The following is a 65,395-nucleotide window of genomic DNA, read 5'->3' as shown; positions in this document are numbered from 1 at the left end:
AACCACAACTGGAACTGCGCAGCGAAAGCCAGCGTGGTTTGAATAAGGAATCCCCGAAGGTTTCCCGGTCCAGAACATTCCCAAGCCAGTGCAAAAGGCAGAGGGATCCATGAGAGGGAAGCTGTTTCCTGTTTAGAGCCGGGCTGGGATCCCTGCAGAGCAGGGCTGGAAGGGGCTCCAGCAGTTTTTATCCTTTCCCAGGACAACAGCCGAGATCCTCAGCAGGTGGAGCCCAGTTGGAACCATGGAATCACGGAATCATCCAGGCTGGAAAAGCCCTGGGAGATCATCAAGGCCAACCATTGACCCAGCACTGCCAAGGCCACCTTTAACCCTTTCCCCAAGCGCCAAATTCACGCTTTCCTTTGAACCCTTCCAGGGATGGCGACTCCAAAGCCTTTCCCTGAAGGAATTTTCCTAATGCCCAATCTATTTTCCTAATATCCAACGCAGGGAAATCCTCCTTGGTTCCAGCCATTCCTACCTGTCCCCCTGGCCAATGCTTTTCCCACTTCTGCCCATCAGCCAGGACGAACCTTTCCTCAAACCTCACGTCCTGGGTGCCTGTGCCTGGAGCGAAATGGAGGAATTGTGCTGGATCCCCAGGAAAAAGGCGACGGGGCTGCACGAAGGGAAGCAGAGAGCTCAGCACAGGCCAGCTCAGAGACCCTGCAATGGTCAAACTCAGCCCAGCACCCAGGGGAACACCTCTGAAAAACAGCTCTCTTGGCTTGGATACCCTCAGAACTAGCTTTCGGATTATATTACCCATGGGGAAAAAAAAATAAAAATAATAAAATCCTCCTCCATCTGTACAAAACGTTTTTCTCCCGTGAGCGGAGCCACCGGAGCGAGGTGAAAGTTTCTCGACGTCCCTGAGGTGCTCAGCACCTCAGCCAGGGCGTCCCCGTGGTGATCCCAGGAGCTTTGGAGCTTCCAGCAGGGATGGAAGCTGGCGCCTGTCACCCTGCAGCTCTCACAAGCGGCGTCATTTTATTTCCTTTAGCAAGAGAGTGGCCAAAGCCACCCCCACCCCGCAGCAGCTCACAAACACCAATTTAATTAATTTTTTTTTTTTTTTTTAAATTCGAAATATAAGTCAGAGCTCATATCTGGCACGAAACGCTCCGAAGAGAATGTGCAGATCCCAGCCCTGAGCAACGGAATAGGAGTTAATTTCCTCTTAGTCTCCACACACATGTTCACATGTACAGAAAATGTAAATATACTGATGCAGTCACTCATATTCTCATACACAGAGAGCACGAGCGCTTCCACAAACCTGCTCAGGCTCCTTAGATGCCCAAAAGCCACCAGGACAGCAGGGAAAAAAAAAAATCTAACTTCAGCAATTTTTAGAGCTTTGAGAAGCTCCAAAGGGAAGCCCCTGGTGTTTGCCAGCCCCTCCGGAGAGAAGGGGCGAGGACGTCAATCCTCATCCTAATTAGTGCTGGGAAAAAAAAAAATGTCCTGAGTGCATTTGTGGTGGGGAGCAGCAGCTCACAAGTTACGGGCTGTAAATCTGTCAGCACCGCCCGACGTATCTGGGACGCTCGCTTTTCCTGAGCCGTGCTCAGCAGAGGTTTTTGTCGAGGCCAGGCTCGGTTAATCCAGACACAGGGGGTTTCACGGGCTGCAGCCAGCGCTGGCAGCAGATTTCAGCTTCCTAAAGGGCCGTAGGAAAGGAGAAAATCGTCGCAGGGCGTAAAGGAGAGGGGATTTCACTCTGTAGGGGCTGCAGCAGGGTGCTGAGCCCTTTTCCTTGCCCTCCTCGGGGATGGGGGGATGCTGGAGCCAGGCCCTGGGAACACCTCGGGACACGCTGGTGGCAGTGGCACCCTGCCCTCCCCAGGGCTGCTCCGCACCAGAGCACCCTCTGCCCCTCCGCTCATTAAGCACGTGACGTTTCTGGCTGAAAAAAAAAAAAAAATAAATATGCATTTAAAATAATAATTCAGAGCTTGTTCCTAACCCTGGGTGGCTTCACTTTCTGCTTTTGCCATTCTCCTCCTAATGACTCCCAGAGCTGGGATGGCAGCAGCAGGATTGATATCCAGCCCGGTTCCTGCAGGGATATTGGGCTGATTTTTTTATTGGAGCCAGGAGGAAAGGTTTCTGTTTTTCCAAGAATAGGGAAAGCGTGTTCAGGCTGATAAATATCTGTCAGCAAAAGCCATTAGCTGATGGAGCGAACTAGAAGGGGAAAATAAAAGACAACAAAGCCCTGCCACTCCCAGCGGAACAGCTCAGCCGCCTTTTCCTCTGTGCAGGATTTTTAATGGATTTCTTGGAGTGTTTGCTGCACGTGGCCCGTTAAATTATGGACCATCAGAACTTCACTTGAATGAATCTCATCGTTAGGAATCCCAGTTAAGGAGCTTCCCAGCAGCAGCTTCTCCTTTTTGTTCTTCCTGGCACCGGGATTGGGATCGGCAGCACGAGGAGCTGCCAGCATCCTGTCCGACACAGGCAGTGGGGCAGCGCAGGGAGATCTGGGCCAAACATCCCAGGAAACCCAGAAATCCTCAATTCCAGCAGTAAGGGACTCACTTGGTGCCTCAGCTTCCTCCTGTGTAAGATACAAACCTGTGGATATCGCTTCGCCGGACTCCAGGACGGTATGGATGAAATGTGGGCGAGAGACCTCTGAAGTTGGGGTTTAGATCCTGTCCGGCACAGGCAGTGGGGCAGCGCAGGGAGATCTGGGCCAAACATCCCAGAAAACCCTGAAATCCTCACTTCCAGCAGTAAGGGACTCACTTTGTGCCTCAGCTTCCTCCTGTGTAAGATACAAACCCGTGACAGCTCTGTCCCAAGCACCACCTGAGTGATGGAAGCTCTCTTCAGCAGCTCCCGTGGATTTTAGGGCCAATCCCAAAATCCCCGCTCCGAGGCGATCACAAACCTCTTGGAGGGGGGGGGGTCAGAGAAAAACCTTCAGATCGTCACCCCAAAAACGCCGAGAGCTTAGGAAACGACCCAGTGGGAAAGGCTCTTTGTTATTTCCTCTTTAAGCCGGGTGGTTTTCCAGGCAGAGCAGCAGCTTACGGCACACCAGGGACAGCCGGTGGTTTATCACCCCAAAATAATTGGGGTCAGCAGCGCTGCCACGGGAAACGCCGGCTCCGCCGCCTCCCCTCCCTGCACGGTGAAAAACGTGATTTATTGCAGCAGCCGAGGTTTCTATCTAATCCTTTCTGTAATCCCCTCACCTCAGGAAACTTCGGGATACGGCGGCTGGGGAGCTGAACCTCGGGAATCGCTCGAGAGCGACAGGATCCAGCAGGATGGATCCTCCAGGGATGCGGATGGAGCTCCTGCAGGGTCACACCTGGACCTGGACCCTCCAGAGGCACCGGGAGGAAGGAGGAGGATGGATGCAAAGCTTGGCTCGGCACCTCCCGCTTCCCTCCCTCCTTCCCGGCGCAGCCCCGGCCGTGCCACGTTCCCTGAGAAAAGCCAGGATGTCATAAAACCGAGAACTAATTGCCCCCAGATGGCTCATTAAGGCCACAGGAAAATTCTTCCAGGGTCAGGAAAGCGCTTGTGGAAAGCACCAGGAGGTCGCTGCTGCCAAGCCTGCCCCGGGGCCACAGCTTGGTGACACCTGAGCACGGAACGGATCCATGAATTCCAGGTGAGGGCTCACCGGCGGGAGCCTGGAAGCAGGAGCAGCTCCCCAGAGAGCACAGCAGCAGCTCCCTTTGCTTCCTAGCAGGAACGGATTTATTTTCACAGAAAATCCCAGACCTCGCTGGTAGCTTGGGACATTCCTGCCGACTTTTGCACCGCCGGAAGCAGGGCAGGTATTCCAGAGCTCCAAAAAAAAACCCCCGGCGTCTTTCCCAACGGCTTCAAATCCCCGCTAATCCCGCTGTCACCGAACCCAGGCCTCTCAATATCCCCCAGCCCGTGACACTGGGCACGTTTCACTCCTCTCCTCAAATATTCCTGCTGAAGCAGAGTCTGCCGTAACCCCACGGTGACCGATATCCCGATATCCCGATATCCCGAGGGACAACGGCCCCGGGTCCTGCCCGGCCGCAGGAAAGCTCGGAGCTGCTCCTGGAGGCTGCTCCATCTGCAGCTCGTCCTTGTGCCAGAACGGCAGCGGGGAGATAAGGAGTCTCGAAGGTCTCACGGAAAACTCTGACAAGCGAGCTATTTTCAGCTTGCTCGCTGCTCCTCAGGATGAGCCGGACTGTGGGAATTCCAGGCCCAGGGAATTTTCAAAATCTCGTGTATGCAGGCTTAAATATATTAAAAAAAAAAAAAAAGAAGAAAAAAAGAACAGAGGGTTCAACCTGAGACCTTGGGAAAAGCTTCCAAGTTTAGAGACCGCCATAAGTAAAAATGTGAGTTTGTAGTTCAGGCAGAGACAAATGAAGCTAAGTCGTGGAAAGATTTAAAGTTTGAGGTACAGAAGTATTTATGGAGGCAATAAGAAGTTTTAAGGTGTGGCACTCTTAAGTTTGTGCGTCATGAGACAGCTGGTCAGGAGACTCCTCACGGCGGCAGAGACGTAAAAGACAAATTAATTAGGGATTGGTGTGAAAGTAAAAGACAAATTAATTAGGGATTGGTGTGAAAGTAAAAACATTCTTCGTGTTGGTAGTTCGCTGATTAATTAACCTTTAAGAGACCTCCCAACCTGTGATCTGGGCACCGCTGATCGCAGACTTTGGGCGGAGGGTGAAGACGTTCTCACCCTCCGGTGAGACTGCAGCAATAAATGAAGTTCGAAAACGTCTCGAAGTGATCCCATCTCTCTTAAACCGGATTTGGTGTCTCTGGAGGACAGGAGAAGGGACAGAGCTGTCCCCTTGGAGGGGAGGGCAGTGGGGGCAGCAGCGGTGGGCTCTGACGTTCCTGGGAACGTTTCCAGCATGGAGAAGCTGAGCTGGTGAGCACCAAGGCTGTGTGGAGCTCCAGGTTCCCACTGGAATGAGCAGCGGGGAAGATTTGGAATGGTGCAGAGCCCTGGGCTCCCTCTGCAGAATTATTTCAGTGCGGATTGCTCTGCCCGGGGAAGGGGAGGAGGAGGACGGAGGCACGGGCAGGAAAAGCGCAGCGGTGAGAAAATTTCGGCTGAGGAAAATGAAACTCTGGGTGTTCCTCTCCGGAGGGCCTGAGCTCACCCTGCTCTCATCCAGAGCCCTGGCTCTGTCCCCACAACACCAAGGGGACACGATTCGCTCAGCCCAAAGCTTCCCACGTCCTCATCCCTTCTTTTCTGCTCCCTGCTTCTGTCCACTCGCCCTCCAACTTTTTCAGTCCCCGCTGGCTCACGAAACATCGGCATCGCTTCTCTTGTTGGGGCTTAAAAATGTGGCTTGAAAATTCAGCTCAGTAAAAAAAAAAAAAGTGAAAAACAACCAAAAGAAAATGATATCAAAAGCCCCACCCTGGTCCAGGAGCTGCTGGAGGGGAACAGAGCTGGGACGCAGCCAGCACTTGCTCCTCACCACACCCCTGGCGAGATGGGAATCGGGGCGTTTGTGCTTTAGACCTATTTTGGGAAGAGCCGAGGGGAAACCATGAGCGAGGCTGATATGGAGAAGTGGACCCGAAGCGAGCCGGTGGCATTTACTTGGTGCCAGGCAGATAAACGCAGGAGGTGCCAGGCAGCACCTCCACAGCTCCCAGAGCAGGTGGGAACGCTCTGAGCACCGGGAATTCGCCCACGGCAGGAATACCCTGGGAATTGTGCAGGTGACAGGGACATTCCTCAGGGCTGCTTGGGAGGCTCCTGAGAGAGGCTGAGCGCAGGGGAAGGGATTTTGGAGGGATGAGAAAGAGAAGGGTTTGTGACTGAGGCACTGCAGCGTCTGGGAACGGGATTCCTGGGATATGGGAACTATGCAGGCAGCCAGCTGGGGACAGGGACTGTGATCCATCCTGGATACTCTGGAAGCAGGGAAAGGGCACAGGGAGCCAAGGCGGCTAAGCAGGGATAGAAGAAGGAGAATAAGCAATGGGCCCAAGGCTTTATGAGCTATAAACACTGCGATGGAGGAGCTTTCTAGTCAAAATAAGCAAAGGCAAATTAAAGGAGGGAATTAGGGGAAGGGAAAGACACAAGTGAGGAGAGGGAGAGAATGAGCAGAGATCTGTGCCCAGTGCCAGGTGAAGAGAAAGTTCTTCCCGGGTTTTTACTGGGAAGGGGAAGGCTGAGAAAGGGTGTGGAGAAATGAGTGAAGGGTGGCAGAGGGGGTGTCAGAAAAGAGGGGTCCCCAGGAGAGTCCTGGGCGCTCTTCAGAGCTTCCAGGCAGAAGGGAAGAGCTGGATTAAAGGAAAACCAGGACCAAGGAGCCAACTTGAGAAGCTGCATCTTCACTCCTGGCCGGAGAGCAGCCGTGCCACGTGAAATTACTCAGCGTGCACACGCAGCAGAGCCCTCAGCACGCTGATCCCAGCAGGCTGGGAGGCTGGAAATCCCCTTCCCACGGCTGGCAGCCTCAGGAATTGAGGCAGAGCCAGGGCAGGGAGCAGCCCTGCAAGGGAAGGATGAACCCGCTTTTGTGTCAGTGCCTGTGCCATGCCCGGGCTGCCGCAAGAAAATTCCCAAAACCACACCAAGCGTCAGGGGATGGTTCTGTGCCTGCTCCCACAAGACCTGCTCTCCACTCCCTCGGGAACCTCGGCACTACACGGCTCGGAGAAGGTTCCAGACTTCGAATCCTGATTCCCGACCGAACACCAGCAGCCCATTCCCCCCCTTCCCGCAGCCCCATCCTGAGCCCTCAGACAGCCGCCAACGCGCCCCAGCTCCCCTCAGGGACAGCACCCAGCGGCTCCTTTGGGTGCAGGAATCTTCGGGAAGCCTGGGAAAGTTTCATCCAGCCGAGATATCCATCGGCAAAGAGCTGGGTCAGGACGAGCGTCGGATGCGCAGGGAGCCGAGCGCCAGGCGCCTCCAGGTGCGCTCCACTTCAGCCCAACAGGTTCCAGGACACATTCCTGTGTCCCTGAGCTCCCGTTCCCGGGCAGCCTCCTTCCCCCCAGGCCAGGATCCATCCAATCACTCATCCCTGCAAGCTCCCATGATGGATCTGTATCGATCCACCCCAGCTCCTGGGGTTTCCAGCTCCCTTTATCGGGTCTGCACTTCCCTTAATCCCATCTCAGCCCTCCCCAAAGGAATGAGATAAGAGGCAGGCTGGAAAGGCCGATAAAATGGAACTGAACAAATCCATTAATGCTGTTTCTGTGCCAGGAATTACAAATCCCAGCCCTCGGTAATTAGGTCTCTGCCAGCCAGAGTCCCAGCACGGCAAAGCTGAGGAGGGAAGTCAGGCTCACTAAAATGTATCCTGAGAAATAAAAAGCAATACCTGGAGTGCCAGGACACTTTGGATCATTCGCCAGGAGTGGCACTGAGGGGCTGTTTGGGGACAAAGCGGTCAAATGAATTGCAAGCACAGCCCAAGGCAGTGTGGCCGGTGGCTATCCCTGCCCTGGGCAGTGGGAGCCATTCCCTGTGTCCTGTCCCTCCAGCCCTTGTCCCCAGCCCCTCTGCAGCTCTCCTGGAGCCCCTTTGTGCCCTGGAAGGGCTCGGAGCTCTCCCTGGATCCTGCTCCTCTCCAGGGGAGCACCCCCAGCTCTCCCAGCCTGGCTCCAGAGGGGCTCCAGCCCTGGAGCAGCTCCAGCCCCTCCTCTGGACCATCTCCAGCAGCTCCAGGTCCTCCTGCTGTTGGACCAGAGCTGGAGGCAGCTCTGCAGGTGGGGTCTCAGCTGAGTGGGCAGAATCCCCCCTTTTCCCCACTGTGGGATCAGCCCAGGTCACCACTGGCTTCCCCAGACCCCTCATGACCCAACCAAACCAACCCAGGAAAGCCCAAATCACAGGAGAAAGTCGAATCCAGGACATTTTGTGGAGGCACTAAATCAGGGAGGGAGGAACAACTGACCAGGATAACTGGGACGCGTTTTGGTGGTGACTTCCCTCGTACAAGTGGAGATTAATGGACATTTCAAAAGACAGTTGTTTTAGCTTAACCCCTCCCCTCCATGTTTTCCTTGGGATGGGACCTAAGGGATGCATCAACAACGTAAAAAAGTAACAAATACTAATAAAATAAATAAACCCAGACGCTCGTCACACCAACACCCTCCCTGGAACAGATTCAGATTCGATTTCAGTTGACATCTCCTAAAAAACAAAGCCTTTCTCAGGAAAAAACAAACCACGGCCACTTCAGAGAAAAACACGGGAAGAACTGGCCAGGATCTCCCAGGCAGAGGCAGGAAAACAGGAAAACACTGAGCAAATTATCAGTGAGTACCTGGTTTCCCTTAAACCCGGGGACTTTCTGCTTTTTGAGCAGATTTTTTTTTGGACTCCTGATGTTTGTCGGGATTTTCCAGCCCACCCTGGAGCCAGCCCCAGCCCTGGCAGGAGGCTGCTGGTCCTTCTCCCTCCTGGAAGTGATGACAAAGTGCTCGGTCTTCCTCGAGCTGCCCAAAGGCTCGTTAGGAAATGGCCCTAATTAAGTTTGATGGATGGGGACTGGGGATTATTCCTAATCTCCGTGCAGCAGCCAGAGCAGAAAGGATATTTCACACAAGGATTCTAACTGCAAGGGCTGCAACGGCACAGCACGTGCGTGGCCTGACTCCACAGACCCAGAACCTGCTCCCAAGGTTTCAAATCCCGAGGAAAAAGGCACGAAATGAGGAGAGCTGGATTTGGATCCCATGGGTAATCCCTCGCCGGAGTCAGCCTTGCTATAAGGTGGTTTAAAAATAATTGGGTTTATACGTAACAGGCCTCAATCACAAAATTGGGTTCAAAATGTAAAGTCCAGTGAATGTTAAGGATTTTTCCTCAAAAAAAAAAAAATTTTAAAAATTAAGTTTTGCTTTTCTGTATTTCCTTCCTTCCCTCTCTGATGTGGGAGGGAATATTCCTCACAGGAAGATATTGGAACATCCAAGCCCTTCCTTGAGCATTTTCATCTTTGCACAAAACAGTGGAAGAAATCAGCAGAGAAAACACAAAAACCAGGAAAAAAACCCTCCAGGTCTCTCCGTTCCCAGTCTGAGTTGAGGCTGAAATCAAACGATTTCTCCAAGTGCTCTGTACACGGATCTGCCTCGGTGACCTGGAGATCACCCAGCAGGAGAAATGCGGGCTTTTGATGTCAAAGTACAAGGGAAGAGCTGGGATCACTTACAGACAGGCTTGCTCAGACCCCAGGACAAAACATGCTCAAGCAACACCTGGGAAAGAAACGTTCCTGACCTGGGAAAGGGGGGGGAAAAACAAACCAGAATTGGGATGAGCCAGATGAGCTCCTCAAACCGGTTTTCTGCAATCACAATCACAAACAGTTGCATCAGCGCAAAGCGGAGAATAACAGGGGGCAGTGAGGGCAGCTCGTGGGGGAAACACAGACAGATCCAAGCAAAACGCCGCTTCCAAGCAGCCCGGAGAGGAGCGGGGGTGTGCGCGGCATTCCCTGCCCAGATTGCAGCCAGGACAATCCCTTCTGCTTCAGCTCTCCCGCACCGCCTCCTCCGGCAGCAAATCCCCGCGGGCTGAGCTCCTCCCTGCCCAGGTGAGCTCCCGGCGGCGGCACGGATCACACCTGCAAAAGCGGGACGGAGCCGCGGCACCCGGAGCCACCCCAGCGCCCGCCCTCCGCGGGCTCACACCCCCCTCTCGTGGCAGGCACCCGGCTCCCCTGACCCCGCAGGAAAAGCTTTTTCCAGAGCTGCATCCCGAGCTCCGGATTCCCGGAGCTCTCCCTTCCGGAGGTTCTGCTGATGAAGCACATGAATATTGATGATCTGCAGAGATGCAGCAGCGAAAGCAGCTGCGGGGAGAGGATCTCCGAGTTCAGCAAACGCTGCCTGGTGCAGAAACCTCTGGGGCAGGGAAAGGAGAGGGAACGGGGAGATTTCGTGGGGGAAAACAGGTCAAGCTGTTCAAGCAGGCTTAGGAGACCAGGATCCTACATTTAAGCAGGAAAAGGGGATCCCAGTCCTTAAATGAAAGCTTTGGGAAAGCTGTCACCTCTTTTTAGAGCTCAAAGATTCCGGGGAGCAGCAGTTTTACAGCCCTGCATGGATCCATCACGGAATATCCTGAGTGGGGAAGGATCCACGGGGATCCGAGCCCAGCTCCCGGCTCTGCACAGCGCCCAGCAATTCCCCCTGCGCCTGGGAGCGTCGTCCAAAGGCTCCTGGAGTTCTGTAGGGCTGTGTTGCCATCCCTGCGGATGAAAACGAGCGCAGACGGCTCTGGCTGCCCTTCCCTGACCCAGTTTAGGGTGTTTTTTGGGGACACGGGCTTGTTGGAGCAAGTCCAGAAGAGGATTAGAGGGATGGAGCACCTCTGCCACAAGGAAAGGCCGGGAGAGTTGGGATTGCTCAGCCTGGAGAAGCTCGGGGGTGACCTCATTGTGGCCTTGCAGCACCCCAAGGGAACAGCAAAAAAACCACGGAACTGGACATTGGACAAGGGCCTGGAGTGACAGGACAATTCGGGATATGGAATGTGTCCTCTTCTCTGCTGGGAGCAGGAAAAGCCCTGCGGGACGATGACCTACAGCTCCCACATCCTCACACACTGCTGATCACAGCTCCTTCCCAAAAACCCCCTCCGAGGGGAGACGAACCTGGGTCCTCAATCAAATCGGCACCCCCACGAATTTTGGAGGAATTCGGCGGGTTTGAGACATTTCCTGCCTGTCAAACGCTGCTGGAAGGAGCTGGGATTCAGCTGGGGGAGGGAGCTCGAGTACCCACACACAGAGATGTAATCTCGTGTCAGAGTTAAGCCAGCCTAAAGAGCGAGTGCATCAGACCCTGCCGAGAAGGGATCTGGGGACAGAAACCGCTGGGGAGAGACTTCTCCAGCTCCGGGAGGGGAGTGACAGGATCCTGGACACAGACTCGTGCCGGAGCCGCTCGCATCCAGCCAAAGCCTCTTTGCTTTCCCTGCACTTCCCACATCCCAGGCACAGCCAGGGTCTGCTTGGAAAAAGCAGTTCCTTCACCCTCCAGAGCTGCCAGAGCCGTGTGAGCGCAGCAGAGCCGGAGGGGACGGATCGTCCTGCATTTACACCCCAAAGATCCCACGGGATCTTTACCAGAGCGCCGATAAACCCGGGCTGGGTCGCTCCCTCCCCTTGCGCCGAGCGACATCTTCCCATCTCCACAGCAACAGGATTTTCCAGGGACAGCACCACCTGTTTCCCTGCCTCCCTTCCCGCTGATCCGCACGGAACCGTGCCCGCAGGACAGGGACAGCTGCCTTTTTGTCACGAGAGGGTTGAGATAGGTTTGAAGCGACAGATCCTGGCCGAGCTGGTGCTGCCGAATGCGGGTCACGGCACAACAGCACCCCTGAGGAGCAGCCTGGAGCGGCACAGCCAAGCGGGACACAAATTGAACCACCTGGATACGGATCCCTAAGGAAAAGGGGACACTCCCCAGCAGCAAGGTCACAGCCTCAGGAGCGCCTCTCGCTCGAGGCAGGGAAGGGCAAAGCCTCAAAGATGCATTTTTAAGGCAAGGGTGAATCTTCCAGAACAAAGACAGGACGGAAAACCGGCCCAGCCTCGTCCAGGGAAAAAAACTGGGGATGGTTCTCGTTTTGCAAAGCCTCCTCAGCCGCTGCAGCACCGGCTGCTCCAAGTTGAGGTGACATTGCATCGGTCCTCTCCACCCCTTAGTCAGGAGGAGGAAGAAAAAAATCCATCCACCCTTAGTCTGCAAAACTCCAGTGTTAGGGAGAGCTCTGGATAAAAATAGCACCAAGGTTTTATTTTATTTTATTTATGAGCTAAATTAAAACGTTGGGAGGTTTATTCCCTGCGATTCTGCTCGGGTGAGACCTCACCTGCAGAGCTGCGCCAGCACAGGGAGGACGTGGGGAGAGTGGAGAGGAAGGAGGCACCGGGATGATCTGAGGGATGGAGCAGCTCTGCTGGGAGGAAAGGCTGGGAAAATTTGGATTGTCCAGCCCGGAAAAGCTCCAGGGTCACCTAACTGTGACTCTCCAGTGCCTGAAGGAGCCACGAGAAACGTGGAGAGAGAGTTTGGACAAGGGCTGGAGGGGCAGGACACAGGGAATGGCTCCCACTGCAGAGGGGAGGGCTGGATGGGGTCCTGGGAAGGAATTCCTCCCTGTGAGGGTGGGAGAGGCTGGGATGGGATTCCCAGAGCAGCTGTGGCTGCCCCTGGATCCCTGGAAGTGTCCAAAGCCAAGGCTGGAGCCACCTGGGGTGGTGGGAGGTGTCCCTGCCCGTGGCACCAAAAGAGTGGCACCGAGGCTCCATCCACCTGAGCGACACCCCGGAAAACACCTGGAATGAGCAGGAGCGCAGGGCAGGGATCAAACTTACTCACCAACAACAGGAAAAGAGGCCCAAAATAGCAGCTTTGGAAGGCTCCAAAGCTACTTGAGAAGCCAGGCCAGATTTGACAAATAGCTCCAGCCAAAATGGAGAAAATAATTAGAAAAACATTGAAATGTGTCATTTTTAGCTGTTGTTCTTTTTTTTTTTTTTTTTTTTTTTTTTTAACTGAAACGTTTTACTTCGGAAATGATGAAACATTTTAGTCCCAGCAGGATCTTGGAGCCTTTGTCCCAGCGAGACAGAAATGTTTATTCGGTTTGTCACCGACTGCCTGACTCAAATGTCAGGAGGAAACTTCAGTGTTGCTTTCTCGCGTAAAAATAAAAATTAAAAACGCACACAAGATTTTATCTGGTGGCACACCAGGGCATTAGGAGAGGCCAGATAAAGGGTTGAAGGCAAGCACCTTTCCTGTCCAGATCCTCAACTCCCCTAATTCCCAGCAGGCTGAGCCACGAGGGATTAGGCAATCTGCACGGAGAGGGGACGGGGTGACCTCAGGTGACAGCAGAGGCCAGAAGAGAAGGTTCCTTTTGGGAGCCTCCCATGGAACCGCCCCAAACCAGCCCTGGGAACAGCAGGGTTGAGGGTGATGAAGGCTGAGAGGAACAAAAGCTGGTGAGAGACGTCCCCCAGAGCCACCAGAAGGGAGAATTGGGACCTTCCCCTCGCTCCCATGCCCAGGGCACTGGGAAAAGCCACATCCTGCCTCTTCCATCAGCGCTGCAGCCTCTGCCAAGGAATCCAGGACTGGGGCCTTGGGTTTCCTCTAATTTTAGGGTCTGATGAAAAGGCTTGGGGTCTCCTCCAAGCTTTCCCAGCGAAGGGCTGAGTGCCCCAGCCAAGAGCCCCGGGGATCCCACAGCGCTCCCAGCACTCCCACGTGAGCCCAGATGTCCCGTGCCTTTCCCTGCCCACACACCACGGCCACGCCGCCAATCCAAGGCCTCGCCGCCGCGGATAACGATCCCGGCTCCGGTGATCCGATATCCACAGCAGGCCCCGAGCTCCAGCCTGCTGAGAGCTCATCCCAGATCCACGGGCCTTGCCCAGATAATGACCTTTAGCTCCTCCAAACGCTAAGTCAGCTCTTAAACCAGCCAGGAGGGACCTGCAGCAGGAGGAGCTTTCCAAAGTGCGTGACACGAAGCTTTGGAGGCGCGCGCCCCAACTCCAAACTGTCCCAGCACAGGTTTTCTTGGAGCAGGCAGAGCTTGGTGTGAGGCACAGAGACCCCGGCGTGTCCAGATGGAGGGGATGGAGCCGGTGATTACAGCAGGGAGGGAATTGGGAGCCGGGACGTGAAACCGGAGAGGGGAAACGTTTAAAGCTTTCATCTTGGAAACGGCTTCCTGATAGGAGATTTATGAGCAACGGGAATAGTCTCCTTTGCAGAAGGCTGGAAGCTGAGCTGCTGGAACGAGACCGGATAAAAAGGGAGACAAGGCATGAGGAATGGATTTGGTTTGAGCAGAAGACAGGACCCGGAGGTCCCCTCCCGGCTCCAGCCACCTTCCCACACACCCAAGCCCACAGCTGGGACATTCTCCCCCCTGGCACCAGCAGAGGTTGTCACAGCCTCCAGCACAGCGCCAGACGAGCGTGACCAGCCCCAGCCTCTCTCCCCGCGGCAGCTGCTCCTGGGGCTGCTACAGAGCCTCATTTTTTGGCTAATTCCTGGCGTGGTAGCCAGACCCCGGGGCTCGACACATCCGACTTTTGTGTGGGAGCCTGTGGAAGGGGCAGGTTCATTAATACGTGTTTAACTTGGACCTTGAAGGAGCTGAACTTTTCCTGACTTAGCTCTCCCTGTATCTGTATCCCACTTTCCTGTAATCAACCTTTCCCTTTTTCCTGCCTTGGCCTTTCCCAGTGAGTTCGTGGGTATTGGTTTTCTCTGGAGCTGCTGGAGGATGTGGGAGTGACAGCTCTGGCCTTCCAAGATCTGTATTCACCCTACTTTTATCCAGCTCCTCGTTCCCCTGGCTCCTCTTCCAACCTCTGCACGACCTGAAGGGGCGAAAAGATGAAGGAGACAAGAGCCAGCACCTCTCCAAACCCATCAGAGTCATGGAGTGGTTTGGGTTGGAGGAGCTCACCCATTCCCACCCCTGAATGGCCAAGGACATCTTCCACTGGACGCTCCAAGCCCTGTCCATCCTGGGAAAGGCTTAGTTGGGAAGCTCATCCAAGGCTCAGCCTCGTAAAGCTGCCGAGCCAGAGCCCCGAGCAGGGATCAGATGCTGAATTCTGACCTCAGCCGGGTGCAGCCAGCCCAAAGCGCTCTGACTTCGGGCTTACTGCCCCACAAAAACAGCACTGAAATCACTTCATTAATCCCCAGAGCCTTGTTTCCTTCCTTTCTTCCTTCCTTCCCCCGGCCAAGCTTAAAATAGTATTTCGCATTCCTCATATTTCACTCCAGAACTAATTAACACCCAATCAGCCCAAAGCTCTTCCCACAGCAGCCTGGCCCTGACGGTGCAACCTGCCCACCCTTGGCAGCAGCAGGAGCACCCACCGGGCTCCCAGCTCCTCCCAAAAGCCGTTTCTGATGGAGCATCTGGAAAGAACCGAGCCAAAACGGGAAACCAGCAGAATTCAAGCCCCACGTGCGCTTTTGCCTCCACCCCACGTGCACGCACAACTCTGTAGTGCCCATAAACAATCTCAGGGCCGTGGTAAATCCCCCAACGCCACGAGCAGTCACTTTTCCAGAGGTTCCAGCAGCTCCTAAATTAGGACAAACCCCAGGAGTTAAGCTGTTTCCTCGCTGGTACCACCACAGAGCAGGGCTCACCCCGTGTCCAGCCCCATGACAGTTTTAACCCAGCTAAAAAAGCTCCTTGGATTCAGCACAGGGGCGTGGGACTGGAAAGATGGAGCCCAAGTCTCGCTTCACTTGGATTTCGCTGCCTTCTCAGCACCCCAGGCCAAGAGTGAGTCAAAAGGGGCTGTGGAGATGACGGAGCTGGAAAGGAAACGTCACCCAGGAGGGCTCCAAAGAAACGTCACCCACGAGACATCAGCCCCCTCACTACGGCATCTTCCCCGCTCACACACGTCAGGCTCGGAGGATCACGGAGGGGCTGTGGACCAGGAGAGGGTGTAAAGAGTGGCACGAACACAGGGAAGACGTGGCAGCTACAGGGGAGGGAGGAAAGGTCAAACACACCACGCCTGACGTGTTTGTGCAGTTTTCAGCCCAAACTTCCACCCACAGACCAAAGGCAAGGGCAGCTGCAGCACTGCAGGCAGCTCGTGAGCAAGAGCTGGTTCATCCCTTCAGTCCTTGCACTTACTGCTTAAAAATAACCCTAAAATTACAAAAAAAAAAAAAAAAAACCAAAAACCATACCAAGTACCCCACACCTCTGTAGAGCCCCATCCTCTCCCCTGAGAGCTGTGAGGAGGCAGGAGAGCCAGGCACCCCCAAAAACAGGGAACCGATGAAGGGAAGACAAAGTGGCACTTTGTGTGTCTGGCTGACACGGTTCAGTCGTTAAGTTGAACTCAGTGATTCTGCCCTGTCCTTCCAGCCATGCCCACCCTCAGGGGCCAGGCCTGGGGCAGCAGCTGCGACCCCCTCACACCCTGGCATCCCCCAAAGCCTTAAAGAGCGGCCACAAGGGACAACACCTCTCCCCGGCGCAAGGGCCGCACAACAGCTTTCTCTCCCTGCTTGGGCAAGCCTGACACCTATGAGGGGGCTGTGGGCAGCCCCCGAAGAGTCCCTGGAGAGCGTAAAACCCCCCACAACAAGCCAGACCGCACACTGCCGCGGCTCCCGCCGCTGTGAGGGGGCCGCGCCTCCGCCGGGGGCTTTTATAGCGCCCGCCGCGCGCGCGCCCGGTCACGTGCCTCCCCCTCCATCGCCCCGCCGCTGACGTCATCGCCGCGCGCGGCAGCATGGCGGCGGCGCCCGGCGTGGCGCCGGTTCGAGCCCGGTGAGTGCGGGGTCCCGAACCCTCCCGGGATGTGCCCGATCCCTCTGTGACCCACCCCCAAGAACGGGCTCGGTCCCTTCATAACCTTCTCTGGTATGTGCGCTGTCCCTTCATAAACGCCCCGGTACGTTAGCGACCCCTCCATGACTCCCCCCAGTCCCTGCCTCTGGTCCCTCGATAAACCTCCCGGTACATTCCCGATCTCTCCATATCCCCTTCCACTACATTCCCAACTCCTCCATAATCCCCCAGTACGTGCCTGGTCCCTCCATAACCCGCCCCCCCGGTGCATTCCCGACCTCTCCATACCCCCCCAGTGCCTGCCCAGCCCCTCCTGACCCCCCTTCTCCATGGACACCCCCTTCCCACGCAGGTTCCTCACCTCCAAGGAGCAGTTCCACGCCTACCTGCGGGCAGGGGGCGAGGAGGAGGAGGAGGAAAAGGAGGAGAAGGAGGAGAAGGAGGAAGAGGAGCAGGTCAGCAGCGCCCAGAGCGAACCCCCAGCCAAGAGGGTGAAGGCAGAGGAGCTCGGGCAGGATGGGGAAAGCCGAGGGAATGCTGGAGAGGAGGAGAAGGAGCGGCCGGAGAAGAAGAGAGCGCGGGGGCAGAACAAGAGCCGGCCGTGCATGAAACCCAGCTCGTATGAGCAGAGCAGGCTGTGCCCCTCGGTGACACAGGTGGGACACAGGGCCCCGCTCTGCCTGGGTCAGGTGGGGTTTTGGGAAGGAATTCGTCCCTGGGATTGAATTCCCAGAGCAGCTGCGGCTGCCCCTGGATCCCTGGCAGTGTCCAAGGCCAGGCTGGATGGGATTTGGAGCATCCTGGGCCAGTGGAAGGTGTCCCTGCCGGTGGGACTGGATGGGATTTATGGTCCTTTCCACCCCAAACCAGCCCAGAATTCCATAAAAACCCGCTGGGAGAGGGTGACGTGCAAGGAGCTGGGCATCACAAGCGTCACCTTCCCTGAAGTATCTCCACCCCTCCAGCGTGTCCAACCCTGGGACCATTCCCACCCTCACCTGGGTGACCTCAGGTGCTCGGAGCAGCTCCGGGCTGCGCTGCTCCATCCCCACCTTCCCCCTGCTCCGTGTTTTCCCCAGGGCTGTGCCGGGCAGTGCCACTTCGGGCCGCGCTGCCGCTTCCTCCATGACGTGTCCGAGTACCTGGCGGCCAAGCCGGCGGACCTGGGCCGGCGCTGCGTCCTCTTCGACACCTTCGGCCGCTGTCCCTACGGCGTCACGTGTCGCTTCGGCCGGGCGCACCTCGGCGACGGCCACCAGAACCTGGTCAACGCCGCCCTGGCCCGGCAGTGGGAAGGGAAGGTGCTGGTGAGGAACAGCCTCTCCAAGGAGCTCCAGCAGCGGCTGCGCAAGAGGAAGTTCTCCTTCCGGAAAGCCGAGGAGTTTCTCCGCGCGCTCCGCGGTGGGAAGGGAGGCAACGCTTCGGGGGGCTCCGCGGAGGTGTCCAACTGCACTGCACCCCACGAGGGCCTGGGAGACAGCCCTGTGCTGCAGGAGCAGGGAGAAGATCCCAAACCTGAGGTCCTGCAGAGCTCTCGAGGGGCTGAGGATGCTCCCAAACCTGAGGCCCAGCAGAATTCCCAAGGAGCTGAGGATGCTCCCAAACCTGAGGCCCTGCAGAGCTCCCAAGGAGCTGAGGATGCTCCCAAACCTGAGGCCCTGCAGAACTCCCAAGGAGCTGAGGATGCTCCCAAACCTGAGGCCCTGCAGAGCTCCCAAGGAGGTGAGGGTGCTCCCAAACCTGAGGCCCTGCAGAACTCCCAAGGAGCTGAGGATGCTCCCAAACCCGAGGCCCTGCAGAGCTCCCGAGGGGCTCCCTCCATCCCAACCCTGGGTCCGCTGACAGATGAAGACGTCACGAAGCTGCGGCCATGTGAGAAGAAGAAGGTGAGAGTCCCGTGTGTCCTGATCCCATCCTGGTGGAGATGGCGTGTGGAAAGATGGAAGAGAAACCCCTTGGAGAGCCTTCAGCTGGGGGAGGCAGGCAGAGCATTTCTTATATATGGGAGGAATTCTTCCCTGTGAGGGTGGGGAGGGGCTGGGATGGAATTCCCAGAGCAGCTGTGGCTGCCTCGTCCCTGGGAGTGTCCAAGGCCAGGCTGGACAGGGCTTGAAGCACCCTGGGATAGTGGAAGGTGTTGCTGCCCACGGATGATCCTTAAGGTCCTTTCCAAGCCCCACACCATTCTGTGATTCCATAAAAACCGTTGCAGCTCTGCTGAGCAGCTCCTCCATCCCTGTTTTCCAGCTGGAAATCCAAGGCAAGCTCTACCTGGCGCCACTGACCACGGTAGGTCGATGACTCCACCCTTGTGCCAAAATTCGCTGTGGCACAATTGGAGCGGAGCAGATCCGCCAACAGTCCCTGTCCCTGCTGTCCCTGGCAGTGTGGAAACCTCCCTTTCCGGCGGGTCTGCAAACGTTTCGGAGCAGATGTCACCTGTGGGGAGATGGCTGTGTGCACCAACCTGCTCCAGGGCCAGTCCTCCGAGTGGGCTCTGCTCAAACGCCACCACACCGAGGACATCTTCGGGGTGCAGGTGAGTGTTACCACCCCGTAACCCACCAGTAACTCACTTTCCCAGGGGAAAAGCTGCCTCTGGAATTCAGGGAAGCTGTTGTTCTTTGGCAGCTGGAGGGGGCCTTTCCAGACACCATGACCAAGTGTGCAGAGCTCCTGAACAGGACAATCGACGTGGATTTTGTTGACATCAACGTCGGGTGTCCCATTGACCTGGTCTACAAGAAGGTGAGAAGTTCTGTGGTTCATTTTCCTTCTCCCTCATCCCCTGCTGCCTGATTGCTCTTTCCAGTCTCCTGCAGAGCTCCCAGTTCATTTGTGGGCAGTAGATCTCAATGAGAAAAGGAATAAGCTGCTCAAGGAGCAGGAAATGGCCATCTCTGCCTGGCAGGATTTGGGAGGGAAAATCACTCTGGATTTTTTTTTTTTTTTTTTTTTTTTTTTTGGTTGAAGGATCCACTCTCCCCAAATTTAAAATGCTCTAGGCCTTACCTGAGCAGCTCCAAGGACTCTCCACCGTGTGAGGAAAGTCCTGAGTGTGCCATGTTGTGTCCCTCAGGGAGGAGGCTGTGCTCTGATGACTCGCTCCAACAAGTTCGAGCAGATCGTCCGCGGGATGAACTCGGTGAGTTCCGAGCACCTGGAGCCGAGCTGCTGGAGCCCAGTCCGGCCTGGCCTCACCTTCCCTCCTCTGCAGGTGCTGGACGTCCCGCTGACGGTGAAGATCCGGACTGGGGTGCAGGAGAAGGTTAACGTGGCTCACAAAATCATCCCCAGGATCCGGGAGTGGGGAGCGTCCATGGTGACGGTACGGGGACGGGTGTGTGGGGCTGGTGGCTGGGGGATTCTGCCTGGACATCAGATGAGGCTGACCTTCCCCTGCCTTTTGGTGCCCTCTGCTAATAAAAGAGGAAAATTCGGGTGTGGAGGGTGTTTTCCTGAGCCCTGGGTCCGTGATCGTGGAATCCCAGAATGGTTTGGGAAGGGACCTTAAAGCTGATCCCACCCCACCCCACTTTCCGCTGCTCCAGGGTGCTCCAGGCCCTGTCCAACCTGTCCTTGGATACTGCCAGGGATGAGGGAGCCACAGATTGTTCCTGCAGTGCTCTGGAGCAGAGGTTTCCCGTGGTGAGGAGCGGGGAATGTGGGATCAGCCCTGTGTGGGGATCGGTTCCGGCCCACGGTGCCTTCCCTGGGGAGAGCTGCTTCTCGCTCTGCCTCACAAAAAGCCCAGACATCACCCCAAAAGCCTCCAGCCCTTTCAGCTCTGCTCAGCCCTTCCTCAGCCCGCTGTCAGCACCCAGAGGCAGATCCAGAGCTAAATCCCAAGGGATCCGTTACCCAGCTCTGCTCACCCCGCTCTGTCAGCACCCGTTGATCCCGATCCCGAGGCTCCCTACCCCATCCCGGGGGTGTCAGTGCCCCCTGTCCCTCCCTGCCCGTGCAGCGAGGCGTTCCTGGCTCTCTCCACAGCTGCACGGGCGATCCCGGGAGCAGAGGTACACCCGGAGCGCAGACTGGGAATACATCGCCGAGTGCGCCCGCGTCGCCAGCCCCATGCCCCTCTTCGGTACGTGGGGCTTCCTTTCAATTCAAATCCCTTCAAAAATGGGAAAGAAAAGGTGTTCCCAAGGATGCTTAGGGTGGGGAAAAGGTGGGAGCATCCTTGGTGCTGCTGACGTGGTGCCAAAGGGAGGGGACACGAATCACGTGGGTTTTAAAGGTGTTTTCCTGCCCCTGTGGCACAAAATCCCTAAACCTTCAGGGAAATGAGCTGAGAGGGAAGCAGGAGAGAGGAGAAGGCTCTTTTTTTCCTTGTAAGGGAACATCCATCAGAAACATCCCTGGGAATCCAAACCAGGAGCCTCTTTGGACCATCTGGCTCTTGGACGTTGTGTCCATTTTGAGTTTTATCCCATGCCTGGATTAGCTCACTTTGACTTGTCCTCACGGATCACTTTGACCTCTGGCTTCTCCCTCCTTTCCGGGCAGGAAACGGGGATATTTTGTCCTACGAAGATGCAAATCGAGCCATGCAGATGGGAGTTTCTGGAATCATGATTGCAAGGCAAGTGCGTGTGTTTCCCTTCACTCCTGAGCTCTGGTGGTTCGAGAGGAACAAAACAAACAAACAAACAAACAAAAAGGATTTAAAAAAAAATCCCTAAACAAACCCAAATCATGGAATTTCCTCTCAGTGAAACCACTCTGAAAATTGGTAAAATTAATTTGTATCAGTTGGAACTTCTTGTTGGAATGGAAAAGGAGATTTAAAGCAGAATTGGCTGGGAAATCATTGCTGGAAAGTGTCTCAAATCTTCAGGACCGTCAGTGATGGGAATAACAACCCCCCTGTTTCTTTGGCTGCAGAGGGGCACTCATCAAACCCTGGCTTTTCACGGAAATCAAGGAGCAGAGACACTGGGATATCTCCTCCAGTGAGAGATTTGACATCCTCAAGGACTTCACCAACTACGGCCTCGAGCACTGGGGGTCAGACACGCAGGGAGTGGAGAAAACCAGGAAATTCCTGCTGGAATGGCTCTCCTTCCTGTGCAGGTAATGCTGCCCAGCCAGGAGGATCATTAAGCAGTAATTAACGAATCCCTAGCGCTCACTGCTGTTGCATTTTGTTTTATTCCAGGTACATTCCAGTTGGATTATTGGAACATCTACCTCAGAGAATCAACGAGCGGCCCCCCTATTACCTGGGGAGGGATTACCTGGAGACCCTCATGGCCAGCCAAAACGTGGATGATTGGATCAAAATAAGGTAATGAAGCATCAAAATTGGTTTAAATTGCTAAAAAGGGATATGGCAGTCCCCCCGGGGACTGAACACTGACCCCTTCTTGGGTTTGGTTTTGTTCTTTCTTCCCTGGAAATGGCCAAGGCCAGGCTGGACGGAGCTTGGAGCAACCTGGGGTAGCGGGAGGTGTCCCTGCCCGTGGCAGGGGGTGGCACTGGGTGAGTTTTTAAGATCTCTGGATTAATTCTACAATTGATTCTTCCTCCCAGCGAGCTGCTCCTGGGCCCCGTCCCACCCAGCTTCACCTTCCTGCCGAAACACAAGGCCAATTCCTACAGATAGAGCTGGCCAGGCCGTGTCCCGCGGCGTCAGGAGGCGTTTGGATGGGCTGTGAGGAGGAGCGGGGCTCCTCGGCTGCGCTGGCAGCTGGAATAAAGCTGACGTTTTTAGAGGCTGGTGAGGTTTTTTTTGCCTTCCTGCCCCGCATCGATCCTGGCAGACGAACACCCGTTAGTGAGGGGATCTTTGCCTCCGGTTCGCAGCCGGAGCTGTCCGAGCTGCCCCACATCGCTGAGAAAGAGGCCTCAGCTCCCACCTTGGGAGTGACAAAACTCCCAGGACGAGGAGCAGCAACGTCCCCCCAGCCCTTCCGCTGTCCCCCACAACCGAGGTGACACGGAGTTGATGTTCAAGCTCCAAAGAGAAGCTTCTCAAAGAGCTCTGAGCGCTCTGGGGACAGCTTGGAGGGTCTCAGCAGCGTCCCCACGCCTGAGGGACCCCAGTGGCGCCAGCAGAGTGGGGAGAGGGGTGGTCCCAGCACTGCTGCCATCCATCATGGCCACCTCCACAGGGATATCCCCAGGCAATGACAGCTCCTCAGCCACTCTGCTGCCGCAAAACCGAGGTGTAAGGGATGGGGCAGGGCTGGGGCACCGCGGGGATCCCGATCTCGCCCCATCACAAACTTCTGGCCGAGCTGCTGCCTCGGTAGGTGTCATGGCGGCCTCCTGTGCCTCGGTAGCACGCATGGCGGCCCCCTGCGCCTCAGTAGGTGTCATGGCGGCCCCCTGTGCCTCGGTAGGTGTCATGGCGGCCCCCTGTGCCTCGGTAGGTGTCATGGCGGAGGCAGGAAGCGGAAGTCGCTGCTGTCACGTGACACTCGCCCTGCTCCCCGCGCGGGTGGCGGTAACGCCCGGTAGTGGCGGGGGGTGGGGGGGGAACTGGGGTGAACCGGGAGGAACCGGAGGCACCGGGAGCCGGGCTGGTGTCCGGGAAGGGGAGCTGGGGACCCAGCGGGGTAAGTGGAGGAGTTCAGAGAGAACGGGGGTGAGCGGGGGGCACGCGGTGGGTCGGGATGGGAGCACTGGGGACACTGGGAGACACTGGGGATGGCACTGGGGATGGCACTGGGAGCACTGGGGAGGGCACTGGGGACATTGGGAGACACTGGGGATGGCACTGGGGACACTGGGAGCACTGGGGATGGCACTGGGAGCACTGGGGATGGCACTGGGAGCACTGGGGAGTGCACTGGGAGCACTGGGGATGGCACTGGGAGCACTGGGGATGGCACTGGGAGTACTGGGAGCACTGGGGATGGCACTGGGAGCACTGGGGCCATGGCGCAGGGCTCCAGGAGAGGCAGCGGGGCGCACAGCAGGAGCAGCTGGGAGGGCTGGCAGGGTGCTGCAGGGGATAACTGGGGGAACTGGAGAGAGAACTGAGGGGCGCAGGGGAACTGGGAGGGTGCCCAGGCCCTAACTGGGGGAGCTGGGCGGGGTGGCGGCCGTCAGTGCCCGCGGGTTCTGAGCCGGCCGTGCCCGCAGGATGCTCCTGCGCTCCTGGAAGTCGCTGTTCACGGGGCGGCTGCTGCTCCTGACCAACACCCTGAGCTGCGGGGGGCTCCTGGCAGCCGGGGACTGCCTGCAGCAGGAATGGCACCGCCGCAAGCACCCCGAGAGCCAGCTCCAGCTGGGACGCACCGGTCAGCACTGGGACGGGCTCTGCAACTCCCATTGGCACAGGGCACGGAGGGCTGGAGAGGGCTGGACACCTTCCACTGGCCCAGGATGCTCCAAATCCCATCCAGCCCGGCCTTGGACACTGCCAGGGATCCAGGGGCAGCCGCAGCTGCTCTGGGAATTCAATCCCGGGGAGGAATTCCTTCCCAAAACCCCACCTGACCCAGGCAGAGCGGGGCCCTGTGTCCCACCTGTGTCACCGAGGGGCACAGCCTGCTCTGCTCATACGAGCTGGGTTTCGTGCACGGCCGGCTCTTGTTCTGCCCCTGCTCTCCTTCTCCTCCTCTCCAGCATTCCCTCGGCTTTCCCCATCCTGCCCGAGCTCCTCTGCCTTCACCCTCTTGGCTGGGGGTTCGCTCTGGGCGCTGCTGACCTGCTCCTCTTCCTCCTTCTCCTCCTTCTCCTCCTTTTCCTCCTCCTCCTCCTCGCCCCCTGCCCGCAGGTAGGCGTGGAACTGCTCCTTGGAGGTGAGGAACCTGCGTGGGAAGGGGGTGTCCATGGAGAAGGGGGGTCAGGAGGGGCTGGGCAGGCACTGGGGGGGTGAATCCCTCCGTGCTGAGGCGGGCTGTTGTTTGCAGGGCGGATGTTTTTGGTGGGCTGCAGCCTGGGGCCGCTGATGCATTACTGGTACCTCTGGCTGGACTCTGCCTTCCCTGCCCGGGGCGTGCGGAGCCTCAGGACGGTCCTGAAGAAAGTTCTGATTGATCAGCTGGTGGCATCGCCCAGCGTGGGAGCCTGGTACTTCCTGGGTACGTGGGACCCTCAGGGATCGCTGATCCCAGCTCCTCTTCCTGCACAGGCACCCCAGAAATCCCACCCTGGGAATCGCTGGGAGTTCTGGCAGCTTTGGGGACGTGCCCATTCCCTGAGGGAAGAACTTTTCCCTGATCTCCATCCCAAATCCCTGAACCTTTCCCTGATCTCCACCCCAAAGCTTTCCCTGATCTCCATTCCATACCCCAGAACCTTTCCCTGATCTCCATCCCAGAACCTTTCCCTGATCTCCATCCCAGACCCCTGGCACAGCTCCAGACAGATCAGTTTCACTTTTCCTTCCCATTTCCCGGAACTCCCTCCCTCCGGGTGGTGCCGGCTCTGCCCTCCCCGCCCTCTCTGGGAGGGCTTTGGGGCATTTCCCGGCAATTCCCACCGCTCTTCCCGGCGTGGAACCCGCTCTCCCATCCCCGCCCACCCCGCCTGTCCCCGCAGCCATCGGCACCCTGGAGGACCAATCTCTCCAGGAGAGCTGGGACGAGCTGAAGGAGAAATTTTGGGAATTCTACAAGGTAAAGCCCCTCCGCAGGCTCTCCCCTCTCCCCGGCTGGGATCCCTCGGGATGCTCCCGCCTGCTCCCGGCTCCTTTTCCAGGCTGACTGGTGCGTGTGGCCGGCGGCGCAGATCCTCAACTTCCTCTTCGTGCCGCCCACCTACCGCGTGGTTTATGTCAACGTGGTGACCCTGGGCTGGGACACCTACCTGTCCTACCTCAAGCACCGGGTGAGCCGCGCCCCTCGGCCCCTTCCCGGCGCCGGGAACGCCGCTCCCATCCCGTTAATCCCGGGATTTTTTTTTTCCCCCCGCTCTCCCTCTTCTTGCAGCCCCGCGGCGCCGAGCGGGACGCGGCGCGGCAGAGCCAGCGCGGCGCCAGGGCGTAGAGAGAGGGGAACCGGGCTGCTCCAGAGGCTCCTGCCTTGCACCAAATGGATTTCTGGGCGTCGTGGATGGCCAGAGCCAGCCCCCCTACCCCCCTTAATCAGCCTGCTGATGATTAACTCACCTAATTACAGCCAGGGGTTGGGGTTGTAACAGTCCCTCGTCGCGGGATGATTTCTTCAGGGGTTTGCCGAGGAGGAGCTGCTGCGGCCCCCCCGGGAAGGTTCCTGGCTGGATTTGTTCCCTCTCCGGAGCAAACCAGCCCCTTGCTGCTCGTGCAGCACCTGCCAGCCGCCTGCATCCCCGCTGAGCAGACACTGGGAAGGAATTCTTCCCCGTCAGCGTGGGGATGGGATTCCCAGAGCAGCTGTGGCAGCCCCCGGATCCCCTGGACGTGTCCGAGGCCAGGCTGGAGCCACCTGGGATGGTGGAAGGTGCTGGATTTACGGTCACTCCAACCCAAACCCACTCAGTGTTTCGCTCCTGCTCTCCCTTCAGCTCCTTCCCCTCCTGCTTTTCCAGCTCAAGGATAAAATTCCCTCCACTCCCCCCTCGCTGCCTCAGCTCCGGTTTTTCCCCCCGGCTCCGGGCGGGGGCTGCAGCCACCTGGATGCTCTATAAATAGGGATGTGATTGCACCCGTCGGCTCTGCGGCGCTCGGGAGGCGGAGGGGGGCAGGGTTGGAGCCAAATTTTGGCGGATTTTGGGCCATCACATCCCTCTGCTCCCAGCCCCGGGCGAGCTGGACGCTGCCTGCGCGACCCAAGAGCTGAATTTTTTTTTTTTTTTTTCCCCCCCCCCAGTTGTCAATGAAAAGTGCCTGAATGGGATTTATTTTTATTTTTTTTTTTCCCACCGATTTTTTAAAGCTGTGCCTTCGTGCTCTGCCCTGGTCGCTGCTGTCACAGCCCTCAACTCCTCCCTCAGCAGCAGCAGGAGCCGTTTGGGGGAAATCATAATTAAAAAAAAAATCAGATTAATTTTGCTCCTCTCTGGCAACTCAGGGACCCCCGAGGAAACTTCTGATCAGCATCGGTTTATTTCTTCACAACATTTCTTTTAATACAGTGATTTTTAGGAAATTGTACTCTTTTTGACACTTTTGACATTTGTACAGTACAGTGTAACTCTTCCATAAGTAAACTTCACAAAAAAGAGGGGTGGGGGGGAAAAGGGGGAAGAGGGAAGGAGATGGAATCGTGGTAGGGGGGGGTGGAAAATAGAGGGAAATCCGTAAAATAAAGACACAGCGCTCCGGGAAAAAAATAAATAAAGGGCAGCTCTGTCATGGCTAGGGGAATATCCACTTATTCACAGTCTCCACAGAAGCACAGAACTACAGGAACACGAGATCCCAAATCCCTGGAGCAATGCAGCCGCGGTCCCAGCCCCGCTCGTCCCCGCCACGAGCCCGACCCGGGCTCCCCCAAACCCCAAATTTCGCTCCCCTTGGCTCGGCCTGGCTGATGGATGGAAATCCAATTTTCCTTTTTAAACCTTATTTAAATAATAAGAGTTTTGCTGTCGGTTGGTTGGTGGGTTTGTTGGGTTTTTTTGGGTTTTGGTGGTGTTTTTTTGGGGGGGTGGGTTTTGTTTTTTGTCGTTTGTTTTTTTTTAAAGTGATATTCACAAGCAAGGTTAACACACCGAGAGAAGGAAAAAAAAAAAAAAAAAAAAAAAAGAGAAAATAAATCAGAATATATATATATATATATATATAAATATAAATGCACCACCACGGCCACAGCACAGCAGGTTCACGCGCACAGCGTCACTTTTCCTACGCCTATTTACAAGGAGTTTCTGTATGTACAAGGAGGAAGACGGCGGGAGCATAAATTAGCATCTATTTATACAAATAAACAAGAGTCAGGAAATAATCCATCCAGCTGGAGGGGCGGGAAAAAGCCGGGCACGAAGAGCCCCCTCCACCAGGAGGGGTAAAAAAGGAGTGGGGGGCACACGGGGTGGGGTGGGGAGGAACTGGGGGGGGGTCCTGTCACAGCACCCACACGCTGGGAAAGGGGTCCCAGGGTAGGGGGATCCCCAGGACAGGGGGGGGTCCAGAGCAAGGGGGGGTCCCAGGGCTGGGGAATCCTCAGAGAAGGGGGTCCCAGAGCAGGGAAAAGGGATGGGGGGGTACCAGGACGGGAGGAGCAGGAAAAATGGGCAGGGGGTACAAGGACGGGAGGTACCAGAGCTGGAAAAGTGGGCAGAGGGTCTGGGGAGGGTCCCAGAGCAGGGAAAAGGGCAAAGGTACCAGGACGAGGGGTCCCAGGACAGGGAAAAAAGGGCAGGGGGTCTCAGGGGATTTCTCAGAGCAGGAAAAAGGGCAGAGGGTACAAGGACAGGAGGTACCAGAGCAGGAAAAAGGGTAGAGGGTCTGGGGAGAGTCCCAGAGCAGGAAAAAGGTCAGGGGGCACCAGGACAGGGGGTCCCAGGACAGGGGAGGGGTCTCCAGAGCAGGGGGTGCCAGGACAGGGCTGTGGGTGTAGGGGGGGGGGTCACCAGGGGAAATGGGGCTGGGGGTGATGGTTCCTCGACAGTGATTAAAAGCAGAACGGGGGAGGAGTTTTCTACCAGCCCAGGCTTAAAAATAAATTAAGGGGTGGAGGAGGTGGAGGGGGGGGGGCACAGCCTAACGAATTTGGGGAGGGGGGCTCTCCTAGAGGGGCCGCAGCCCTTTGGGAGGTATCAGCAGCAAAAACCCCCGCGGGACCCCGGGGCTGGGGGGGTTTGGGGTGCACTGACCGGTTTTTTTTTGGGGGTAGGGGGTGGATTTTGGGAGGGGTGGGGTGGGGCTGGCCCCTAGCAGGCACAGTCCTGGTGAGGGGGAGCCTGCTGGTCCGTGAGCTGGGGGCCCTGCTTGGCGCCGGTGACCGCGGGGTCGGCCGTGTCCAGAGACTCCGACATCTTCTCGCAGATGATGTCCACCAGCCGCTCGAAGGTCTGCTTCACGTTGATGTTGTCCTTGGCGCTGGCCTCGAAAAACTCAAAGCCTGAGGTGGGAGAGGGGGAACAGAGGGACAAGGGGACAGAGGGACAAGGGGACGGGCACAGGTGTCAAAGCTCCGGGCTCGCACAGCCGCTCCTCCCCTCGTTCTGCATTTAAAGGGTTTCCAACCTGCCCCCACCAGCCACAAAATCCCGGTTTTTTTCCCTCCCAAATCCTCCCCCTGGCGCCTCTCCCCGAGCTCAAGGAGCGTTAACGACCCCGTGGCTTTTCGCCGGGTGCCGACGTCGGAGCGGAGCGATTACACGGAGGGAATTAAGCCCTTAATTAAATTAATTGTGGGCTGGCAGCTGTGGCGGGGGGTCCCCCCTCCCAAACTCACCCAGGTGCTCGGCGAGCTGGCGGCCCTTCTCCGAGGAGACCACGCGCTCGTCCTCCATGTCACACTTGTTCCCCACCAGCAGGACCTGGGCGTTGTCCCAGGAGTAGGTCTTGATCTGGGTGGACCTTGGAGAAGGGGAGAAGAGGGATCAGAGGGGTGGGAAGAGGGCTGCTGGGGAATTTTGGGGCGCCCAGAGCCCCGTGCTGGGCGCTCACCAGTCCTGCACGGCGTTGAAGGACTCCTCGTTGGTGATGTCGTACATGAGGATGAAGCCCATGGCCCCGCGGTAGTAGGCGGTGGTGATGGTGCGGTACCGCTCCTGCCCGGCCGTGTCCTGGGCGGGGACAGGGGACAGCGGAATGTCACCCCCGGGGACGCAGTGACACCCCGGGGACACCAGGTCCATGGGGGCAGATCCAGCCCCGCTCTGGTATCGCCCTGGTGGGGGCAGCTCCACGCTGACCATCGCACAAGCGATCGTTTTCCCACACCAGGGATCACCCCAAGTGACCACTGACCATCACCCCAAGTGACCATCACCCCATAGTGACCATCACCCCACACTGACCATCACCCAACCAACCATAACCCCTCACTGACCATAACCCCACAGTGACCATCACCCCTCACTGACCATAACCCCTCACTGACCACCTCCCCTCACCATCCATCACCCCACACTGACCATCACCCCACACTGACCATCGCCCCACACTGACCATCGCCCCACACTGACCATCTCCCCTCACCATCCATCACCCCACAATGACCATCGCCCCACAGTGACCATCGCCCCTCACCATCCATCACCCCACACTGACCACTGCCCAACAATGACCATCACCCCACACTGACCATCTCCCCTCACCATCCATCACCCCACACTGACCATCGCCCCTCACCATCCATCACCCCACACCCACCACCCCAGCCCGGCGCAGGGCTCCGGGGGCACCCCGAGGGTCTCTCCCCTCACCCAGATCTGCAGCTTGATGCGTTTGTCGTTCCGGTAGATGGTCTTGACCTTGAAGTCGATGCCGACGGTGCTGACGAAGGCGGGCGTGAAGGAGTCGTCGGCGTACCGGAACAGGAAGGAGGTTTTCCCGACGCTGCTGTTGCCGATGATCAGGATCTTGAACATGTAATCGAAGTTCTGGTCCGAGGATTCCTTCTGCCCATAGCGGGAGTCGGTAGCGGACGCCATCTGCAAGGTGGGGCAGAGGCCGTGACGGGGCCGGCGGCGGCGCCAGGCCCCGGTTCGGAGCCGTTTCCCGGCACCACCGGCACGGGATCGGGAATATTCTGGTTCAGGACGGGCGATGGTGCGGCCATCGACGGGTCACTCAGCCCCCAAGGGCTGGGAGAGGCCATCTCCCGTCACCCCCAGAGCGGGGACCCTGGTAAATGTGGGGCACGTGGCCCCCGGGGTTTGCGGCGGCTCCGGAGATTTGCCGTGGCTCTCGGGGTTTGCCGTGGCTCTCGGGGTTTGCCGTGGCTGTCGGGAATTGCCACGGCTGCCGCGATGTGCCGTGGCGTTGTTGGGGGTGCGGCCGGGGCGCCGCAGCCTCTCCCGCATCTTCCCGGTGACAAAATGGCACCGGCGGCGGTGCCCCCGCACGCCGCGGCCAGCGCGGTGACACGGAGCCGTGGGGTGTCACACGGAGCCGTGGGGTGTCACACGGAGCCGTGGGGTGTCCCAAAGCACCCCGGGGTGTCACACAGCACCGTGGGGAGGGCGATGCCAGGCAGAGGGGCACAGAGGCGGGTGCTCACCCAGGCTGGAGCAGGGGGATGCGGGATGGAGCGCAGGGATGCGGGGCAGAGGGGATGCGGGGTGCTGCAGGGAGGGGGTGCTGGGCGCGGATGGGCGTTTCGGGGTGCTGGTGGAGGGGGGGGTTGATGTGGGGGCTCATGGAGGGGGTGCAGGGCGCTGCAGGGAGGGGGTGCTGGGCGCTGGTGTTTTTGGGGGGGTGCAGTGTTGGGAGGAAGGGGTTCTGGACGCTGATGGGGGGGTGATTGCTGGGTGGGGGGGTGCAGAGCGCTGCGAGGAGGGGGTCAGGGTGCTGATGGGGAGGGGGGCACCCTCTGCTCCTCCCCGCAGGACCGACCCCGCTGCACCCACTCGGTCCCCGCCGCACCGAGACCCCCCCCCCAGGCCCTGCGCAGCCCCCCCCGCGCCGCATCCATCATCATCATCATCCCCCCCCCCCCGCCTCCCGCCTCCTCCGCTGCAGCCGCCCCTCCCCTCCCGGTGCCGGGGGGGTCACGGAGGGGTCCCGGGGGGGTCCCGGAGGGGGTGTCACAATGGGGGGGTCCCGGGGGGGGGTCCCGGGGGTAGGGGGGGGGTCTCACCTCTGCCGCGCTCGCGCCGCCGCCTCCTCCCCGCAGCGACTGCAGCAGATGCGGAGCCCGGGTGACGTCGGCTGAGGGGCGGGGTTCGCTATGCTAATGAGATCTGACGTCACGGGCGCGCCCCTGAGGGCGGCGCTGATTGGCTCGGCGGCGTTCTCTGATGGACGGCGGGCGGACGCGGGGGGAGGCGATCCCCCCCTCCCCGCGCGGTGGTGGGCGCCGCCCCCTCCTCCGGCAGGGCGCAGTGGTGCGGTCCGGCCGCGCTGCGAGGGGCGCGGGATGAACCAGCCGTGCATCGGCGGGGGAGCAGGGCGAACCATTCCCGCTCAAAGGGGGAGGGCGAGGTTTGACAGCCTCCCTGTCGCGACATGGCGCGCTATCGCGACGCCTTCCCCTAGGCCTGCAGTCGTGATCAGCCTGATCCTTCCCCTGACGGGGCGGCTGGCGCTGAGGCGGGGCTGCTGCGCAGGTGGGCGGCCATGTCCTCCCTCGCCCCGAGGCTCCAGCGGGGATTAGGGCCGGCAGCATATGGCGGCCTCAGGGCAGCGGCACCGCCCTGCCCTGCCCGGGCCTGCCCTGCCCTGCCCGGGGCCCCGGGAGCCTCCCGAGCCCTGCCCTGCTCCGCCCGGGGGGGCTCCGTGGCCTCTGTCCCGGTGCAGCTCTTTGCTCCTGCCCGGGCTCATCCCACACCCACAGCCCCGGGAGCTGCGAGCCGGACACGGCGGGCAGTGGGTGGGCAGTGGGTGGGCAGTGGGGATACTGACCACAGCCCCCAGCACGGACAGCACGGACAGCACGGACAGTCCGGCAGGGGATGGATGGGCAGGAGGCAGGGATGGACACGGCCGTGGGGATGGACACGGCCGTGGGGATGGACACGGCCGTGGGGATGGACACGGGCTCAGGGCGAGATCCAGGCTCAGGGGCGCATCCAGAATTAGGGATGGACCCAGGCTCAGGGATGGACCCAGGCTCAGGGATGGATCCAGAATTAGGGATGGACCCAGGCTCAGGGATGGACCCAGAATTAGGGATGGACCCAGGCTCAGGGGTGCATCCAGAATTAGGGATGGACCCAGGCTCAGGGATGGATCCAGAATTCGGGAGGGATCCAGGCTCAGGGGCGCATCCAGAATTAGGGATGGATCCAGGCTCAGGGATGGATCCAGAATTCGGGCGGGATCCAGGCTCAGGGACGGAACCTGGCTGCTGTGGGCATTTTCCATCACCTTCCCCAGGCTTTTTCCCACCGCCCTCCTCACGCCGCAGCCCCTCGGCCAGAAACGGGAGCAAAAAGGGACTTTTTCCACCAGCTCCCGCCCCGCTCCGGATTCGGGGAGTTCGAGAGCACAGAGTCTCAGCCGCTCCCTGTCTGAGGGGACAAGGGGACACCCAGCACCCACCAGGGACGGCACGGAGCCACCGCCAGCCCACGCAGGATGCAGCCAAACCCCTGGAAAACGTCTGGGCTGGGAAAGAACCATCGACTCCCGAGGCCTCGCTGCTGCCAGGGCGGGCAAAGGGGGCGAGGGCCCCACGTGCCGGGGCAGTGCCACGGGTGGGGACGTGTTTGCGGAGATAAATCACCGTGGGCAGCAATGCGGAAGAGCCGGGGACGGGCTCCGCACCGCGCCAAGCCGGCGATTAAATATTTACCTTAGCAGGTCGTGTTTGCCAGTGATGGATCGGCGTTTCCAGGGAGGAGCTCGCTTTTGTTCCAGCACGGAGCCGGGCCCTGCCCGGTGCCCGGCGGGAGATGGGGCCGCCAACCACGCCGGTCCCCGGGGACATCGGCTGCGGCTCCCGTGACACAAAGAGGCGCTTACACGGCTCGTGTTTGGGGTGGAACAAACCGGGTTTAATCTCTGGAAGGTGGAGGAAGAATCCCAAAGGACCCTGCCCCAGGCAGAACACCGGAGATGCGGGGGGGACAGGGTGGGGGGGAGCGGTGGCAGCACCCGCCAGGGTCCGGAGTGTGAAATACAAATGGCATTTTTGAGTGATCGCAGAGCAGAAATGCGGCTTTCCTCCCCCCTGCCTCCCCCCAGAAAAACGCATCTTTCCGCCCCAAAAAACGTGCGTGAGCCTCGGAGGGGGCTCTTCGTAAAAAGTGAGCTACAAAAGGCTTTAAAAAGTGAACCTATCCCCAAATAAATAAACAAACCACCGAGCCGTGCCCGTGCCGTGCGCCGGTGCCTGGGAGTGCCTCGCGCTGGGGGTGCCACCAGCACCCTTCGCCCACCTGATCCCAGCGTGGGGCACCTGGAAAGGCGCTGGAACGCTCCCTCCTGCCACCCTGTGAGGCGTGATGTCCCCAGGGCTGGGCTGGGGCCGGAGCTCCGTGTCCCCACGCCCTGTCTGAAGGGGACAGGGACGTTTCCCAGCAGCCAGGAGCAGGGAGAAGGCCGGCAGCGTCCTTGTGCCTGTCAGGACCTGCCCAGCTCCCAGACACCGACACAACCTGGGTGCCTCCGAGTCCCGACAGTGCCAGCGCTCGCCGGTGCCAGCTCTCCGCTGTCCCCAGCACTGCTCAGGGCAGTGCCCAGTCCCTCGTCCCCCAGCAGCCAGGGGACCCACGAGGGGGTCTGTGCCGCTACGTGCCCAGGGACAGGAATGTGACGTTGCCCTCTGTGTCCAGGCACAGCCCCTGGCTGCCCTCAGGCCCTGGCACGGAGCGCCCGCTGCCACCGTCCTCCAGCGCCCGCCGGTTGTCCACGTCCCTGGGGCGGGGGACGGGCGAGTCGCGGTTCCCGGGGCCGGGGGACAGGCGCTTGGTGTCGGCACACTCCGAGTCATCCGTGCCCGGTGTCTTGGAGCCGCTGTTGTCCTCGTCCAAGGGGCTCTCGGCCCCCTCCAGCTCCGTGTCCGACTCACCCTCCTCCTCCTCCTCCTCCTCCTCCTCCTCCTCCAGCGTCAGCTCGAACTGGAACTTGTCGGCGGTGGCGGGGGACACGGCGGGCGCCTCGGGCGGAGGGGAGGGGCTGCGCGGGATCATGCTCTGGTACCATTCCCGGTTGTCCTCCAGCGTGTCCAGCAGCTCCTGGGCGTCGGGGTGCACGAGGTCGGCCCACGTCTCCCACAGCGGGTGGGCGATGAAGTCGATGAATCCCACCTGGGGGGGAGGCAGAGCTGAGCCCCCTGCCCGGCCCTGCGCCCCCCCACCCCGCCCTGTCCCCAGGCTGTCACCCCACCTGGGACTTCTCCACGGAGGCGGTGTGCTTGTCACACATGGGGCTGATCTCCATGCCCTTCTCCCGCTCCCGGTCTCCCTGGTGGAAGAACTCCACCATGATGCGGTCGGTCCACTGCCGGTACAGCTCCAGAGGCTTCGTGGGGTTGCTGAGGTCGGCGCAGTGCACCATGTTCTGCAGGACCTGCGGGCGTGGGCACCGTGTCCCCCAGGGCCACCCAGGCTGTGGCCTCCCAGTCGGGTTTGGGAGGGTGGTGGCACCGAATGGGACATCCCGACAGGCCAGCATGGGCACCTGCAGCGCTGGGAAGGGTTCCCCAGGTGCGTCCTCACCTGGATCCGGTCGGAGTAGTTGTCCAGCAGCAGCACCCCCAGGCTGGTCACCTTCTTGGTCTCCACCATGGTCTTCAGATCGGCCAGCAGGTTCATGTGCTTGGACATGTCCGTGGCCAACACCTGGGCAGGGAGAGGTGGGAACGGGTCTCAGCCCGATCCCCCAGCCCAGACCCCACCCTGGGGTGCTCCAGCCCCCCCCATACCATGTCGATGACCATTTTACGGAGCGTCTGCCTCTGCTTCCTGCTCAGGTTCTGGAAGATGTCGCAGTTCTCCTCCTGGAGGAGCTTGAAGCCCACGGCCAGGTGGTGATTCTCCAGCACCGAGGCGTCGTTGTACATCAGGGCCAGCTCCGAGTCTGTGAGGTGGCACTGGTCACCCCGGGGTGACTCCTGGGGTCCCCCAGCATCCCCCAGGTCCATCCCAGCGCCCCGGCTCACTGGTGTTGATGAGGAACTGGTTGGAGACCCCGGGGTGGTCGACGTCGTGGATGGCGCTGGCGAAGATGGCAGCCATGATCTCCAGGTCCGTGAAGACAGCCTAGGAACGGTGGGAAAAGCCACCGGGGACACGTTAGGGCCCCGCCAGGCACACCTGGGCGGCCTCAGGTGACCGGGAATCACCTCCAGCGCAGGCGTGGACAGGAGGACGTGCGTGGACTGCGCCACGTCGGCGGCGTGCAGGTTGTTGTGGTAAGCCACATCGGCGTGGTAGTGGTCCTCCAGCGTCAGCATGTAGGTGATGAAGGTGTTGACGGGGATGCGGAAGGTCTTCATCAGGTCACGCTCCTGCGGGGAGGCAGGAGGTGGCTCGTCCCCATGCGGCCACGGGGACGGGGACATCCCGGAGGGACGCTCACCTGGAAGATGCTGTACATGATGACGGTCAGCGGGCGGTTCCCCGAGTACTCGGCGACTTTGAACACGTCGAGCCCCCACTTGTTGGTGTCCTCCAGCTCCTGGGGACCAGAGGGACAGGGATCCGTGGGGGGGCCGGCGCTGGGGACCCCGCGGTCGGGGGTGGGGGGGTCACCCCTGCCAGCGCCCACCTTGGCCAGCAGCGCCTCGCGGTCCGTGCGCACCCCGAAGCGGGGGATGCCGGCAGCGGCCAGGCTGGAGCTGTGCTTGAGCTTCCTGACGCCGCTGATCTGGGACATGGGGCGCTTCCTCCGCTCCTTCTCCTTGTCCTTCGCCAGCGCCGAGGGGATCTCCACCTCGTGCTGCTTGTCTGGGGTGACACGGGGGAGGCCGTGAGCGGGGCAGGAGCGGGAATTTCGCTGCCAGCATCCCCCCCCCAGGTCACGCCGAGGACAGGCACAGGTCACACTGTGACAATTCGGGGGGCTGCAGCGCTTTGCCTCACTCCCATCCGCACATCTGCCAGGGGACACTCCTCCGGGCACACCAGGATGGCCCCAACAGCCCCAGTGCACCAGTATACACCAGTATGAGCCAGCGCTCCCAGCCAGGACAAATGCCGTGACGCCTCCAAGGCAGCAAATCCCACCGGGACACCTGGGAAACCCCCCCCCGGTCCCCCCATTCCATTCCTCCACACGAAGCGAGTGGGGCCCTGCGCTGGCCCCATCCCCGTGGGCACCCCAGCTCTCTGGGGACACCGAGGCCACCCTGCTGCCAGCGGGGAGGTGACCCTGGGGCGGGGGGGCTCCTCACCCAGGAAGGTGCTGGAGATGTACTCGGACACCTGGTTCCCAGAGCGGCTGGTCTCCGAGAGGTGCGTCAGCTCCCGGTTCAGCATCCGCTTGAACTGTGGGCGGTCGGCAGGGTCAGCGCTGTGGGGGGCTGGCAGGGCATCCCGGGGGGGGCTCTGGGGTCCCCGTGCCCACCTTGACAGGGTCCCCTTACCTTGTTGGAGGCCATCTCGCTGACCGAGTGCCTGGTCTGCAGCGTCTCCAGCTGGTCCAAGCACCAATCCAGCTCCTCCAGCGTCTCCCGCGAGAGCTTCTGGTGGGCATCTTCTGCTGGGGGCACCCGCCGGCTTGGCAAGGGACCCGCCAGCAGCGCTGCCACCGGGCACGGGCGGGCTGGGGCCGCGCCAGAGGCGGGGGCTCGCCGGCACGGGGGGTCACGGCACGCCCCGAGGGGCGCGGGGGGACGCGGGGGTCGCGCTCAGGCATCGCCGCGCTGTCCCCGCGGCGCGGCAGCCCCGGCACGCGGCGTGCCACGCTGTCCCCCGTGGGGTGACAGCCAGCCCCGGGGGCAGCCGCGCTCCCGCGGGGCCCCGCTCACCGCCGGGCTTTTATTAATGGAAGCTTTGACGTCAACGGGAGCTTTTCCACCGCCGAGAAGGGCGGCCAGGCGGGAGGAGCCGCCGAAAACCAGACATGGATCCCGAAGGGCAAAGCCGCAGCTCTGCCCTGGCTTGAGGGGGGGTGTCGCTGCGCCCCCGGGGCGCGCCCTGGGGACACAGGGGGGGCTCGGCCCAAAATCTCCCCAACCACCCGCTCCCCCCCGGCACTCACCGGAGAGGCTGGCCTTGCTCCCCGAGGGCAGGCTGCTGCTCGACCCTCGCCTGTGAAACGCAAGGCCATGAGTAGCGGGGACCCCCGCGGCGGTGCTGGCCCCCCGTGCCGCCGGTCGGGGTCGCCGCTCAGGTGACATCCTCGTCCCGCCACCCCCCGCCCGCTCACTTGATGCCGGCGCGGTCCTGGAGGTGGCTCAGGTTGCTGCGGACCGTGCGGAGGCTGGCCAGGACCTGAGGGGGCAGAGAGGGGTCTGGGGTCGTGCGGAGCCCCCCGGGACACCCAGCCCGGCGCTGGGCGCGGGCCGTGTCCCCTCCTGGGCGGGGCACAGCGGTGGCACCTACCTGGGCAAAGGGTGTGACGATCATGTCTTCTCCATGCCTGCGGGAGCACAGCGAGCGTGAGGGGAGGGCAGGGGAGGGCAGGGGGGTCCCAGGGGGTGCGGCCGGGGGGACACTCACAGGTCGCTGGCGATGGAGGAGTTGCGGGACATGGCTTTTGGGGACAGGTCGTAGTCGCTGTCGGAGCGGTAGAGGAAGGACTCGCGGCGCTGGCCGTGGGAGAAGGTGCCCTGCAGGACCAGCCCCGCGCCCGGGCTGGCCTGGGGGTCCAGCGCGCCCCGGCCGGGGGGGCCATTCTCCAGGTCAAAGCTGTGAGGGGAGAGGGGACAAGGCTGGCACGGGGACCTCAGCCCGGGGGATGCTGCCGGGTTTCGTTGGGTTCTCTGTGCCACCGTCTCTGCCCGGCACACTCCGGCTTGGTGGCCCTGTGGTGACACTGGTGCCCGGTCTGGCCCTGCTGGCTCCTCCAGCTGCTGCAGAGAACGGGCACAGCTCGGGGCACGGGGACCATCCCGGGGACGCTTGGGACAATGACGAGCAGAGCCAGGCTGTCCCGTGTCGCCCGGCTGGCACAGGAGCCACAGCTCTGAAGCTCCCAGCTCCAGAGAGCCCAGGAAGGGCTGGCTCCTGCCTGTCCCTGCCCGTACCTGTCACCAGGACCGCGGTCCCAAGTCCTCCAAAGCCTCCATCAGCCCCGTCTGGAGGTGCCGCGTCCCATGGAGGGGACAACATCCCAGCCACGGCACAGAGCCAGGGGACAGCGAAGGACAGAAACCGCCGCAGAAGCCAAGCCCCGGCCCCTGGGGACGCGCTGGCACCCCAGCCGGAGTCACCTGGGCAGCCGTGCGCACCCGGCGGGGGACAGGGGACAGGGATTGGTGACCCTGCCGTGTCCCCAGGCTGGCCGCGGCCGCCTCACCCACCCCGCTGCACCCGGGGTCATGGGAAAAGCTGCGCGCAGCAGGGACACGGCGAGGGCCGTCCAGCGCCTGTCCCCTCCCGCAGCCGCCACCGCCGCGGGGACGGGGACGGGGACGGGGACGGGAACGGGAACGGGGACGGGGACGGGGACGGGGACGGGGACGAGCCACCCCAGAGCGCCGGGAAAGCGCAGATGCCACTGGGGCCACGGCGTCCCCAGGCGGGAGCCCAGCACCTACCCGATGCAGGAGTGCCTCCGGGACGGGCAGCGGCTGCCCGGCAGCATCGTCCCGCTCCGGCGGCGCCGCTCGCTGTGGCGCGGCCGTCCCCTGGCAGTGGCGGTGCCAGCCGGCACCGCGTCATGCCATCCCGCAGCCCCTTGTTTTCCTGCCTCGGCTTCCCATCCCCGATGGTACCGGCCACACAAAGCCGCATTGTGCCTCCGACGGCCCCGCGGGGCGATGCCCGCGTCTGTTCCCGGCCCCGTGCCACCACCCCTGACCCCGCTGCCACCGCTGGGGACAGCCCCGGGGGGACGGCAGCCCCTGCCACGGGGTCGGCGCCCAATTAACCCCGCTCGTTTCAGCGTTAATGACCTCCGAGCGGTGTCCGTGGCGGCGGGGGGGGCCCGGGGCCGCTATAAATAGATGCTGTCTCCGCCGAGGAGGGATGTGCTGAGCCCCACGGCGCCCGCGCAGGTGGGGCCGGCGCCCCAAAACCGAGCCCACCGAGCCCCGAGGTGGGGAGGGGAGGGCAGGGAGGAGCAGCGGTGGGTGGGTTGGAGGGCAAAGCCCCTCTCCGTCCCCACCGGGCCACCCGGCCGCGGGTCCCTGCCCAGCCATCGCTGCCACCAGCGTGTCCGTGCTCAGCCCCGCTCCTCCGGCCGCTTTCCCTGCCCGGCTCAGCCCCGGAGCGTTTGGGGACAGCCGCTGTCCCCTCCTCGTCCCTGAGGACGTGCCACAACTCCGTGGGGAGGCGCTGCCCCCATCCCGGCAGCGCAGCCCGGTGCCACCCCCCTACGCGGGGACCCGCCAGCGTCCCCCCCTTACCAGAGGGGATGCGCCACGGTGAAGCGCCGCTGCAGGCGGATGCTCTGGTTCATCAGGAGCTTCCTGAAGAAGACGGGGGAACCGCCGGGGGACGTGGCCGGGGAAGCCCCCGGCGAGCAGTGCCCGGTGGGCAGCATGGCCCGGCTCAGGGACCCCCGGGCGGGCGGCGAGGCCGCGCTGCCCCCGGCGCGGAGCAGGAAGCGTGCGGCCGTCCCGGCCCCGGCAGCCCCGGGAAACTTTCCATCCCCCTCCCGCCCTGCGCCTGGGAAATTAAACAACTGTCTGGCTCCGGCAGCCGGCGCAGGGAGCGCGTCCCCCCCCGGTGCGCCTGGCGGCCCGGGCACGTGGCCCCTCGCTGGCCCGGTGCCACCGGCCACCCTGCTGTCCCCGAGGCGGCAGCTGCTCCGGGAAGGGCAGGGGTGCTCTGCCCGGACACGCGGAAAAACGCTCCACGGAGCGCCCAGACGTAGAGAGGGGACGTGCCACGGTGCCGCGGAGGGACAGAGCTGAGCACGGAGCATCCCGGACACGCGGTGTGGGTGTGACACGGTGACACCGAGGGACAGAGCTGAGCACAGAGCATCCCGGACACACGGTGTGGGTGTGACACGGTGACACCGAGGGACAGAGCTGAGCACAGAGCATCCCGGACACGCGGTGTGGGTGTGACACGGTGACACCGAGGGACACAGTTGAGTCTGGAGCCCCCCAGACACACGGTGTGGGTGTGCCATTGTGACACCGAGGGACAGAGCTGAGCCTGGAGCCCCCCAGACACACGGTGTGGGTGTGACACGGTGACACCGAGGGACAGAGCTGAGCACGGAGCATCCCGGACACGCGGTGTGGGTGTGACACGGTGACACCGAGGGACAGAGCTGAGCACGGAGCATCCCGGACACACGGTGTGGGTGTGACACGGTGACACCGAGGGACACAGTTGAGTCTGGAGCATCCCAGACACACGGTGTGGGTGTGCCATGGTGACACCGAGGGACCTGTGACAGCCAAAGCCACCCCACACCGTGCCCCAGCCCCTCCCTGGTGCTGTCCCCTCCTGGAGCCACTCCTGAGCAGAGCAGGGAGCAGCAGAGCAGGGTGACGTCCAGCTGGTGACAGTGACACTGCGAGGGACCCACTGGCCTGGCCGTGGGAGCTGGCACCTGCCCAGCCTGGGTGCAGCAGGACGTGGCTACCTGCTGTTCATGATGGCCACAAAAACATCCAGCAGCCGGCAGGGAGCCAGGAGAGACAGAACCAGGGCCCCCCTGGCACGGCAGCACCAGCGGAGACCCCAAAACCCACCGGATGGGGGTCCTGGAGGGGTCACCTTTGCTTTCAAAGCACGACCGTGGGGACATCAGGGCAGAGGGACATCAGGACAGAGGGACAGAGGGACAGAGGGACATCAGGGGACAGGGCAGAGCCCCCTGTGCTGGCCGGCAGCCAGCAGCCCTGGCCGCAGGACAGCCAGTCCCAGTCCCCAGGACAGCCAGTCCTTATCGGAGTGTCACTGTCCCCACGTGTCTGTGCAGGGGTGGAGGACAAGTGACACCAGAGCCACGTCCCTGGGCCGTGCCAGCTCCTCGCTGCCCCCACAAGCCGGGCTGGGAGAGGCGCGGGACAGGGGGAACGGCCCAAAAATAGCCCTGGAGCAGCAGAGCTGGGCCCGAGCCACTGCGGGAGGGACCGAGGTCACCCCGGGCAGGGCCAGGCCGGCCCAGTGGCGGCTCTGATGGGGACAAGGAGGGGCTGAGGACAGCGAATGGGGACAGGGATGGGTCGTGGGAAAAAGGGGGACAGGGGTGGCAGGGATGGGGGTGACAGGGACAGTGAGGTGGGGACAGTGGGGGACAGGAGCGTCGAGGGGGGTGACAGGGACAGGCGGCGATCAGAGCGGACATCCCGGGGCCGGAACAGCGGCGCCGGTGACAGAGGGGTTTGTCCCCAATCCACCGGGCGCTCTGCCCCGGTGCCGCTGTCCGGCCGCCGGTGCTGAACCGGGGAGCGTCCCCGCCAGCCGTGCCCTGCCCGGTAACCCCTTCCCGGTGCCACCGGGGCATCACCTCCCCGCTCCCCGTCCCGCCCTTACCGGGGCGGCTCGGACTCATCGCCGCTGCTCGGGCCGCTCTCCTCGATGGTGAACACCACCCGGGCAGCCTCGGGCTCGGGGGCTCGGGCCGCCTCCGCCAACCGGCAGCCGAGCGGCGGCAGCAACGGGGTCCCGGAGAAACGCCGGCGCACGGCGCCCACCGCCGCTCCCGGGCCCGGGCCGGACGGGGCGGCCTCGGCGGGATCGCGGCAGCGCTGCCGGGAAAGGGAGCAGCGGTGAGGGGAGCGGGGAGCGGCCCCGGGGGGGGTCTCTGCAGATGCCGCTCCGAGGGTCCCGCCCGGGCAGCGCCCCCCGCCCGCCCCCGCCGGTACCGAGCGCCGGTAGCGCGCTGGCGCCGCCTGCCGGACACGGTGCGGCGCTGCAGCCCGGGGTACCGGCGGTGTTACCGGGAGAGGGGCGCGCGGGGAAAGGCGCAGCCGGTGCACCGGGAGCGGCTCCGCCCGCAGCGCACGGAGACACCGCCACTCCCCCTCCGCGTCCGCCTCCTCCTCCTCTGCCGCCGCCACCGGAGAGGACCCCCCTGACTTCCCCCGGGACCCCGCCGGAAAAACCCCCGGAGCCGGCGCGCAATTACGCAGAGGTGAATAATAATTAACCGCCCATTAAGGGGATAATTAACTCCCGCTCAGCGCCCGCCAGCTCGGTTATTGCTGCCCGGGGGCCCGGCGCTGGGACGCTCACACCGGGGACACCCCTCGCCCCCCCCGGGACACCCCTCGCTCCCCCGGGAGCCCCCGGGAGCCCCCGGTGCCGGTCTCACCTCCGCGCCGAGGAAGGGCAGCGCTGTCCGGCTCCGTCTCATCGCCGTCCCTGCGGGGGGAGCTCCGGGAGCCGCGGCCGGGAGGGGCTCGCCGGCGGGGACCCCCCCCTCCCGCGGCTGGGGACACCCCGGGAACACCCCCGGGGACACCCCCGGGGCCGGGACACCCGGGCTCCTCCCCACCGTGATTTATGGTCACCGGGGCTCGGCCGGGTTTCCACTACCTCGGGTTTCGGGGTCCTCCCTCCCCACTCCCGGCGCTCCCGTGGGCTGGATGGGGACAGGGACGCGGATCTGAGGCCACGGGGAGCGGCCCCAAATCGCCAACCCACCGGTGCCACGATAATGACCCATCCCGGGCACCGGCCACCCACCGCCCCCGAGAACCGGGGCGCACCGGCAGAGCCCCCAGGACCCAACCCCCACGGGATTTGCCAGCACCGGGAGCGGCCTCATCCCAATCCCAGGAGCTGCCGATGCCCGGCACGGGGGGTCCCCGCTGCCCCCGGCCCCCCGGGCCCGCCCGCAGCCCTTTACCGGTGCCCGGTCCTCGCGGCGAGCGCGGCCCCGGCCGAGTGCAGCGGAGCAGAAGGAAGGCGACGTGCGTGCCTGGCCGCTCGCTCCCTCCCATCCCATCCCACCTCTCCGGGGGGGGCTGCGCGGCCCCCCCGGCCCGGGCAGCAGCGCAGCCCGCGCCCACCCCGCCGGCCCGGGAACAGCCCGCGGGAGCCCGGAACGCGCCGGGAACGCCCGGGCCGGGGGACCCCGAAAGCGGTTGGGGCCTCCCCCGGGAGCGGGGGTTTTCCCCGGGCGGGCTGCAGAGCACATGGCAGACGGGAAACCAGAGCCAGGGCAGCAGGTTCTTTATTCAGCAGCGTGGGGAGCCCGGGGGGCTGCAGCGGCGGCGGGAGGGGGGGGGTCAGCTGGGGCTGGGGGGGGTGACAGGGGACCCCTCGGTCACTTTGCTCTGAGGAAGAAGAGAAAGAGAGCGGGGTGAGCGCCCGCAGCCTGGCCCTGCTGAGTCCCCCAAACCTCCCCTCGTCACCCCCGGTCCCCCCCCGCTCCCCACGCACCATGGGCACCTCATCCAGGTGCTGGAAGCGGGGGGTCCCGCGCCGGGACAGCCGCACCAGCAGCACGGCCGCCCCCGCCACCAGCAGGCAGACGGCGAGGGAGACAACGACGACCACACCAGGGCTCGGCTCAGTGGGGTGCTGCTCTGTGGGGGTGAGACGGGCACCCCGTTATTTCCCCTGGTGCCGTTATCCCCCTGGCACCTTGTTATTCCCCCTGGCACCCCGTTATTTCCCCCTGGTGCCCCGTTATTCCCCCTGGCACCCTGTTATTTCCCCCTGGTGCCCCGTTATTTCCCCCTGGTGCCCCGTTATTCCCCCCTGGCACCCCGTTATTTCCCCCCACGGAGACCCGTGCCCAGCCTTCAAGCACCACGGAGAAAGAAGTGGCTCGAGACTGGCTCCAGTCACCCTGGCTGCCACCACCCCACCCACCACAGGCCTGGCACCCGGCTCCGGTGTCACCTCCGCCCGTGGGGGACCAGCCCAGAGCCCTCTGACCCCCCTGGGGGAGAAAAGGGGAGCCCTCAATAACCCCCCCCCAAGGAGAGGGGAGCAGCCAGGGGGGCTCTGGGCTCACCTTGGGACCTGCACCCCTGGGCCCTCCTGCGAGTGCAGCCCCAAGTGGGGGATCTAGGGGGGACCCATGCCCATGTCCAGGTGCCCCACCTGCCCCGTGCCCCCCCAGCCTGGCTCTCACCGGAGTTTCCAGCTGTGCTGCCAGTGCCTGCTGTCTTTCTGGGGCTGGAGGGAGCCGGGCTCACCGTGGGCGTGCGGGGACTGGGAGAAGCAGGCCCAGAGGGCCTGGGGGAGGATGGGGCTGGGGTCGCCGTTGGGTTGGATGGATGCTCTGTGGATCTGGGGACACTCGTGTGGGATGGAGGTGGTGCTGCGGTGGTGCTGGGTGAGGCTGTTGAAGATGGTGCTGTGGTGGTGTTGGATGGAGCTGATGGAGGTGGTGATGATGCCGAGGTACTGGATGGAGTTGTTGTGGTGGTATTGGATGAGGGTTCTGGAGGTGGTGTTGATGCCGAGGTACTGGATGGAGTTGGTGTTGTGGCGGGGCTGGACGGAACTGATGGAGGTGGTGTTGATGCCGAGGTACTGGATGGAGTTATTGTGGTGGGGCTGGATGGAGCTGATGGAGGTGGTGTTGATGCCGAGGTACTGGATGGAGTTATTGTGGTGGTATTGGATGAGGGTTCTGAAGATGTTGTTGATGCCGAGGTACTGGATGGAGTTATTGTGTTGGGGCTGGATGGAGCTGATGGAGGTGGTGTTGATGCCAAGGTACTGGATAGAGTTATTGTGTTGGGGCTGGACGGAGCTGGTAGATTTGGTGTTGATGCCGTGGAATGGGATGAAGTTGGTGTTGTGGTGGTGCTGGATGCAGAAGCTGAAGATGTTGATGCCGTGGTACTGGATGGAGTTGGTGTTGTGGGGCTGGATGAGGATTCTGAAGATGTTGTTGATGTCGTGGTACTGGATGAAGTTAGTGTTGTGATTTGGTTAGATAGAACTTCACGGACCATTTCAGAGCTGGACCCAATCACACTGGGAGTCCCCTGGCTGGCGGCTGTGGCTGGAGGGGATGGAGATGGTGACACAGCGCTCCCCGAGCTGTTCACAGACACTGTGGGGGCAGGATCACTGCCACGTCCTGGCCCCGGACCTTGGAGGAGACAGCTGGTCAGCAAGGACATGGCAGGGTCCTGGCAGGGCAGCAGCACCTGCCCCACCTCACAGGCATCATTTCCCAGGTGGTTTTTATCACACAGAAACCTGGCATTCGGCCAGATTCAAATCCCAGAAATCCAGAATCAGAAGAGCTTCCCGAGCTCTCACGGCATGGGCGCAGCGCCGCCGGGGACAAGCAGAGCAGCGTGGCAGCAGCGGGCAGTGCCACGGCACGGGGACACGTGCCACCCCAGCCCTTGTGGCACCCACCGGACACCCTCGGGGCCAGGCGTGCTGGGGACTCTCCCGCGGCCACGTGGGACGGAGCAGGTTTGCCGGGCAGCGCTGGCAGTGCCCCTTATCTGCTCAAATCCTGTTTGCACAAGAGGAGGAGCAAGTCCAGACTGGCCCCAGGGGGACACCGGACAGAAATGTCCCGTGGCAGAGCCGGCGCCCAGGGGCACGGCGTGGCCGGGGGTCCCCCCACTGCAGCCAGGCCCGCCGGGATGGGCTGTGCCCACCCAGCTGCCACCCTTTGCCAGGATGGCGTTGAACCCAGCTCCCAGCGTGCCAGGATGTGTGAGCCGAGGCCCCTCGGGGTGCGGGGAGCCCAGGCTGGGAACGGGGGACCCACAGAGATACCGGGGAGCCCTTTGCCCCAGGAGCGCCCAGGCGGTGCCAAGGCAGCCGTGCCAGGAACAGCCGGTTTGGCAGCACCAGCGCCGCATCGTTAGGGAGGGGCAGGGTGCTCCGGTCCGGCCTGGCGCTCCCGAGAAGCAGGTGAAGCCCCTCCCGGTGACCCCAGCCCCGGGAGGGACACGGGACCCCCGAAGTGCCCCACCGGGCCGCCAGCGCAGAGCGTGAAGCGACACGTGCTCACCTCCCCGAACTTCCCCGGAGCACACGGGCGCTCCTCCCGATACCCGGAACTGGGCGGGGGGGGAGAGGCCACAGACCCACCCGCCGGTGGCACCGGGAAGCGCACGGCCCCCCCCCCCCCCGCCCCGGTGCTGCAGATCCCCGGGACCCCCGCGGATCCCCCCCCGGTGCCCGGTACCTGCGGCAGCGAGCAGGGCAGCGGCGCAGCAGAGCAGGCGGAGCGCGGCCCGGGCCATCCCGCCCGGTGCCGGTGCCGGTGCCGCCGCCTTCATCCGCACCGGGGGCGCCCCCGCCCGCGGCGCCCCCTGTCGGTACCGGGCGGCACCGCAGCGCCGGGAGCCGGCGGGCACCGGGAAGACCCCCCCCAAAACTCCCAACAAAACTCCCCAAAAACTCACCCAAAACTCCCCAAAAACTCCCCCCACCCCGGACCTGTGAGACCTTCCTCCCGGTACCGGGAGCCAGCCCTGCCGGCAGCATCCCGCGATCTCCGGGGACACGTGGGGACGCCGGGAAGCGGGCACAAAGGGATCAGGGAATGTGGGGGGGACTCGGGGACAAAGGGATACGGGAAAGTGGAGACACCGGGATACAGGGAACACCGGACCGTGGGAATTTGGGAACAAAGGGAGCCGCGGCCATCAAGATGCAGGGACAATGAGATCTGGGGACTCGGGGACCTGGTGACACAAGGGACACTGAGGCCACGGGGCCGGGCAGGCGGCTGCCCCGGTCCATCTTCGTGCCGGTGCCGCACATCCGGGGCGCAGCACAACCGCGCCGGGACGGCGCCGCTTCCTCCGGCAAACCGCAGCCGGCTGGCACCGCGTCCCCGGGGAGCCACCCACGGCCCGGCGCCGAGCCTGGGGACCCCGGGGAGCCACCCGGGGAGCCCACGCTCTCCTACAGCCGGCTCCCCGGGAGCGGGGGCGATGATCCCGCTGCTGGAAGGGGCCGGAGCTGCCGCCAGCCGCGTCCCCAGATGCTCCAGGGACACGGGGAGGGTCCCGCGGGTGCTGCTCCCCGGGATGGGGGACACGAAGGAGGAGCCACAGCGCTGCCGGGAAAGCCCGAGGCTGTTGCCGATGTCTGGGAGGAGCAGGGCAGGCCCGGCCTCGCTGGGTGAGCGCTGGGGGCCAGGGCAGGGGGGTGTTTGTGAACCCCCCGACACGGAGAGAAGGTCTGGCGGGGCAGAGCCACAGGACCAGCAGTGGGGGACCCCTCGTCCCCCAGGGGAGCCCAAACACACCCAATGCTCACCCCAAGAGAGCCCAAATACCCCCCACAGCCCCCGCAACAGCCCAACCTTTCACTATCCCCACATCCCATCCCCACAAACACCCTCCACACCCTTTCCCAGCTACCCCAAACACCCCCCTCCCCAAAAATAACAACCCCGCGGACCCCCCCCTCGCCCTCCACCCTCTCTCCAGCGATGCCCAGAGCCTCTTTGCCAGCCTTGGAGGGGCCTCACTCCCCCGTTCCCCGCTCTCTATCCGCCCTCTAAAACTCCCTAAAACTCCCCAAAACCACCCCCGGCACCCCCCACCCCAAGATGGCACCCGGCCGCGCCACTTCCTGCCCGCGCCGCCCCTTCCCTTCCCTTCCCTCGGCGGCGCAGCAAAGAGCGAGAGGCCAAATCTCCGTGTGCCGGGGTTTTACTGGGACCTGACTGGAATGTGTGGGGCGCGGAGGGGCCCTGGGGAGCGGCCCGGGCCCCTCTCAGTCCGTGCGCGGCGGGGAAAAAAAAAAACCACCCCCCGCACCCCCGGCTTCTCCCTCCCCGCCGTCCGTGCGCGGGGAGCGGGGCGTGCTCGGTGCCCACGGTCCGGAGCCGGTGCTGGTTCCCCCCTCAGAGACCTCAGTCTGTGTCCGGGGAGATGGAGGGGGGAGCCGATCATCGCTCTTCTTCCTCCCCTCGGGACCCCTCAGTCGGCGCCCGGGGCGGGGTGGGCGCTTCCCCCGCTCCTCCCGGTCCGTGCCCGGGACCCCTCGGTCCGCGCCCGGGGCAGGGCGGGCGCTCCCCCGATTCCCCTCGGTCCGTTCCCGGGATGGGCGCTCCCCCGATTCCCCTCGGTCCGTTCCCGGGATGGGCGCTCCCCCGGTTCCCCTCGGTCCGTGGCCGGGACCCCTCGGGTCCGTTCCCGGGGCGGGGCGGGCGCTCCCCCGGTTCCCCTCGGTCCATGCCCGGGGCAGGGCGGGCGCTCCCCCCGCGCTTCCCTGGGTCCTTGCCCGGGCCCCCTCGGTCCGTGCCCGGGCTCGGGCCCCTCCGGGGTCAGTAGGCCGGCACCTGGTGTTGGTGCTGGGGCAGGAGCTGGCAGCCGCTGTTGACGTGGCTGAGCACCTTCTGCTTGAGCTGGGCGACCTGCTCGCGGAGCAGGCTGGCGGTGGAGGCGAGCTCCGTGTTCTGGCTCTTGAGGCTCTTCACCTTCTCCTCCAGCCGGGAGATCCGCTCCAGCTTCCTCTTGCGGCACTTGGAGGCGGCGATGCGGTTCCTCAGCCGCTTCCGTTCCGCCTTGATGCGCTCCTGCGTGTCCATGTCGATGGGGGACAGCGGCGGGCTCTCGCCGAAGCTCGGCACCTCCGGCACGATCTGCGGCTCGTCCTTTAGCGGCGGCGGGGGCGGCGGCGGCGGCAGCCGCGGCGGCGGCGCCGCGAACGGGCCGGGGTCGGCGGCGTAGCTGACGGCCGGGTAGGTGCTGAGGTTGGCGTAGACCGGCGGCTCCGGGGCCATCCCGGCGGCGGGCAGCTCGCCCGCGCCGCCGCTTCCTCCCCCGCCGCCGCCGCCCGCGCCGCCGCCGCTCCCCGCCGCGCCGCCGCCCAGCTGGTTCTGCTTGTGCAAGTCCTCCAGCGCCTTGACGAAACCCTCGGCGAACTCCTGCTCCTCGGAGGCGGCCGCTTTCGGGTAGAGGAACTGGCCGCTGGTCGGGGTGGTGGTGACCAGCCCGTTGGACTGGATGATGAGCCGCTCCAGCTCCGGGGACGCCAGCTTGAGCAGCCCCAGCTCGGCCGAGCCCATCAGCCCCGCCGCGTCGCCGCTGGCCGCGCCGGGAGCTTTCAGCGCCGCCGCCACCTGTTCCGGTAAGGCCATCCCGAGCGCGTCCTTCTTCATCATGCTGCCGCCGGGGAAAGGCAGGAGGAGCCCGCTGCTGCCGGAGGACGGGGCGAAGCCGCTGCCGAGGCCGCTCAACACATCATCATGGTAGAAGGGTGTTTCCATCCTCCTCCCCCGCCCGGCTGCGGGGGAAACGGCGCCGGGGCGGGGGGAGGACCGGGGCGAGCGCGGGGCGGGGAGGGCGCGGGGGGGGGGAATGGGGGGGGGAGGCGCCCGGTGCGCACCGGCCGCGGCCCCGCTCCTGCGCGCGCGCACACGCGTCTGCCGCGGCCGCGCGTCCCGCGCCCCGTTAAATAGGCGGCGCCGCCGCGGTGACCTCACCGCGTCGAGCCCCCATTGGCTGCAGATGACGTCCTCGCCCGCCGTCCTTTGCATGGCGGGGCGTGGCCCCGCCTCCGCGGGGAGGAGGCCGCGCCCCGGCCCGGCCACGCCCCCGGCCCCGTCGCCGCGGCGACCGGCGGGTAAACGGGACAACAGCGCGCGGGGCCCTGGGATGACGTCAGCGCGGGGGAGGGGCGGTCACGTGGCCCCCCCGGCGCGCGCCCCGCCGGGGCTGATGGGCACAAAGGGAGGGGCGGGAACCGGGCACAGGGCACCGGGAACCGGGCACAGGGCATTGGGCACCGGGAACCGGGCACAGGGCATTGGGCACCGGGAACCGGGCACGGGAACGGCACCGGGAACCGGGCACAGGGCATTGGGCACCGGGAACCGGGCACAGGGCACGGGAACGGGGCACTAGAACCGAGCACAAGGCACTGGGCACCGGGAACCGGGCACTGGAACCAGCCACAAGGAACCGGGAACCGGGCACGGGAACGGCACCGGGAACTGGGCACAGGGAACTGGGCACGGGAACGGCAGCGGGGCACTAGAACAGGGCACTGGGCACCGGGAACCGGGCACTGGAACCAGCCACAGGGCACGGGAACGGCACCGGGCACAGGGCATTGGGAACCGGGAACCGGGCACTGGAACCAGCCACAGGTCACGGGAACCGGGCACAGGGCACTGGGAGCCAGGCACAGGGCACCGGGAACCGGTCACTGGTAATCAGGGACCGGGCACCGGCATAGAGCACCAGAAACTGGGCACGGGAACCGGGAACTGACCACTGGGAATCGGGAACGGGGCACGGGAACCGGGCACCGGGAATGGGAACCGGGCATGGGAACCGACACCAGAACTGTCCCTGGCATGGGCACCGGCCACCGGCACTGGGCACTGGCACCGAGCCGGCCCCCGGCTGTAAAAAGGGTACGGCAAAGAAATAAACCAACCAACAAACAAACACCGGGCCAGGCACCGCCACGGGGCCTGACGGGAACCTGAGGGGACAGCCAGGCCACCACCCGTGCGGGACACACCGGGACAGCCACCGGCTCAGCCCGCAGCGTGGCACAGCGGCGTTGGCGTGACCCGGGGCGCAGCCGCCGCTCCCGCGTGTCCCCGCACCTCCCGTGTCGCCGCCGCGATGTTTGCGTCTCCCGGTGGCACCGGGGTTTTCACGGTGAAGCAGCCGAGCGCGCTTCACCGGGGGGGGGGGGGGGTGTCACCCCATCACCGCGCGGTCACTCCGGGCGGACCCAGCACCGGGGGCACGGCGAGCCCGGTGCAGGCGGCACCGCGGAAGGAGTTAACGGCGGCGGCGGCAGACGTCACGGCCGGCCGAGCCCGCGGGCGGCTGAGGGGGCGGATCGGCGTCAGCGCTTGACGTCACCGGCGCGGGGGGAGGCAGCGCCGGTGGCCGCCGATAACCCCCCCACCACCACCGGGCAGGATGCGGCCCCCGCTCCGCCGAGAGCGCGGGCACACGCGGGGCCCCGGGACACCGGGGCGGGTGACGTTGAGCCGGCTCTAATTGCGGCCAGATGCATCCCGGCCGGCGATAAATCAGCGGTGTCAGCGCCCGGGGGGACGTGGAGGGGATTCGGGGGACACCGCCGCGCGGCCCCGGTTCTCCCGGTGCTTGGAGCTCCCGGCCCGGTGTGTCCGTCCTGTGTGCTGCCCGCAGCCGGTGTGGCACGGCACGGGCTGTGGGGACGGCGTGGCACCGGGCACGGCACAGCCCCTGCTTCAGGGGACACGGGTGACAGCCAGGACAGCGCACTGGGGAAACTGAGGCACGAGGGAACAACCGGGATCTACCCTCAACACCCCCCCAACCCGCTCCCCGCCAACAGCTGCCATTAATTAAATCCCAAACGAACGCAGTTTATTAAATCTCAGCTAAAGCAGAGCGGACGCAGCTCTGTGTCCCCCGCTGTCGCCGGTGTCCTGAGCCAGGGTGGGCGGCAGTGGCGGTGCCGGTGTCCCGGGGGGTCCCGGGGGTGTCTCGGGGGTGTCCCGGGGGTTCGGCCGGGGAGCAGCTCCCAGGTGAAGCCTCCGTCCCCGTTTCCGCTCCAAACCCCTCATTACGGGCGCGGCCGCGGCCGGACCGGCAGGTTCAGACTTTCCATCCATCCTGACCAAACCCGGCCGGCCAGGGACACGGACCGAGGCGGGAGGTGACAAAAAACCCCTCCCCTTAAAGGAGGTAAAGCAACCCCGCTCGGGGACTCCGGGACAGGGACACACCTTGGGCACGGCCACCTGCGCCCCGCGGGCCCCGCGCTACCCACCCGTGCTCGCCCACCGAAACCGGGGCAAGCAGAACCCAGCTTCGGCGCTTCCGGCCGTTCCACGGAGGAACCAGCCGGCCCCGGGGCCTCCCGGGAAGAGCGGCTGGCCAGCGGCCAGCGATGTGAGCCAGGAGCCGCGCTCCGGCCGGGCCCCACCGCCGCATCCCCGCCACCCCTCCCCGCAAGGGTCGCAGCCCCCCGGGGCTCGCCCTGCCGCGTTCCCCGCATCCTGCTCCCAGCCTGTCACCGCTGCTGCCCGTGCCGCGTGTCCCCAAAGCGAGAACCCAACGCCCGCAGCGAGCCAGCAGCTTCATTTCCTTAATGAGCGTTTAATGAGGGGCGTGAATCAGTGTCGGGCAGACCCGTGGGGAGGTCCCCGTGAAGGGAGCTGGTGGCAGTGCCACTGTCCCCACGGCTGAAGCTGCTGTCCCCGGAGGCCGAGTCAGTGTCCTGCCACCTGCCAGCCGGGCTGTATTTATCCCGGGTAAGGATTTGGGATGAGCCCAAACCTCGGCGAGGCACGACGGGCTCCGAGCGAGGCCGCGGCCACCGGAGCATCCTCACGGCTCCTGCTGTCCTCCAGCAGTGTCACCAGGGCCATTCCCTGTGTGCCACCGGGATCATTCCCTGTGTGCCACCAGGATCATTCCCTGTGTGCCACCAGGGCCATTCCCTGTGTGCCACCAGGATCATTCCCTGTGTGCCACCAGGGCCATTCCCTGTGTGTCACCGGGATCATTCCCTGTGTGCCACCAGGGCCATTCCCTGTGTGCCACCGGGATCATTCCCTGTGTGCCACCGGGATCATTCCCTGTGTGCCACCAGGGCCATTCCCTGTGTGCCACCAAGATCATTCCCTGTGTGCCACCAGGATCATTCCCTGTGTGCCACCAGGGCCATTCCCTGTGTGCCACCAGAGGTGCCTGATCCTGCTCCGGCCAGGGGCTGAGGAAAAGCGCTGGACACTGAGAACACGGGCTGGATGGACACGAGGCGCCCGTGGGCTACCAGGGCTGCATCCACGTTCCCTGGAAAAGGGAACAAGCGGGGTTTGCACCCCGGGATTTGCACGGCAGGCACTGGGCACGCAGGGGAAGCTGCCTCTTAGTCATTGCTACGGGCAGGGAGAGAGGAACCGAGCCGGGAAAACAAGAAGTCACAGCTGCCAGCGCCTGTCCCCAAACCTGCCCTGTCCCCGAGGAACCCCCAGGGGCCTCCGACAACCAAAAACAAGAATTAGAGGGGGAAAAAAAAAGGAAGAAAAAACAAGAAAAAAAAGGAAAAAAATAAAAAACCAGAAAGAGAGAAAGAAAACAGATTTTAAAAGGAAAAAAAAAGGAGGAGGAGGAGGGTTTGACGTGTATTTTTAGTCGCTTAGCACAGCCCTGAAATATTTCGGCAGCCACTCCCTCCGCGTCGCTGGTGTGTAACTATTCCTGTGCTGCCTCCTCGGCGAGGCTCAGAAGTTCTGAGTCACCGTGGGGCGGTCACAGACACGAACCCGCGGCTGCCACCGGCTCCACTGCCACCAAAATATCCCGGGAAGGGTTTCCAGGGTGCCCTTTGCTGGGTCTTTCCGTGCGGGACGCGTTGGCCCTGCCAGGCTCTGCACCCACCCACGCCGGCAGCCAGGCTCAAACCCTTTTTTTTTTTTCCCCCTCCTCCTCTCTGGTTGTTGCTTTTATCTCGCTCCTCCCTGTTTTGTTTGATTTTTGGGGGGTTTTTTTGGGTTTTTTTTTTTTTAAGCCTCCACGCGCTGCTACAGGGCAGGGACAGCCCCAGACACCCATTTTTTGGGGGGGCAGAAACGCCCCGAGGTGACAGCTGAGCGTCACCATCCACGCGCTTCCACAGAGCCATCTGCCACCCAGCTGCCCTTTGTGGGGGGACAAAAATCTTCCTGAGGAGGTGGAAGATGGAAAAGGGGAGGATGGGGGAAATGGCAGGCAGGGAACGCTGCTAAAGCCCGCGGTGGTTTAATTAAACAAACGCAGAACTTAACGAGCTCCATCACCTCACCCCCAGAGCTCGGCCAGGAGATAAAGGAGAACTTGGAGGGCTCTACCCTGAGCTGGAGCCAAAGGTCCCATTGTTGCAGTCGGGATTTCTCCTGCCAAAAAACCAGACCTTTAAATCCCAGCAGGGCTGGAGCTGTTTTCCCTTTCCAGCAGGGAAGCCACAGCACACGGAGCCTCTGCGGCTGGAGGGATCCGAAGGGAGGGAGCAGGTCGGGAAGGGGAAAGTCTGACACAGCCTGGGCTTTGTTAAAATGCCACACGAGTTTTCCAGGAGGGAGGACACATCACCCCAGCCCCTGGAACCGGCTCCCTGGGATGAGCAGGGAGCGCTGCTCGGGGCCTCAGCGAGGAGCGGCTCCACGGAGAACACGTGGCTGGCGCTGGGAACGGAATGTTTAGGGATTTATCCCCCGGTGCCAGGGCTCAGGGAAGGGTTCTGGGCCGGGCAGGGCCCAGCAGCATCACACACACACGGAGGGAGGCGGCTGGAAGAGGCCGGAGATTTATTCTCACTCACCGCTTGCGCGCCCAGTTCTACAAACATTAAAAAAATAAAGTCTACAAAAGCACGTTCTTCACTCCTTTTTCAGTACAGCGGCGATGGCGGAGGCTCCAACATGAGAACCACTTGTACAAACCCAAAACCCTGCTCAAAACAAGTCGCAGTATCAATTTTTTCCCCCAGAATTCAGCTGTTTCACCCATCCGGGGGATGCTGAGGCACACCCAGAGCTGTTTCTTCCCCCCGTGCCCTGGTGCAGGAGCTCCGCTGGGATCAGCCAGGATATTCTGAGGGTGTGTTTTGCTCAAGGGATGGAAGACTGGAGCAAGCCGAGCTGGGAATTCCCAGGAGTTTCCTGAACCTACAGGAGGGACACGTTCACCTGTGTCCCCAAGGGAGGATAATTGGTGGCTGGGGAAGGAAGTGACAGGGACAAACAGCGAGGTCAATCACCAGGTACTGGAAGAAATTAGGTTGAGAAATAATTGTCAGAGTTCAGGACTCGGTGTTGTCAGAGCAGGAGGGAGAGAGTTTTCAAAGCGGGAGAGGGGGGGGGGGGTGGGAAAAAAAATCCATGTAAATCAAATCGAGTTGGCTTTTCAAAAAAATAATAATAAAAAAAAATTAAAATCCCCCCCCATGAGGAATAAGGGGCGCACCAGCCTCATGCAAAAAAACCCCCAAAAATACCAAAAACAACAACAACAACAAAAACCCTGTTCCTTTGAAGGAAACTTCTAATCTGAAGTCAAATTAGCAATGAACTAATTGGGAAACGCTCATTTGTCACAAAGCTCTCCTGGGAACAAGCCTTGAAGGCCGATGTTCATCCCTCCTTGAAGCCACTGGAGAAACAGAACTCGCTGGCCAGGAGAAGAAAAGCAAGAGCTTGAAAGTTTGTTGGTTTTTTTTAAAAAAAAAAACCCCAAACCTTTAGGACTATTCATGTACAGACACAACATCCTCAAGTTCAAAACACATCTGTTACAAACAAAAACAAGTTTCCCGAGTTTCAAGTACTTTAAAAAAAAAAAAAAAAATCCAAGCAATCCAGAAAGCGTTTGCCTTCCTTCTGGTACCTCTGAACAGGAAAATATTTCAAATTAAACCCGGTGAGCCTGAAAAAAAAAATTCACTCTCAGGAGAAGGCAGAACCTCGGCCCTTAACCGTGAACGAAATCTTTAAAAAATATTTCCAATGATTTACTGACTACAAAGGAGCGAAAACTCCACCAGATTAAAGCGTGAGGGGCTTCCAAAGGAACATGATTTGGGCTCCGATTCTGATGGAAGAGCGGGGAAAGGGAAGGGTTTTGGACACGTGGCAACCCTGAGGTGACAAAACCCACACTGTCCCCGGCGTCTCACTGCTTGGCTGCTTGCCTGCCCGGCTTTTTTTCCTGCTGGCCTCTTCCACTGCCGGGAATTCCTCGGCCACGGCCCCCAAACACACCTGTGGGGCAGAAAGGAAGAGGTTAACAGCGTCCCCGCAAGCCAGCAATGACTTAGGCCTTCAGTTATTCGTGTTTTACCCAAAAACTTGCTTGGTTTTGAGTCCTGGAAACAGAAACGTGACTTTTTTGACTTCTCCTTTTCCAGTCCCCGGACCTTTATTTTAGGAGGTGCATAAGCTCAGCAGCAAGTCCAGCAGTGTCTCCCTGGTGTGTGTCAAGGCCGTGATTAACGCCAACCTCGTGGTAAACTGAAGTCTCTTCCCAAAAAAAAATGGAACCGGGGAAGGGACAGATTTAAAATCCAGGTTTTCAGGTGTCCCCCGAGAGCTGGGAGGGCAAAACCAGGCAGAGCAATCCTCGGCTCTGCAGAGGGCACAGGGCTTCGGGATGAGCATCCTCAGCCCCAAAACCGCCCAGCCCTCAGGTTTATCCCCAAAAGCCCGTCCTGGGGAGGAGGGGATGTGGATCCGGCCCTGCTGCACAAAGGAGACCCAGTGCAAGCACCAGGCACCGCGGGAGCTTCTCTAGGGGAGGAGACGTGCCCAAAGCAGAGCAGAAACACAAATTATTCCCAACCCTGCGGTGCCTGGGATGCTCCTCCTGGAGCAAAGGCTGGGGACTTGTGAGTTTGGCAAGCAAGAAGTCGAAGGAGGAGGATTACCAGTGTCAGGAACAATGATCCTTTCAACTGTGAGCACAATTACAGCTTCCCTCCTGCCCGCTGGCCTCCCAACAAAATTGTCCTGCCTTGATTTTATTTTATTTCTTTTTTTTTTTTTTTTTTCCCTTTCCCTCCTCCCTTCACGTCCGGGTAATGAGAGCCAAACCTTTGAGCTAATTAGCAAATGCCGAAGCCTCCCTTGAAAATATTCCATCAGCAAATTGAGGCTGCAACATGGAAACAGCAGGAGCTCCACCTTGGAGCTCAGCCCTGCTCCCCGCAAGGTGGGCACTGCCACAGCAGGGGAATAAAAAAAAAACAAAACAGCGTGGCTTCGGTGTTTATCCCAAAAAATAAAAAAATTAAAAATAAAAAATTAAAAAAATAAATTAAAAAAAAATAACCTGCCGTGCCAAGTGCTCCGGACACGCTGCAAAGGCGAAGAGGGGAGAACAAAAACAATAAAGGATTCCTTCAGATTTGGAAAGGTCGTTTCTGCCTGCTGGGAGCTTCCAGGGGCTCCAGGGATTTTGGGGAGAAGGGAGGAAGGGCAGGAATCGCCCCGACAGCCCCAGCCCCACCCCAGCTGCCCCGCCAGGATTCCTGGCACAGCCAGAGCGCCGCAGCTCCGCGGAGAGCTTCACCCCTCCCTGTCCCCGGGGCTCCCCCAAAATTCAGCTCCGACTGCAGGCGAAGCTCGGCTCGGGAGCGACCACAAACCCCAAGGACGTGGCATCAGGGGAGAGCACGGAAAAACCTGCCAGGGCCAGGCTCCCGGCGGGATAACCTGGGGGGAAAGGAGCAGCGCACCCCCGGGATCACCCCGCCAGAGGGGAAGGGCTCCCTGCGTCACCCACTTCTGAAAGCAACCTCCCCTTTTCAGCAGAAACGTGAATTATTCACGTTTCAGGAGGAACTCAAAACCCTCGGATAGTCTGGGGTGGTTTTTTTTTTTTTTTTTAAATATAAATACATTAACAAATCAGGAAATCCCAAACCCCCGTTTTAAGGGCGGGGAGAAGATGATTTTCTTTTTTTTTTTTCCCTCTCGCTACCATGGGCAGAGCCTCGGGGGTTTTTGGGTTTTTTTTCACTCTTTTCACCCAGAACGCCCTTTTGTTTTCTTCCTGGCCTTGCTAAGCCGCAGTTCTGCAGGGCCACGCTCCCAAACCAGCCAGGAGGAGCCGAAACAGTCAAGTTCAGACTCTCTGGAGCTCCTGCCCAGCCCCAGGAACGAGGGAGGCCCATCCCTGGCACGGATCCTCCCTGTTCCTTGGCACTCGCTCGACTGGATCCTGCTCCTCCCTGGGTTTCAAACAGGGGAGCTGCTCCTTGCACAAGAGGGGAAATTTTAAAGGCAGGGATCCCCCACTCCCCCCACTCCAAAAAATAGGATTTTTTTTTTTTTTTTTTACCTCTTCCAGCTCCTCCAACCCCACGGCCCTTCTGCTGCTTCTGCTGCTGCATCCCACCGCGGCCCCTGCCCTTGGACACCACCTCCTCCTTCACCATGTCAATGATTTCGTCGGGGATCCGCAGGTATTTGATGGTGCTGCCGCGGATGTAGCACTCCGGCATCCTCCAGAACTTGTCCCCGTCCTGTTGGGGAGCAACACGTGAGGCCACCAGCAGCACCCCGGCGGCTTTTGGGGGTCACTTTTAGGGTCGATTTGAGCTTTTCTGGAGAGGGCAAGAGCTGGGAGTGTTATCTGTGAGCAGCTGCGAGAGAGAGGGGGGGTTTTAACTCCCCAAAACGCAGAGCCCCAGGAGCGAGTGGGAGTTTCGATTTGTTCCACAGCTCCCTCAACCGCTGGCGGAAAACGTCAGAAGAAGAGGGCGAGGAGGGAACAAGGCCCTTCTCCCCTCCTCGCACGGGAGGGGAATTGAAAGTGGGGCAAGAGCGAAAGCGGTGGCGAGCAACGCAAATCTGGCAAGGAAAAGGCAGCCGTGGCCGGGATCCTTCTCCAGCTGGGAGTCACCCCACTCCTTCGCTCCTCTGGGGTGTGGAGGGAGCTCTGCAGCCAGCTGGCTGTGGGATGTGAGCCTCCGGAGCAGCTGAGGGAAATAAGGAGCTGACACATGATGTATTTATTAAAAAATACCCCACTAAAAATAATAATTTAAAAAAAAAATCTTCAGGTGCCCACTTTCGGAGCAGCCGCCTCCCTGCGCTGCTTCCAGGCGGTTCCAGGGTTTTTCCTGGGGTGCCCTGGGCGTCCCTAGGGCTCAGCCCAGCAGGGTTTCAGCGAGAAGCTGTGGGAATGAGAACCCGGAGCCGAACAACAACTCCCTGGCCATGATGTAAGCGGGAGGAGGGAGCGGGACCCGCCTGCTCCCTGCTCCCTGCTCCCTGCCCCAGCCCGAGCCCGCGTCCCGGGAGAGGAGGTGAAACCAGCACGCCCCGTTCCTGCTCTGCCGGGACGCCACGAGTTCTCCGGGGCGGCTCTGCCTGCACGGGCAAGCCCAGGACGAGGCAGAGGAGGCAACAGTTCCCTTCCAGGAGACACCCCACCCTGCCTTGGATGCGCCCGGCTGCTCCTTGGCTCGGGATGCAGGAAAGGGATGGAGCTCCAGGCTCCGCGGCTTCCTCGTTCCGGCCTCTCGCCCCGAACGAGGAACAGGCGGCTCCCGGCTCGTTGTCCCGTGCCATCTAGTGGCCGGTGCCACCGGTGCCACCGGGCCAAGACCTTCACCCGGGATTTGGGGGCGGCTGGAGGCGGCTGAGGTCGTAAACCCATGGAATCATGGTTTGGGTTGGAAGGGATGAAGGGATCGTCCAGTTCCACACCTCGCACCGTCCCGGGTTGCTCCAAGCCCCGTCCAGCCCGGCCTTGGACACTTCCAGGGATGCAGGGGCAGCCACAGCTTCTCTGGGGATTTCAGGCCGAACCCTCAGCACCTTCACAGGGAGGAGTTCCTTCCCAAAATCCCATCTAACCCTGCCCTCTCCGTCAGTTTGAAGCCGTTTCCCCGTGTCCTGTCGCTCCATCCCACATCCAAAGATTCTCTCCGTGTTTTCTGTCGGCCCCTTCAGGCGCTGGAAAGTCACAATTAGGTGACCCCAAAGCTTCTCTTCTCCAGGCTGAGCAATCCCAATTCTCCCAGCCTTTTCCCACAGGAGAGTTGCTCCACCCCTCTGATCACCTTGGACTTGCTCCAGCATCCCTCCAGATCACCCAGAGGGAATAAAACCTGAGCTGCTGCTCTCGCCAGGCAGAGCACCGAGCCTTTGGGAGCAAACTTCCAAGGAAAAGGGAATCATCACCCGTGTCCTGGGCAAGGCTTTGCTGTCACCTCCTCCGAGTCCCCCGCCCGCTAAATTCACCTCCTCGTCCCACCGCGACCCAAGATCCAGCCACAAATTCCAAAATTCCACCCCAAAATTCCCTCCCAAGCCTCACTCGGGGCGTCTCCTCTGTCACCCCGATGTGCTCCGCCACCACCACTCCAAACTCCTGTCGTGGGGACAAGCGGGACCTGGGGGGTTTGCGGGGGGAATTTTGGAAGAACGAGGATCCCTGCCAGCCTTTCCCGTGGAGCTCTGGCATTCCAGGGCAGGGAAAGCACAACAGCAGCCGGAATTCCATCCATCTGTGCCTCCCACAGGGACAAGACCAGACATTTCCGATGGAGGTCAAAGCCCAAAGCACAGATCCCAATCTCCTGGAGCAGCTTTGGCCAAGGGCAAAGGTCCCAGGCAGCCTCAGTGGGTGAACTCAGCTGGACGTGGAGAGGGGAGAGACAGGCAGGGAATAAAGGAGATCGTGGTGTTCGAGGCTGCCTGGGAGAGGGAAAGGCTCCGGGTTTTTTTTTTTGGAAAACCTGGATCAGCATCACAGCACGTGACCCCCAGCTCCTCACCCAGGGACGTGCAGAAAGTCACACAGGGCTGCTCCTTCATTACGGGCCTTATCAACAATTACACGGACATCCTTAATAATTACAACAAATCCGCATTTCAGGCAGAGGCCACGCTTCCACGGGAGCGACGTGAACCACAGCAGAGCCAGCCTGGCTGCAGGGACAGGGCTGGGGAACCGCTGGGGACAGGAACTGGGGTGACAATGGGTGTGTGACCCCTGTCTGGTGCTGTGGCCACTGATGTGGGTGACCCCTGCCCGGTTATTCCCGGTTATTCCCGGTTGTTCCCCCCTGCCCGGTGCCCGGTGCTCCGGCCTTACCCGCGACGTGCAGATGACCTCCCGCAGGTTGATGTTCATCCAGTTGTCGCAGCTCACCAGGTGCCCGTTGTACGTCTCCCCGTTCTTCAGCTCCACCAGCTGCGAGACAACAGCAGTCACGGGGCGCCGGCCCAGCGCCGGTACCGGGATGCGCCCGGTGTCCCCCGCACGGCACCGGCCAGGGGAGCGGGGCTGGGCCGCGTGGCCGGCACTCGGTACTCACCATGGGGTGGTTCTGCGCCGTCTTCAGCAAGGACAGGGGGAGCTGCGGGGGGAACAGAGGAGAAAGGCCTCAGGCACCGACCGACAACGGGACACCGAGCACCGAGCGGGGCACCGGGCACGCCATCCCTGGCGGGGGGGAAGAGGGGAGCCAAGCCCTCCCCTCCGCTCCAGCCTCCTCCCTAGCCCGGTTCCTCCATCCTCCCCGTTCCCGGTTCCCGGTACCGCCGCTCACCATCGTGCCGGACCCGGGAGCCGCCGCCGCGCCGGGCGCTGCCGCTCAAACCGCCCCCGGCTCCGCGCGGGGCCAATCGCAGAGCCGCGCCGTCCCGCCGCAGCCAATCAGAGCGCGGCGCGGTCCCGCGGCAGCCAATCAGAGCGCGGATCGCGGCCCGGCCGCGCCGCGCCGCCCGGTCCGCGCCTTTGCGGCGGCACCGCCCGGGACGGGGACGGGACGGGACGGGACGGGACGGGACGGGACGGGACGATCTCCGGACCTCCCGGTACCGCGGCCCCGCTTCGTTCTCCCCCGCAGCCGGGGCAGAGGACCCACGGGAAGCACAGGGTGAGCGTTTCCTTCCACCAAACCCCCGCCACCCCCCGAGTGCCGCGCTGAAGCGGGCGAGCGGGAGCCCCTGGGGCTGCGGAGGCTCCCGGTGCTCGGTAACGGGCGGAGGGGCTCCAGGCCGTCCCGCTGCGGGACTTCCGCCGCGGCGGCGGAAGCGGCGGGCCCGGGCGGCGCGGGGCGGGGCGGGGCGGGCGGCGCGGGGCGGGGCCGCGCTCAGTGCGGGGCGGCGGCGGCGGGACGGGACGGGACGGGACGGGACGGGACGGACGGGACGGAGCCGCGATGGAGAAGCCGCGGCGGGCGGTGGTGGTGACGGGTACGGGGCGGCTTTGGGGGGGGGAAGCGGGGAAACGGGGGGGACACGAGGTGAGGGAGCTTTTCCCTGCGGGGGGATTGGAGGGGGCACCCCCCCGAGGTGGATCTGGGGGGTAAAAGGGTCTGGGGGTGTTGGTGGGGGCTCTGCCGTGAGGAGCTTGGTGAGGAGAGCAGGTTTGGGGAGGCTAAAGGGGCAGGGGTAGGTGTGAGACCCCTCCCCGGGGTGATGGGGGGATTGGAGGGTGCCTTTCCTCCGTGGTGAGGAATCTGGGGGAGGGGGGTGATTTTGGGGACCCCCAGGGCTTGGAGGCGGCAGTGGGGGAGCCCTTCCCTGCGATGGTGGGGGGATAAGTGCGGGATCCTTTCCCTGGGATGAGAGCGGGATGTCTGCTGTCCCATCAGAGGGTGACTGAGGGGATGGGGAGCTGTCCCCTCGGGGGGCTGTTTCGGGGGGCTGTCCCCTTTGTGGGGTGATGAATGGGGAGAAGAGCCGTGTCTGGCGGGGTTTGGGGCTGTGCCTCCGTGCCTCAGGGGTCTCACAGCCGGGGGGCTGCAGCGCTTTCCTAACGCCTGTCCAACCAGCCCCGCGCTCCGATCCCCTTTTCCCATCCCAAAGGCCACCGAAAGAAGGGAACTCAACCTCCCAAGGGGCAGGAAAACCAATCTGGGGGCACAGAGAGGGGGGGAATCGCCCGCTGAGCACCGCACCCTGGGCGCCGAGGTGCGGGAGCTGCTCCCCAAAGCATCGCCGGGCGCAGCAGAAGCGCCCGGGGAAGAATGAGCGGAGGCAGCCGGAGGCCCCCGGCGCTGTCAGGCTCTTCCCGGGGTACAAAGGCTGCTCGGGGTGATTTGTGGGTGAGGCCGTCCTGTGACAAATGGGGGAACTCGGCCCAAACTATTCAGGTCTCCCCCTCCGAGCGGCTGAAGTCGAGGCCGTTTGAATAGCGGGGCTGCCGCGCTCCCGGGGATAAAAAATAATAAAAAAAAAAAAGCGCTTTTTTTCCCAGGGAACGCTTGCGGGGAGCCAAGGAGCAGGTGGCAAATCCTGCCTTCCCCAACCCCGAATCCAGCGCGGAGCGGCGGTGACTAAACAGAAAGCTTGCGTCAGGAAACGTTCTGCCGCTCGCAAGGCTCCTCCACGCTCTTTTTTTTTTTTTTTTTTTTAATCCCCCTTTATTTTTTTTTTTTTCAATTTTTTTTTATTTTTTTTTTCTGAGGGAAGTCCGCTTGCAAAATTGCAGCTTGTCACCTTCTGCCCCTGTCTGAGATGTGGTGGATGTCACGCTGAATTCCCCGTGAATCTGGGGACGGTGTCGCGCTCCCAGCCCCGCGCCGGCCCAGGACAAGCGTTGTTTGTGCGCGATTTCTTTTTTAGAACTCCTTAAGGAGATTATCCCATCACGATCCCCGCGGCTGCTAATGAGCCTTGGAGGGCCCCGTGGTGGATGTGCTCCGTGGGGTCGGGTGCTGCCCGCAGAGTTCCTTACGTTCCCGGGAGAGGGAATAAACGCGAGGGATCCTGGGCAGGGGATGAGTCAGAGCAGCGATAACCCCAGCTGAGTTCCTGCCGGTTCGCCCTGGGGTTTGGAGCGAGGGAACCCTGCCCCGTGCCTGGGCACCTGTAGAATTCCAGCCTTCCCGCGGCCGAGCTGCTAAAAACGCGGATTTTCGCTCCTTTTACGGGATTATCGGGCTTTATTTAGGAATTCGGCTTAGAAGGTCTCGGTGTTTGCTTCCCGAGAGCCGTGTGGGACTCGCAGGAACAGCTGGGAAAGCATTCATTTGCCTCCTTCCCCCGTCCATGGTTTGTCTCACACCCCTGCAGTTCTGCTGGCAGGAAAACACCCCCCCAGTGTCTCTTCGATTTTGTGGGAATATTTTATTTTCGACGCCGGGCTGAGATTCCGCGGGCGCGGGCGAGCCCACGCCTGGGAAATTCCTCCCGTGCAGCATCGCCCCAGCCTGGCTGGGGAGGGCAAATCCGACGTTTCCATTAAGGTGTCATCCGATATTTGTGCTCCCTTTCAGGGGCTGGGCAGAATTTATGTCTCCTAATTGCACGGGGCTCGGAGGGCAGCGCTGACATTTTAAATTAAAGCATATCGACGTTAACGCCCAGATAAATTGCCCGACCTTTGTGTGCTTGCTCAGGGGAAAAAAAAAAAAAAAAAAAAAGTGAAAAAGAAAAAAAAAAAAAGATGTTATGGATTACCAGTTAACTCCAAAGTTATTCATTAGGAATTTAGAGGTGCTGAAGGAGGTGTTTTTGATAAAGCCTTGGTAGCCTTTGCTGTGGTGTAGGTGGGTTGTCAACAGCTCTGTTTATTTCCTTGTGAGGTGTAATTAATGCTAACGAAGATCTTGGAGAAGACCCTGAGCGGAGAGGGAACATTTGAGGCAGGCTTGTGGAAGCATCTGCTGTGGGCTGAAGCAATCAGGAATAGAAAAATCCAGTCGTGATTCTAATTCCATGACATCGGGCAAGTTAGCTGGTAATAACAAGTTTTTCTAACCTGGGCAGGAAGGAAAATTCTTCTCCTCCAGGGGAAAAAAAAAAAACAAAAAACCAAAAAAAAAAAAACCCAAAAAACCAAGTTTCTTTTCAAACAAGTTGTTATTTCCCTTCGCTGTACAAGGCTGTGGTTGAAATATTTTAGTGCAGGTGTCTTGTTTGATACTCAGATGTACAGACATAAGGATTGAGCGGTAGAAGCGGGTTTTTGTTGGTTTTTTTTGTTGGGGTTTTTTTATTTCAGGAGAACGAAACCTGGAAAGCCCAAACCTCTTTGCTACTTCAAGCTGAGCCAAATCTGTGAATTTTTCTTCTCTTGCAGGGTTTGGGCCGTTTGGGGAGCACGCCGTGAACGCCAGCTGGATTGCAGTTCAGGTAACCCCTGGATCTTCCTCTTAGGGAGCCAAAACAGAGATCCCTACAAGTTTGGGGTTTCGTCTCTTTTTGTCTCTTACAACTTCTTCCCAGGGGCTGGCCGCAGATACCCAGAAGGTCAGCGGGACAATGTTGGGTTCCCTGCTCAGGAAACAATCCCTCAGCTGGCGGAGTTTAACGGGGTTGAGTTGATGTAGCTGAGGCGAGTCAGGAATTCCCAGCTTTGGGTGCTTTTAAACGGGGCAGGGAGCTTGGAATCTCCCTGCGCCCCGGAGAATTCCGAACAAACAAACGGCCCCAGAGGAATCCGGGATGTTTTTGCTCTCGGTTGAAGCTTGGTTCCGCCTTTAAACCCAGCCTGACCCCCCGGGAGGAGGCTCCCAGCTGGTGCTTTTTTGGGATTCTCTTGGGTGTCAGGAGCCTGGTTCTGAGGCAGAGCTGCCTCTTTCCTCCCCCTGCATCAGCCCTTCCTCCTCTTGGCTGCTGGGACAGGAGTTTCCAGGGAAATGCTTTTCCTTCGGGTCCTCCCTGCTCCCACAAATCAAATCTGTGCCACTTGCAGCTCCGTAGCAGCCGGGGCACGTTCCTAAAATCCTGGGATGTCCTGGGAGGGAATCAACCAGTCCAGCTCCTGGCCATGCGTAGGACACCCCAAAAACCCCGGGGGTTCACCTGTGTCAGGCTGACATCCCACAAATGAGGCAAGGAGGAGGAATTAAGCTCTTTTCGACGGAATTAAGGGATTTTTTTGCTGTAAAAAACACTTTTTTTGATGCTGCCGCATCATCCCACTTCTCCCTTCTTTGTCCCTTCTGGATGGGGTTTGTGGCGAAGCCACTGGGAATTCCACGGTACCTTTTAGTACAGTTGCCCAGGGAATTAAATCTATTTTTCTCTCCACCACGTCTCTCTCCCCTTCAGAGCTCTGAGATTAATTCCTTCTTTCGAATGCTTTTAAATTAAATCACAAACTCTAATCAATTACAGCCAACTAATGTCCAGCTGCCTAATGTGTTGGCTGGTAGGAGAAGGTACAAAACCTTTGCCTCCAAGAGGTTTGTTTT

At 61.4% G+C, this 65,395-nt stretch overlaps 7 protein-coding genes across 12 annotated transcripts in view; 3 read left to right on the top strand and 4 right to left on the bottom strand.

Annotated features, from left to right (window-relative positions):
- Positions 1 to 16,267: 16,267 nt before the first annotated feature.
- On the top strand, positions 16,268 to 22,679 carry DUS3L (dihydrouridine synthase 3 like). 2 transcript variants are annotated; one of them, XM_040086607.2, is made up of 13 exons: positions 16,268 to 16,315; positions 16,689 to 16,992; positions 17,416 to 18,222; positions 18,584 to 18,625; positions 18,723 to 18,875; positions 18,968 to 19,084; positions 19,416 to 19,481; positions 19,554 to 19,664; positions 20,330 to 20,426; positions 20,849 to 20,924; positions 21,227 to 21,415; positions 21,501 to 21,629; positions 21,875 to 22,679. In XM_040086607.2, the coding sequence occupies exons 1-13, from the start codon at positions 16,278 to 16,280 to the stop codon at positions 21,945 to 21,947; spliced, it is 2,202 nt and encodes a 733-aa protein (XP_039942541.1). In that variant the 5' UTR covers positions 16,268 to 16,277; the 3' UTR covers positions 21,948 to 22,679. The 2 variants fall into 2 exon arrangements, with proteins under 2 accessions (XP_039942541.1, XP_039942542.1); XM_040086608.2 differs by having other exon boundaries at positions 16,284 to 16,408; positions 21,875 to 22,678.
- A 95-nt stretch (positions 22,680 to 22,774) lies between these two features.
- Positions 22,775 to 25,829, top strand: MPV17L2 (MPV17 mitochondrial inner membrane protein like 2). The gene is made up of 6 exons (XM_040086610.1): positions 22,775 to 22,902; positions 23,432 to 23,589; positions 24,205 to 24,375; positions 24,836 to 24,912; positions 24,995 to 25,123; positions 25,225 to 25,829. The coding sequence occupies exons 2-6, from the start codon at positions 23,433 to 23,435 to the stop codon at positions 25,279 to 25,281; spliced, it is 591 nt and encodes a 196-aa protein (XP_039942544.1). The 5' UTR covers positions 22,775 to 22,902; position 23,432; the 3' UTR covers positions 25,282 to 25,829.
- Positions 25,830 to 26,294: 465 nt separating this feature from the next.
- On the bottom strand, positions 26,295 to 31,050 carry RAB3A (RAB3A, member RAS oncogene family). The gene is made up of 5 exons (XM_040086609.2): positions 30,967 to 31,050; positions 29,591 to 29,818; positions 28,830 to 28,948; positions 28,615 to 28,739; positions 26,295 to 28,278 (listed from the first exon to the last, which is right to left on the bottom strand). The coding sequence occupies exons 2-5, from the start codon at positions 29,816 to 29,818 to the stop codon at positions 28,088 to 28,090; spliced, it is 663 nt and encodes a 220-aa protein (XP_039942543.1). The 5' UTR covers positions 30,967 to 31,050; the 3' UTR covers positions 26,295 to 28,087.
- A 1,752-nt stretch (positions 31,051 to 32,802) lies between these two features.
- On the bottom strand, positions 32,803 to 39,500 carry LOC120763370 (cAMP-specific 3',5'-cyclic phosphodiesterase 4C-like). 3 transcript variants are annotated; one of them, XM_040086612.2, is made up of 15 exons: positions 39,286 to 39,500; positions 37,436 to 37,624; positions 37,319 to 37,355; positions 37,143 to 37,207; positions 36,975 to 37,024; positions 36,358 to 36,473; positions 36,166 to 36,259; positions 35,541 to 35,719; positions 35,352 to 35,450; positions 35,116 to 35,280; positions 34,933 to 35,032; positions 34,696 to 34,850; positions 34,490 to 34,612; positions 34,158 to 34,340; positions 32,803 to 34,078 (listed from the first exon to the last, which is right to left on the bottom strand). In XM_040086612.2, the coding sequence occupies exons 1-15, from the start codon at positions 39,420 to 39,422 to the stop codon at positions 33,560 to 33,562; spliced, it is 2,211 nt and encodes a 736-aa protein (XP_039942546.1). In that variant the 5' UTR covers positions 39,423 to 39,500; the 3' UTR covers positions 32,803 to 33,559. The 3 variants fall into 3 exon arrangements, with proteins under 3 accessions (XP_039942546.1, XP_039942547.1, XP_039942548.1); XM_040086613.2 differs by having other exon boundaries at positions 36,358 to 36,470; XM_040086614.2 differs by lacking the exon at positions 39,286 to 39,500 and adding an exon at positions 38,476 to 38,776.
- A 7,929-nt stretch (positions 39,501 to 47,429) lies between these two features.
- JUND (JunD proto-oncogene, AP-1 transcription factor subunit) lies at positions 47,430 to 49,171 on the bottom strand. Its single transcript, XM_040086683.2, has one exon. The coding sequence runs from the start codon at positions 49,005 to 49,007 to the stop codon at positions 48,063 to 48,065; it is 945 nt and encodes a 314-aa protein (XP_039942617.1). The 5' UTR covers positions 49,008 to 49,171; the 3' UTR covers positions 47,430 to 48,062.
- A 4,856-nt stretch (positions 49,172 to 54,027) lies between these two features.
- On the bottom strand, positions 54,028 to 60,866 carry LSM4 (LSM4 homolog, U6 small nuclear RNA and mRNA degradation associated). Its single transcript, XM_040086673.2, has 5 exons — positions 60,797 to 60,866; positions 60,563 to 60,604; positions 60,340 to 60,438; positions 57,574 to 57,757; positions 54,028 to 55,496 (listed from the first exon to the last, which is right to left on the bottom strand). Exons 1-5 carry the CDS (start codon positions 60,797 to 60,799, stop codon positions 55,408 to 55,410), a joined length of 417 nt encoding a protein of 138 aa, XP_039942607.1. The 5' UTR covers positions 60,800 to 60,866; the 3' UTR covers positions 54,028 to 55,407.
- Positions 60,867 to 60,999: 133 nt separating this feature from the next.
- The window catches only part of PGPEP1 (pyroglutamyl-peptidase I), a 14,359-nt gene continuing 9,963 nt past the window's right edge, over positions 61,000 to 65,395 (top strand). Inside the window, exons 1-2 of one of the 3 annotated variants that reach the window (XM_040086666.1) lie at positions 61,000 to 61,126; positions 64,279 to 64,331. Coding sequence is in view for 2 of the 3 variants with exons in the window: in XM_040086664.2 (XP_039942598.1) it covers positions 61,412 to 61,445; positions 64,279 to 64,331 (87 nt within the window). In the remaining variant the exon portion in view is untranslated. Of the gene's footprint in view, positions 61,127 to 61,373; positions 61,446 to 63,748; positions 63,937 to 64,278; positions 64,332 to 65,395 lie in introns of those variants that run through there. The other 2 variants (XM_040086664.2, XM_040086665.2) reach the window with 2 other exon arrangements.

The sequence above is a fragment of the Hirundo rustica genome, chromosome 26 (assembly GCF_015227805.2).
Source record: "Hirundo rustica isolate bHirRus1 chromosome 26, bHirRus1.pri.v3, whole genome shotgun sequence".
NCBI classification, from domain to species: Eukaryota; Metazoa; Chordata; class Aves; order Passeriformes; family Hirundinidae; genus Hirundo; species Hirundo rustica.
This window is presented reverse-complemented; position numbering and strand designations above follow the sequence as displayed.

Coding starts and splice junctions, on each gene's coding strand:
- DUS3L (XM_040086607.2), top strand. CDS start 16,278: ATGGCGGCGGCGCCCGGCGTGGCGCCGGTTCGAGCCCG. Junction 16,316..16,688: donor GTGGCGCCGGTTCGAGCCCG/GTGAGTGCGGGG, acceptor CTTCCCACGCAG/GTTCCTCACCTCCAAGGAGC. Junction 19,085..19,415: donor TTGACCTGGTCTACAAGAAG/GTGAGAAGTTCT, acceptor TGTGTCCCTCAG/GGAGGAGGCTGTGCTCTGAT.
- MPV17L2 (XM_040086610.1), top strand. CDS start 23,433: ATGCTCCTGCGCTCCTGGAAGTCGCTGTTCACGGGGCGGCTGCTGCTC. Junction 23,590..24,204: donor GCTCCAGCTGGGACGCACCG/GTCAGCACTGGG, acceptor TGTTGTTTGCAG/GGCGGATGTTTTTGGTGGGC. Junction 24,913..24,994: donor AATTTTGGGAATTCTACAAG/GTAAAGCCCCTC, acceptor CTCCTTTTCCAG/GCTGACTGGTGCGTGTGGCC.
- RAB3A (XM_040086609.2), bottom strand. CDS start 29,818: ATGGCGTCCGCTACCGACTCCCGCTATGGGCAGAAGGAATCCTCGGAC. Junction 28,949..29,590: donor GCATCAAGCTGCAGATCTGG/GTGAGGGGAGAG, acceptor GTCCCCGCCCAG/GACACGGCCGGGCAGGAGCG. Junction 28,740..28,829: donor TTCAACGCCGTGCAGGACTG/GTGAGCGCCCAG, acceptor CCCTTCTCCAAG/GTCCACCCAGATCAAGACCT.
- LOC120763370 (XM_040086612.2), bottom strand. CDS start 39,422: ATGCTGCCCACCGGGCACTGCTCGCCGGGGGCTTCCCCGGCCACGTCC. Junction 35,281..35,351: donor TCATGTACAGCATCTTCCAG/GTGAGCGTCCCT, acceptor GCCTCCCCGCAG/GAGCGTGACCTGATGAAGAC. Junction 34,341..34,489: donor ACTACTCCGACCGGATCCAG/GTGAGGACGCAC, acceptor CCACGCCCGCAG/GTCCTGCAGAACATGGTGCA.
- JUND (XM_040086683.2), bottom strand. CDS start 49,007: ATGGAAACACCCTTCTACCATGATGATGTGTTGAGCGGCCTCGGCAGC.
- LSM4 (XM_040086673.2), bottom strand. Junction 57,758..60,339: donor AGGTCATCTGCACGTCGCGG/GTAAGGCCGGAG, acceptor GCTCCCCAACAG/GACGGGGACAAGTTCTGGAG. Junction 55,497..57,573: donor GGTTGGAGGAGCTGGAAGAG/GTAAAAAAAAAA, acceptor TCTGCCCCACAG/GTGTGTTTGGGGGCCGTGGC.